This window comes from Magnolia sinica, chromosome 6, assembly GCF_029962835.1.
Source record: "Magnolia sinica isolate HGM2019 chromosome 6, MsV1, whole genome shotgun sequence".
In the NCBI taxonomy this organism is placed as follows: Eukaryota; Viridiplantae; Streptophyta; class Magnoliopsida; order Magnoliales; family Magnoliaceae; genus Magnolia; species Magnolia sinica.
This window is the reverse complement of record NC_080578.1, coordinates 1,078,308-1,150,396: the sequence shown is the minus strand read 5'-3', so window position 1 is coordinate 1,150,396 and position 72,089 is coordinate 1,078,308. Positions and strand designations below refer to the sequence as shown.

General features: G+C 39.0%; 3 protein-coding genes across 9 annotated transcripts in view; all 3 read left to right on the top strand.

Moving 5' to 3' along the window:
- LOC131247881 (SH3 domain-containing protein 2-like) overlaps nucleotides 1-3,972 on the top strand; it is a 10,890-nt gene extending 6,918 nt beyond the window's left edge. For 2 of the 4 annotated variants that reach the window (XM_058247803.1, XM_058247807.1), the window contains 4 exons: nucleotides 1,057-1,119; nucleotides 1,220-1,516; nucleotides 1,851-1,990; nucleotides 3,622-3,972. In XM_058247803.1, coding sequence (XP_058103786.1) covers nucleotides 1,057-1,119; nucleotides 1,220-1,516; nucleotides 1,851-1,990; nucleotides 3,622-3,691 — 570 coding nt within the window. In that variant the 3' untranslated portion in view covers nucleotides 3,692-3,972. The remainder of the gene's footprint in view (nucleotides 1-1,056; nucleotides 1,120-1,219; nucleotides 1,517-1,850; nucleotides 1,991-3,621) is intronic. The other 2 variants (XM_058247805.1, XM_058247804.1) reach the window with 2 other exon arrangements.
- A 20,564-nt stretch (nucleotides 3,973-24,536) lies between these two features.
- On the top strand, nucleotides 24,537-46,719 carry LOC131247879 (LRR receptor-like serine/threonine-protein kinase FEI 1). Of its 4 annotated transcripts, none has more exons than XM_058247801.1 (14): nucleotides 24,537-24,640; nucleotides 26,099-26,238; nucleotides 26,340-26,475; nucleotides 27,898-27,969; nucleotides 28,070-28,141; nucleotides 28,967-29,038; nucleotides 30,229-30,300; nucleotides 30,936-31,007; nucleotides 32,104-32,189; nucleotides 32,391-32,564; nucleotides 32,751-33,083; nucleotides 33,723-33,968; nucleotides 41,193-41,326; nucleotides 45,841-46,409. In XM_058247801.1, the coding sequence occupies exons 2-14, from the start codon at nucleotides 26,142-26,144 to the stop codon at nucleotides 46,057-46,059; spliced, it is 1,785 nt and encodes a 594-aa protein (XP_058103784.1). In that variant the 5' UTR covers nucleotides 24,537-24,640; nucleotides 26,099-26,141; the 3' UTR covers nucleotides 46,060-46,409. The 4 variants fall into 4 exon arrangements, 3 of the variants coding, with proteins under 3 accessions (XP_058103784.1, XP_058103783.1, XP_058103785.1); XM_058247800.1 differs by having other exon boundaries at nucleotides 26,029-26,238; XR_009172078.1 differs by lacking the exon at nucleotides 24,537-24,640 and adding an exon at nucleotides 46,462-46,719 and having other exon boundaries at nucleotides 26,029-26,238; nucleotides 45,841-46,138.
- A 9,891-nt stretch (nucleotides 46,720-56,610) lies between these two features.
- Nucleotides 56,611-60,245, top strand: LOC131247878 (probable folate-biopterin transporter 7). The gene is made up of 2 exons (XM_058247799.1): nucleotides 56,611-56,916; nucleotides 59,030-60,245. Exons 1-2 carry the CDS (start codon nucleotides 56,667-56,669, stop codon nucleotides 60,079-60,081), a joined length of 1,302 nt encoding a protein of 433 aa, XP_058103782.1. The 5' UTR covers nucleotides 56,611-56,666; the 3' UTR covers nucleotides 60,082-60,245.
- The last annotated feature ends 11,844 nt before the right edge of the window (nucleotides 60,246-72,089 follow it).

Genomic DNA, 72,089 nt, shown 5'->3' with positions numbered 1-72,089 from the left:
AAACTAATCATTAATCAAACTACCCATGAAACTGCTAAAGTAGTAATAATTAATCAAAAGCTAAAGCTGCTTAAAATGTTGTTCAGAAAGACTTTAGAGTTGAAAACCACAACCTAACCACCACATCCCATTTTCCATAATCAAGAATTTCAATGTACTGACCTTAACACATTATTAGAAGAAAGTAATAAAGAAAAAGTTCTCATAAATTTATAGAAATTATAAGAAATTTGGGAGAAGAATATTTCAAAGCTTTGATCTAAAGAAGATCGAGAAAAGGTGTTGAAAGAAGGGTCTATAAGCCCCTTCTATGTTTCCACCCTTATAGGGTATCAAAGACTACCCAAGAAAAAAACAAGTTTTGAGGCCGTAGGCACATTTTTGCTCCCCTAGACGCTAGGCGTTTGCCTAGGGACGTAGCATCATCTGGGCTGATGCACAAGTATCCCAAAACGCCTAGGGGAGCTTTTGATCCACTGATTCCAACTAGCATACTTTAATGATGTTGTCCAACCAGTCACACAAATTATTGAATCATGATCACACTAAGACAAAGTGTTAGAAGTCATGGTCTACTCTAGCTTCCCTGGAAGTTGTTTTCACTTGTGTGTGTGTGCGCGCGCGCGTGCGTGCATGCGTGTGTGGTTTGATCATGTTATGTGCCCCTCAGAAAGTAAACAAAAAGATAAAAATAAACCCGTTCTTAAAGAAAAAGAAGCAGCGAAAAGTATTATCATTGGCCCAGATGCACGGGGATATTCTTTCAATTGTATTTGTACCAGTGTAAGATGGAGATACATGTTAAGAGTCATGCATAGGTTCATGGTTTCCAGCACTGCAACCATATGTAAAAGGCTAGGCACCTCCTTCATGACATAAAAAGCACACTATTATATTGTATCCGACATTGAAGTGAGAGAGTAAGAAGATGAGATTGATCTCCCTTTGTTGCATGCTTTTCTGTTCACTAAACAAGTGTCTTTCAGCTACGAGAATGTAAACATTCCCATGTATTGCTTAAAATCTGGTTGACCTCAGAATGTACTCATGTTTCAGGTTAATGCTGAGAGATCTTATCATCAAAGTGTTTCTACCATTCTAGATGAGCTCCATGCCGAGGTATATAATAGCCACCCTGACAGCAGATACGTGTTGCTTGATCATGCACTTTCTGCAGAAAAGCATAATTGTTTTTCTGATTGTTTTCTTTTGTAAATAGATGGTTTTGGAGAAGCAGCATAGTGAGTCAGCATCACAATCAGCGACTATTGTGACTGACATGTATCTTCCAACTGCACATGAGAAAAATACTTCCAATGAACCTGGTGATCTTGGAACTGATACTCAAAAGTCCACTATTTCAACCGAACCTGGTGATCTCGGAACCGATACTCTAAAGCCCACTGTTTCTACTGAACCTGGTGATCTCAGTACCAATACTCAAAAGTCCCCTATTTCTAATGAACCTTGTGATCTTGGAACCGATACTCAAAAGTCCACGTTTTTTATTGCGAAGGTAAGGCCTTTTCCAGCTCAGAATTTCATTGCGAGTAAAGGTTAGACTTCATATATGCAAGCTCTGTTTTATACAAAAACAGTTTAGATTATATATTTTCGAGCCCTATTTATGGAAATTATAAGATTTAAAGTTCTGCATCCCTTGGGTGTTCCTGAAAATTGCATGTATTTGAGAACAGTGTTCTCTAACAAAGAGTACACATGCTTTTCTATTTTTATGGTTGTTGGTTATTCTTTTGGGGCTCTTCCTCTACATTCAATCCTGCAAAAGAGCCAAGTCTTTAGTAAGTTGATCTTTTCTTCATTTTCGTTTTCAACTGCTTATCATGCAGGTTATTCATTCATTTGATGCTCAAGCTGATGGTGAGCTAAGTCTCTCTGATGGTGACTATGTTGTGGTCCGCCAGGTGATCCCCGTCTCCCAAAGATGGACTAGGTTGCTGTATGTTGTTCTTTACTATGACTTGTGGTGGTAATCACACTTACAACTGATTGGGCCTTAGAAATCACTCTCAATCATTAATCACAAGTCATAACTGCAGCAGAACTACTTCCCTGCATCTTTATTTCCAATAAGGTCATTTATCACAACTAGATGGGTTTTAGTTACTTTCTTCATCAGTTATTGTTGTGAAAGATCTGCCATAATGTCTGACAGAAACAAGTGGATATAGTATTTCACTAGCTAGATTTCTTTCATTTGGCCTTAAGAGTTGCTTCTAATAAATAAAAAAAAAAAATAGAATAAATTAAAATAAGATAATCCCATTATTTCACATGGACGGAGAACTCCAATTCATTGGAATCTGGGCAATTTGTTTCTTGTCAGGGAGAAATATGGAGAGTTTGCTTCTAAAAGCGCCTAAAATCAACAGTGATGTCATTGTTACCTTCGATTTCCAGGGAACCAAGTGCTCTTTGATAGGATATCAGCTGCACCTTTGAGTGTCTTTCAGTCTATATTCTTTGATGCCCTTCTTGCAAGCACGAATACCTCTCAATATTGCCAGGTCTTTTGCCATCTTTGACTGATCACTGCTGCTGAAAAAAATATGTGCTAGTAACAAATGATGCTGCCATGTTGCGTACTTTCTCTGAGCTTTCAGTGCTGCACCATGCAAAGTCGCCAGATTGCTGTTCTGAAATGCCCCTTTCGTGGGCCTATTTGCTTGTTCACAAATCTGTTTTCATGATGACCCGTCTTATTTTTGCCTACCGTTCTCCATGTTTATCAGACTATTGTCATTCCCAAATTACAAATAGCCATCAGAAGCACAGAGAAGAGCTTAACCTCCTGAATGTCTTTCAGAACCCACTTGAAAGATCAGTGCCTTTTAAACCTCCCCCAACATTGAGTAGATTTCTGGAGCCATCTGCCCAATGTCATCCTTCTCTCAGTTCTGGAATCCTTGAAACTCGATTCAAAGGCTCTCGAAAGTTGTTGCTCGATTCATTGAGGGCGCGTTTGGATCATAAGTTGCTTAAGATAAGCTACTTATTCCACAAGTAGCTTATCTTAGTTTCTACTTATTAAGAAGATAATTATGTTTTGCAAACAACATATCAGCTTCTTCTCTCTTTCATCTCTCCTGATGCCTCTCTTCAGCAACTTACGAAAAGTAGAAAAGCTATAAAAAATAATAATAACTGAAGTGATTATGTACTTTTTTAAGTAAAAAAGTTACTTAAAACTAATCATAACCAAACTTACTTATCTGAAATAAGTCACTTATCTACTGCTGTAAATAGAAAAGGTAACTTATTTGGTGGTATCCAAATGGGCCTTTAGTACTTTGGAACTCAGCTGAGTTAAACTCAGTCAAGCTGCACCCTTAGTACCACACTCCATTTTTACATGATTCTTCAAGTTTGCCATCATCTCAGATGGGTTGACTCAGCAAGTTTGGTAGCACTGACTTGACTGAGTTCCAAGTTTTATCATTGATCCAGTGCATCGTAAAAATCACCAGCTCTTGAGTCACAGGTTGTTGACTATATGGCAATTGAGCGGAGGGAGACCAAAGATAGTCCATTACTCCACCAAATGAGAGATTTGAGTTTTCTCTTAAGTATTTTATTTTATTTATTTATAAAAATTGACAGGTGGCATCAAATGGATGGTCTGAAGGCGAGTGCAAGGGAAAGGCAGGTTGGTTCCCATCGGCATATATAGAGCAGCGAGAGAGAGCTCCCGCAAGCCAGTTTACCGAGGCCAACCCGTTGCCATGATTTTGGGGGACCCCCATTGTATTTTGTTTGTATATGCATTCGCCGTTTTTTCTTGTACCAAGTTTATCTTTAGGTTGAATTTTCACTTATAGCTTGTATCACCGTACCCGGTAAGCTTGTATATCTTTAATTTCCAGCGAAATTGTAGTAGTCTTGTGTGTAAAATGATTGTAATTATTTTGTAACTTTCATTTGTTACTTGAAATGAATAATGCTTCCGAATCAGATACATGGATGCTTCTCTCAGACACGTTTTGTTCTGTTTCATACTTGGCTGTGGTGGGGGGTTCGGAAACTTCTCAGACTGGCCCACTAGATTCTGACCCACTTTCTGTCAGCTTGCAATGTAGGGATCTATATTGTACGTGTGATATTCATATGATGATCCAGACCGTTTATTTTTTTAGAAAAGCCATGAATAGGCAGTTAAAACTGTGAAAATGGTGTATTAAAAAATCACTAAAATCTGGTTAGTTTTTTTGTGTCACCAGGGTTAGGATATTATGGTCTATATAATCCATCATGGGCCTCTTGACAATTGGATGGTCTGGACCATCATACTTACATGCCACCTGTAGAATTTTCCACTGGGAGTCTTGGAAGCCGAAAATCTCCTTCTCCAAGGTGGACTGGATCTCTATCGAGAGCGGCGGATTGCCAACCAGACAGTCACACTAAATTGGCACACGTGTAACTTGGCACATGGGTGATACATACTGTACATTAATCAGGCGTTTACCAACTGATCCAAATATCCGGATGCTTCATTTGTTAGGTGGACCAGGTGTGGATGAGAAAAATAGATAGTTAGGAAAATGTTACTAAATGGTCAATATCCAACGTACGTGCCAGGTGTTCCAGCATGATTTTCTGCCCAGGGCCATGTTCCTGGCAGGGTTCTCTTAATGAATGGCTTGGATCTTGAACGCACGTGCCGAGTCCGTACGTGTGTTGCAAAGAAAACCTTCAATCTAAAGGCGATGTGTCCCATTCCCAATCCATAAAGGATTGCTCATTGTAGACAATTTCTTATCCTGTTCAGAAAGTCGGTGTGTATTCTCACCGTAGATTTTGTTTGTAAAGGGATGGAATCGGTCAAACCCATCTTTTTAAAATTATTTGGTATAAAATGGTCATATGCTACCGTTAGTTTACAGTAACGCACCATTTTCCCATGATAACTGGTCACACATGTGGGACATCCAAGCCTTGCAAAAGGTGGGCCCCATTATAAAAACCATTTATCCTGAAAATCAGTACGATCCACCGATTATGTAGCCCATAACGGCATGTTGGATCAAATAGTCGAGTCTTCCATTTCTTTTGATGGTGGGAAGCAGATGACGGTGGATCCACCTGATTTTCAGACCAAGGGATTTCATGATGGGCCAACCTTCGCACGGCTTGGATTAATCTGTCATATGTAGCATGTGGTAGGAAAAAAAATGTAGTACAGTAAGCTTATGGTACAAAGGGCAGTACCTGACCATGCCTAATAAATTAATAATAAGGTATGACCCACACACAATGGCAGTAAGCTTTTCGTGATCCCATCTTAAAGGGCGAGCGGATTAGGTGGGACGCGGATACGGTACTACCACATCATGTCCAAGCTCGGCATCGGCAGGGGATCTGAGGGGACACCGTTATGTCTGGGGGTTTATCCACCATCCATCCATTTTGTTGTATATCATTTTAGAGTATATATAAAAAAATAAAAATAAAAATAAAATGGCAAATCCAAGACTCAAATGTTGATATTTGTGTTTTCATTTTGTGCAGGTTTATATTACCTTTTAAACAAGTTAGATGGCTAAAAACATCATGGTGGGCATAACTATCACGTGTGCTTTTTTATTGTATTGTTCACTTGATAGGGCATAATGGACAGAGGATGTGGATAAAGCCTATTAATCACGTTCGACTCTTAAGATCCTCTGCCTCCGCATAGTTCGGGTGATACTGAAATCGCTTGATTCGTTGTTACCCGGCCTATTTGTCAAAATGGTGTTTCCCTTGCCACAGTGCTTACTTTGACATATTTGTTTTATTTTTATGCTGTCTATTAATTTTATCAGCTTATTTTAGGATATGGTTTAAAAAATAAAGTCGATTCAAATCTCAAGTAGACGACGCCATTGGAAACAACGTTCATTGAACATTCACCATTAAAAACTTCCACCATGCCCAATAATATTTATTGCACATCCAGCTTTTAGACAAGTTCACGAAGGCTTTGATGATGGGAAAATACAAATATAAGCTTGATATAAAAAATTTGTGCCTCTTAAGAAGTTTTCAATGAGAGTCATTCAATCCCTTGTGGTCAACTTGAGATTTTGATTTACTTCATTTTTTACCATACCTTGAATTAAGGGGGAAAAAAAATTTGATGGACCGCATGTATGTACATAAAGTGGACGGATTGGGTCAAGGGCTTTATAGACCACCATGATGTTTGGGTTTTATCCATATTATCCCTCCATTTTACCATATTATTTGGTGTAGCTAAAAACGGATGTACTTCATATGTGCTTCATATATGCCAAGGGCTGATGGTCGGTGATATGTGGGCCCCAGCATGATGTATGTGTTCCATCCATGCTGTTCATCCATTTTTACAGATCATTTTAGGGTTTGATCCCAAAAATGAGAGCCATATAAATTTCAGTTGGACCACACCACAGGAAAAAATAATGATTGAATATCCCTCATTAAAATCCTCCTAAGGCCCACTGTACTGTTTATTTGACATCCAATCTGTTGATTAGGTCATATAGACTCATATGAAGAGAAAAAACAAAGATCAGCTTGATCCAAAGATTTATGGCCCCCAAATTGTTTTTAATGGTCAACACTGTTTCCTGTAATGTGGTCCACTTAAGATTGGGACATACCTCATTTTTGTTCTCATACCGTAAAATGATCTACAAAAATATATGGACGGCATGGATGTAACACATACATCATTGTGGGGCCTACAGAGCACCGACCATCAGCCATTGGCTGGTGGCAGGGGAGTAGCCAACCCCTTTCCGGCTTTGCTGGAATCCTCGGTATCACGGATTTCCTGCGAAAGCCTTTCGCAGGAAGTTCCTGCGCTGGAAACCTGGGTGGGGCCCAACGTGATGTTTTTGATAAATCCACCCCGGCCATCTGTTTTCCGAGATATTTTTAGGATGATAGGCGAAAAATGAACCGTATCCAATACTCAAGTGGACCTAAAATGTGAGTATTGAATATACACAGTTGAAATATTCGTGGGCCATAGAAGTTTTGAATCAGGCTAATATTTGTGTTTTCAGTTCATCCAAGTAGGGATGACGTTATTAACGGTATTGATGTCATGTAAACATCACTTTCTGCCCTAGAAAGTTTTCAACGGTAGGAATTTTCCTACCCACCTTTTACTCTAGTGCGGCCCACTTGAGTATTGAATCCTTATCAGTTTTGGTCTCAAGTACTAAAATGAGCTCAGAAAACGAATGTACGGAGTGGATTTATCAAAAACATCACTTTGGGCCCCACCCAGGTTTCCAGCGCAGGAACTTCCTGCGAAAGCCTTTCGCAGGAAATCCGCGTCCGGAATCCTCGGTATCATGGCTGTCTCAGACGTTATATGATCCTCTGGCTCCGTACGATGCTTGATACGTGTGCACCAGAACTTGCACACGTGTAATAGTTAACTCAAATAAAAACCGACTAGGTTGTGCAGCTCACCGATTCCAATCCCAATATCAGATTGATCGAACAATCCTAACTTCTGATTCGAGAATATTGTTTGTGAAAATAGGACCGTTGGATTTTTTCATTATAAACCGTCAAATAAATGTCCACCAATCCGATATTCAGATAATCGAATACATGTAATTTTTGGTCCACGATATATCTACACCGGGTGACATAATTTGGACGGTTTAAGTTTACTACTTGTATGCACATGTTCTGTTTCTAAGTAAATTTTAAGTGCCTGCGTATCATCCATCACACTGTCACAGTATCAAGGTTTTTCTTTCAATTTTGAAAGGGGAATCAGTAGTTTTATTCTGTTTTATTATAATAAATGATAAATATATAATGATGGTGGGGAGCGGATTGGATACTGAACGCTGCAGTAGCCAAAACGCTACTGAAGTGATTCGGCAAAACGCCGTTAGTTAGATACCAATGGCATTTTCCCTGGGGAAACGGATTGGCTACTCCCCTGACTGGTGGTCGGTGCTCTATGGGCCTCACTATGATGTATGTGTTTCATCCATGCCGTCCATCTATTTTTAAAGATCATTTTACAATATGAGACCAAAAATGAGGTATATCCCAATCTTAAGTAGGCCACATTACAGGAAAAAGTGTTGAATGAGCATCGACCATTAAAACATTTTGGGCATAAAAGCTTTGGATCAAGTTGATTTTTGTTTTTTCCCTTCATCTGGGCCTGTATGACCTAATCAACATATTGGATGTCAAATAAACAGTACAGTGGGCCTAGGAGGATTTTAATGGTGGATATCCAATTACTATTGTTTTCATGTGGTGTGGTCCACTGAGATTTGTATTCCTCTCATTTTCCAAAGAAAGCCATAAAATGATATGTTAAAATAGATGAACAGAATGGATGAAACATATACATCATGGTGGGGCCCACAGAGCACCGACCACCAGCCACGGGGCGGGTGTCAGGGGTAGTAGCCAATCCGTCTCCGTTCCCTGGGTATGAATGCTACTCCGTTAGATCCGTTAACGGATCTTTCTCTGTTTCTGCTGTGCACCCACTCGGCCATGAAATCGGATTGCAATACTGAGAAAATTCAGTTGGGCCCACTATGAATTTATGTGATTTATCCACACCTTCCATCTGTTTTTCTATATAATTTTAGACGTTGAGCCCAAAATTGAAGCTTATAAAAATCTCAAGTGTACCATACGACAGGAGACAGTGGAAATAATAATTTCCACCGTTGAAACCTTTCTAGGCCCCACAGTGATGTTTATTTTTCATCCAAATTGTTCAAAGGATCAAAAAACATGGATGAAGGTAAAAAAATAAAATAAAATAAAATAAAATAAATAATAATAAAAAAATCTTGATCCAAAACTTCTATGGCCCCCAAGAATTTTTCAACGGTATAATTTCAATTCACACTGTTTCCTTTGGTGTGGTCGATTTTAGCATTTTATATGCTTAGGTTTTAACCTAAGGATATAAAATTATCTTATAAAATGGATAGATAGACTGGATAAAATACATAAATCACGGTGGACCCTATAGAGTTTACTCATTACGTAATCCGCTTCCCTTGGCCACGTACCGGTAAACTCCACATACATTTTTTCTAGCCGAGGAAGTTCCTGGGAACCAGGTGGGGCCCACATGATCTTTGTGAGAAATCCTCCCCTTCCATCCGTTTTTTGAGTTCTTTTCAGGACATGATGCCAAAATGAACCGTATCCAAAGCTCAAGTGGGTCGTACTAAAGGAAAATGTGGTTACAGGAATTCCTACAGTTAAAATATATCTGGGTTCGACAGTGATGTTTACAAGCCATCCGTACCATTAATAACTTCTTTCCTACTAGGATGAAATGAAATAAAAAATATTAGCATGACTCAAAACTTCTATGGCCCACGAATATTTCAACTGTGGACGTTCAATTATCACGTTTTTGACCCACTTGAGCTCTGGAAACGATTCATTTTTGGCTTCATGTCCTGAATTGAACTCAAAAAACGAATGGACGGGTAGGATTTCTCACAAACATCACAGTGGGCCCCACCTGGGTTCCTAGTGCAGGAACTTCACGTGAAAGTCTTCGGCAGGAAATCCACATCCTTTTTCTTATGATAAACAATTACCTATGTGTAGCCGAGTGCATTTACAGCCTAAAAGGAAAAACATCTGCTAACGGATCTCCGTTGGAAGAGCATTTATTGGAAGGAAATAGCCTATCGGTATCCACATATGTCAAAGGCTACTGAAGCGTTCAGTATCTCCAATCCGCTCCCATGAAGATGTAAGGTTATGACATGCATCCACAGCCTTCTTTTATTCAAGTGCAAGGATATGGAAACGGATTGGCTACTCCCCTGCCAATGGCTGGTGGTCGGTGCTTTGTGGGACCCATCATGATTTATGTGTTTCATCCATGCCATCCATCATTTTTCTAGATCATTTTATGGTATAAGACCAAAAATGAGGTATATCCCAATCTCAATTGGACCACATTATTGGAAACAGTGTTAAATGAATTTTGACTATTAAAAACTTTTTGGGGGCCATAAAAGTTTTGGATCAAGCTGATCTTTGTTCTTTCCCTTCATTTGGGTCTGTATGACCTAATCAACGGATTGGATGTCAAAGAAATAGTACGGTGGGCCTTAGGAGGATTTTAATGGTGGATATCCAATCAATATTGTTTTCCTATGGTGTGGTCCAACTGAGATTTATATCCCTCTCCTTTTTGGAATCAAGCTTAAAATGATCTGTAAAAATGGATGAACAGAATGGATGAAACACATACATCATGGTGGGGCCCATAGAGCACCAACCACCAGCCACCAGGCTGGTGGCAGGGGGAGTAGCCAATCCGTTTGGTGGCTGGTGGCTGGGGGAGTAGCCAATCCGTTTCCCAAGGATATAGGGCAGTGTGTCCCATAAACGGCCACTTTACTGGCAGGACCCACCACGAGCAGCACCAAATGGTCGATGCCATGTGTGGTGGGGCTCACCAATATCCATGTATAACGTGGGCTCACCAATATTTAAGAAGTGATTTGGAAGCAAATTGGCTGATATACCACACACCACCAACCTAGCTGGTGTAGGTATGTGTCGTGAGAAGACGAGTGCTGACGCTCCTTGAGCTTCAGTTCAAAAGAGGTCAAAGTTACTTGTCCCCATTTAGCCACATTATTTGAGATCTTCGTCCCAAAAACAAGTCATATCCAAATCTCAATTGGACTCTGCCACAGATATTAGTGAGGACAATAATTCTCACCGTTAAAACATCCATAGGGCCTACCATAACTTTTATTTTCCATCCGTTGATAAGGTCATACAAACATGAATGAAAGAAAAAAATAATAATCATATTGATACAAAATTTCTATGACCCCCAAAAAGATTTCAATGGTAGATGTTCAATCTCCTACTCTTTTTTGCAATGTGGTCCACTTGATCTTTACATCTGTCCTATCATCCGGCTCAAGCCTGATGATAGGCTCGTCAAATAGATGGACGGACGGTTTGGATATAACAGATACCTCATATTGACACCTACAGAACTTTGTGACATCAACACATCAGCTAAGTTGGTGGTGTGTGTTACACCAGCCAATTTGCTTCCGAGTAATTTCGAAGGGTCTAAGAGTACTCCAGATATTCCTTGTGACTAGAGTCACCATGTCTTATCCATGTTGTTCATCCATTTTATCAGCTAATTTTAAGGTATGACATATTCAAAGTTCAAATGCACTACATCAAAGGAAACAGCGGTGATTGAATGCCTTACATTAAAAATACAGAGGTTTTGGATCAAGATGATATTTATGCTTTCCCTTTACCTAGGTTTAAATGATCTTATGAGCAGGCCTTAGATGGCAAATAAGCATCACTGTGAACCATAGGAAGGTTCCAATGGTGGGCCTCATTATCCCAATTGTTTCCAGTGGTGTGGTCCGCTTGAACTTTGGATATGCTTCAATTTTGAGCCCATGGCACAAATGAGCAAGCAAAATGAATGGATGGTGTGGATAAAACACCTATATATCATGGTGGGCCCTACAAAGTTTGGTCACCAGGGATATCTGCGATATTGGGGTCACCATCCAATCCCCGTTTCCATTTAGTCCGGCCCACACTTCATGCACATTGTAACAATCGCTCTCACAAAAAATTGATCCTATGCATAAAAAAGTTTGGATTTATTTCTAATAACCATGTGATTTTCAGGATGGAACTATTAGAATTATTGTTCATTTCACAAGCTATACATTGGATGGTTATGATTGTCTGTTCATTTTTGTTTGAACAATGTCATCCATGAATTCTGAAAAGTGATCTGTTAACCCAAGAAAATAAACATTTAATTTGTTTCTTTTTTCTTACAAAATTTCCTTGCAATTCAAGCACCTCCATGTATGTATTAAAAATTTTATTTTTTTACCAAAAACTGCTTTTAAGTGGTTGAAATAACCAAAATACACCCTCCTAGTGTATTTTAAGTTTTAGAAAGTAACGAACCTTAACATGGTGGGCATGCATGGTGCGTATAACACGTGTCCACCGACAGGTGCCCCCCACTGTGATGGTCATACTAATAAGAAATTAGGTTAATCCAATCAATAGCTAGGCCACATGTGAATTTGGAGTGGTTGACATGGTGTGCATGGTTTCTTATGGTGCGGCCCACCTAATGATTGGATGAGCCTGATCAGTAAGTTGGGTGAACTGTGTGGGACTAGTGAGATCTCATATACAATATATGGGCACATAATACTACAGTTCATTACTCAAATGAAAAAAAGAAAAGAAAATGTGAGAGCAATTTAGTAATTTTAATTCTAAAAATTATTTTATGACATGTTTAAATTATTAATTATTAGTTATTATAATAATGTAATTACCAACGTAATATAAAGAAAGTGTGCAATGTGTTGTTGTTCAATCTAAATACATAGCCATGCATGTAATGAAATAATCTGATTTTGGTTAAACGTGTGTGAGTAGATTAAGTGTCGGACATGGCAGAGTTATGTTCAACTTGAATAAAATTGAACATTTGTGACTTCGGGCATGAAATTAGCCAGATTAAGGTCAAATGTATGAAAATTAGTCGATTATTCAACCACCAATTATTAAAGTGATCATGTGATTTATGAAGGAGGGGGTTAGTCCTTCTGATGAATCATTTTTGTCTTGAAAATAAGATTTGTTTTTTCAACTGCAATAGCTTAGGTCGTATTTTCTCAACCAAAAAACAATGAAAATTGACAAATAAATGTTTAATTATCAATTTCATTAATATGAATATAAATGTAGTATAATTGATTAAAAAAAGAAATAAAAGGGATTATCAATCACCATGCATATTGTCGAAATGGTCATGGTCTTCATAATACTTCGGACCTAGACGATCTTGAGACGGTCGTATAAAATACTAGACAGTCGTGAAATGGTCATATTGCATAGTCAACAGTTCATGATCAGAGAATTACCTAGCAAGAACTCAAAATTTTTGGGGATTCGACGACTGAGTTGTGAATATTTACAGTAACTTATAGGCTTACTGCAATAGTGAGCAAGATAGTAGAAGAAACTAAGCTAAGAAATTAAAAACTAAAGACTCATGACTTGCTGCAACATGGTGCTAGATATAAGTGAAGGAAATTAGAATTAAACTAATTTAAGTGGATGTTCATGAGTGACGAAAGAGGTAAATAACGCAGAGGTGGAGATTTTCGTTTGATTGTATTAGTGTGAGATCCTGAACTTCTTTTCGTGGCCATGTGTAAGCTTTCATAGCTTCAGTGTTCAAGTAATAACCTTTTTCGATAACGTATCCTATTTGATTATGGAGTCCTTTAGGCATTGTGCTAGTGTGAGCGATGATCTTTCTATCCTCGAAAAGTTTTGCTGTTCTTTAATCTAGTTTTCATTGCTTTTAAAAGTTTTTTGCATGTGATGTTTTATTTAAACCAACCTGATTTAAATGATTTTAAACTCGCAAGTATACGAATCAGATGTAGATATGGTACGTATTACGAGATCGTTCCCACGAGGACTGGTTGTCACAATTCAAAATTAAAGACTCTTCTTAACTAATCCAACAAATATTTGAGATAGTAATTGAGTAAACTAAATAAAAATCAATAGAAAAATAACCAAGAGCAATAAGGAAAGTTCAATCAAAGAGAAGACTAGGACTTTCGAATCCACCTCTAATTATCATAAACCTTGTTTTACCTGTTGATTCTCCCTAATTCAGATTGATATCAAAAATAAATAAAGCGCACTCTATGTCCTTGGTCGGGCACACAGAATGTATAATTCCTTAAAGCATATGGATCACATCTTTCCATCCATGGTCAGGCATGGAGAGATGTAGATTCCTGTTTCTTCCTCTATAGGAACCTGTTCATGGTCAGACACAAGCACCTAGAATAGTAATCCAAACAACGTCCATAACTAGACTTTGGTTGAGCTCTTAGAATGGAGAAGTACAGAACTTCCAATTAAGCACACTAGAGAAAGAAACACATCAATTAAATCAAAACGGAATCAACACATAACAAGGGTTATTCAAGTTAGGGGCTTCATCTCAGCCCTAGCTAAGAACTTAGAAACTCATATATTCAACTGGAAAGAAGGAAAAACAAGATTTATAAAAGACAACCTTCATTCTCTCCCTTCTTTCTTCTCTTTTTCCAAACTCTCTGCTGTTGAATCTCCCAGCCACTCTCTCTCTCTGTTTTCAACTCCACGTCAAGCTAAAAACCAGCCTCTCTTCCCTCTTGCTTTCTCTCTTTTCCTTCTCCAAGCTTTCTTCTCTCCCAAAACGAGCTTCTTCCTTCTCTCTTATAGCAGTGTAGGCGGTGGAGAGACGTGCTGGAACGTGTACAAAGAGTCGGTGGAACGTTCTTTATGCACCAGCGTGCGTAACTTCTTTACGCAGCCAAGTTTCAGACGTAAAAAAACCACACATCTTTCCTTGCTCAGTTACCAAATAAATATCGTCCCTTAGGACGTTTTCGAGTCGTCTACATGATGGACGGATCAGATCTTTCATCTGATCAAGTATGGTGGGCCACAACCGCTGCGAAAGTCGGACAGCGTCCGGCGTGCGTAAACAGGGTATGCGGCTTCCTTCCGCTGTGATGCTGGTGGGACCCATCCTCCCGTTATTTTGGTAAATCCAATCGTCCATTGGATGCAGGACGGAATTTCGATCGAGAATGAACTGTTTTCACTGTCTGCTGATGCGGCCCTCGTGATTTTGCTTCTTGCCATCCATTCTGTTTTCGAACGGTTAAAAACCGATCTCTACTGCCATCTGAAATAACGCCACCTAGGGGATGGTAATATGGGCCATTATGATCTAATAGACGGTCCAGATTGGACCTACGAGCCGTGATGGTGGCCCACAATAGGGGACCACAAGTCCCTGTTTCCATTTTTGCGAAGCCGGAAACGGCAACTTCTTTTTAAAAAAAAATTTGGTCGGTCAGCAGGCTCGTTCGGTGCACGGGCAATGCACATGTGCACCATGCACATGTCACACAAGGTGGGGTCCACTGTGATGCTTTCGAGAAATCCAATCCATCCATCATATTGCTCATCATGTTTAAACAGTCTAAGTCAACTTTGAAGTATATCCAGATTGTAGGTGGGCCTAAAATTGGAGATTAATGGGCTGATCTGTCCGTTGGCCCACTTCTCGAGATATCCAATGGTTGAAATTTAATATGTACGGTTTATTTATGGCCTCTAGGCCATATATGGAGTTTCGAGCCAATTGGATGGCGGGAACCATGTGATCTTGCATTCTGCACCAATTTCGGGCCTCTTTAATATGAATGGCTTGATTTTCTCGGATCCCTGACATGTAAATTCTTCAGTCTTAGTTCTCTGGAGTGCGTCCCTTGCTTTGGTGACTTCGGAGTGTCAAATTCATGCTTGTAGTACTCTTTTTCCATCAACGCTCCTGATTTCATCCTGCAACAAAAATATAATTAAAATACTCCGTTGAGCATTATCATATACGTAAAATCAGGTAATAATTGGGGTCTGATATGTAATATTCGACCCTCATCAGCATGTTCTCCAAAATCACTCTTTAAATTAGAGTCCTGAAATAACAATTCTTCTAGTGAAGGCTATGTCGTGTGGTGACTGGTCAAACAAGAGTCTAACAGAGACATACTTATGGCGAAACTTTCTCTCACACTAGTGTTTATTCGTTACATGTCATGAGAAAAATGACTGTCTTTTGTGTTCTTATCGTGCGTACGCCTCTGGATCTTTGGCTTTCTAGTATGATACATGTCTTCAGCTGATAGGTATTTGCAATATTTTCTTATTACAAGTATGTTTCTCTTTTTTGCTTTTGTATTGGTTACTGACACATGGCGATTTGTCGCTTATTAATCTAGACTAAGTCAAGTTAAGTGTGAATATACTAATTACATATTACTTTACTCGTCTCCTAACAACATGTGCATTTGATTTCGTTTAAGTGTTGTTTCTCACATTTGATTTATAAATGATAAAAAATCATAATGACGACAAATTTACATTATTTAAATGTCAAATCATCATCAAAATACAGTAATGCACCTATTTTGATTAAATATTTATGTAGTAATTATATATAAAATGCAATAATTATTATTATTTTTTAATCTCTTAAATATATCGGCATTTTATGGATGACTTTTGTGTTTGGTTTAACAATAATAAAATCATAATATGACACACTTACTGTACATTATCAAGAAAGTTGGCAAAACAAATATGGTTTTACTTGTTTCTTGACAACATTTCCTTTTGATAGTCAATTCTTATATTTAATTTGTCAATTGTAAAATTATAATGTTAGCATTTTTTCATTACTTTAAATGTTGAGTTTGTTTTATCAATTACCTCCAATAATTTAAAGGAAGTATATCATTGTTATGAATTTACCGACGCTAAATTGAACATGTAAATTGCTAATCAAATGCATATGTATTCAAAAGATAAGTAAAAAAATTTTGTAATCATGATATTAATGTAAAATCTTAAATCTAAACAACTTAATAGTAATTTGTTATGAAAGTAATGTAAAAATATTATGATTATAATTTTAACAATGATAAATTAAATAAGGGAATCAAATAAAATATTGTTCATACATATATATAAAATAATTTATAATAACTGCACATTAGTACTTAGTGAAACAAAGCAACTTTAATGTCCAATCATCACATAAATACAATCATGTTATTATTTGAATTTGAAATTTTCATAACATCAATATACTTATATTTTTGTTTAGGTTTGAATTTTTTGAGAAAATACAATGATTACAAATTTCTTATTTACGTAGTGAAAATATTTACGTTTGACTAATGATTTTTGTTTGTGTTTGACAGTGGTACAATAATAACACTTTTGATTTACATTACTATAGTAATTGGTAGTCTAAAATTTTTTTTTAAGTAACTTTACATTGTTACGAGACACAAATAGACTACAGTTAAATACCTAATTCCCACCATTGGTGAACTTGTGACAGGTGCCCATGGAAAGAGATAAATGAGTTAAATCACAATTACCCGTCCCCATTTAGCGAGATCATTTTAGATCTTGATCCCAAAAATAAGTCATATCCAAAGCTTAAGTAGACTACACCATAAATATAAGTAGGGACAATGATTCTTACCATTAAAACATCCATTGGGCCTACGGTAACGTTTATTTTCCATCCAATCTGTTCATAAGGTCATACAGACCTGAATAAAGAAGAAAAATAAATAAATCATATTGATACAAAATTTATGTGACCCCCAAAAGGATTTCAATGGTAGACGTTCAATCCCCTACTACTTTTTGCAGTGTAGTCCACTTGATCTTTACATCTGTCTATATTATCCGGCTCAAGCCTTACGATATGCACGTCAAATAGTTAGACGGTTTGGATATAACAGATACCTCATGTTGATACCCATAAAACTTGGTGACGTCAACACATCAGTCAAGTTGGTGGTGTGTGTTATACCATCCAATCTGCTTCCGAGTGATTTCGAGGGGTCTAAGAGCATTGAAATTTATGGTGCTCCTGGTTAGATGAGAACGCTAGGAATGCCCAGTTAATTAATCCAGATATTCCTTGTGACTAGACTCACGGTGTCTTATCCATGCCGTTCATTCATTTTATCAACTAATTTCAAGGTATGACCCAAAACTAAAGCATATCCAAAGTTTAAATGCACTATATCATAGGAAACAATGGTGATTGGATGCTTACATTGAAAATACAGAGATTTTGGAACAAGATGATATTTAAGCTTTCCCTTTACCTAGGTTTAAATGATCTTATGAGCAGGCTTTATATGACAAATAAGCATCACGGTGGGCCCTAGGAAGGTTCCAATGGTGGGCCACATTATCCCAACTGTTTCTAGTGGTGTGGTTCGCTTGAACTTTGGATATGCTTCAATTTTGAGCCTATGGCTCAAATGAGCTAGTAATATAAATGGATGGTGTGGATAAAACACCTATATATCATGGTGGGTTCTACAGAGTTTGGTCACTAGGGATATCTACGGTGTTGGGGTCACCGCACAATCCCCGCTTCCATTAGGTCCAAACCACACTTTATGCACAATATAATAATCGCTCTCACCAAAAGCTGATCCTATCCATCCACAAGTTTGAGTTTATTTCAAATGACCATGTGATTTTCAGAATGGAACGGTTAGAATTATTATTCATTTCACAAGCAATAAATTGGATGGTTATAATTGTTTATTTATTTTGATTTGAACAATGTCGTCCATGAATTCTAACAAGTGATCGGTTCGCCCAAGAAAATAAATATTTAATTTGTTTTTTTTCTTTTAACAAAATTTATTTGCATTCAAGTACCTCCACGTAAGTGTGTGTGTGTGTGTGTATAAATTACCAAAAACTGCTTTCAAGAGGTTGAAAGGGTGGCTAACAGTGAAGTGTGAATTGACAGCGGGGTGTACTAACAAGCTAACCAAAAAAAAAAGTGGCTGAAACAACCAAAATACCCTAAAATGTTTTAAGTTTTAGAAAGTGATGAAGCATAGCATCGTTGGCATAATGGTATGCATAACACTTGTCCACCAATAAGTGAACCCCACCGTGATGATTATACTAATCAGAAATCAGGTTAATCTTATAAATAGGTAGATCACATATGAATTTGGAGTGGTTCATATAGTGTGCATGTTTTTTTATGGTGCTGCCTACCTAATGATTGGATGTGCCTGATTAATAAGTTGGGTGAATTGTGCAGGACTGGTAAGATCTCATACACACTAGGGCAAATAATATTAGACCTCATTACTCAAAAGGTAAAAAGGAAAAGAAAAAATGAGAGTATTTTGATAATTTCACTCTTAAAAATTATTTTATGATATGTTTAAATTACTAATTATTAGTTATTATAATAATGTAATTACCAAGGTAATATAAAGGAAGTGTGCAATGTGTTGTTGTTCAATTTGAATATACAACTATGCATGTAATGAAATGATTTGATTTTAGTTAAACTTGTAATAGTAGAGTAGTGTTCAACTTGAATTAAACTGAATACTTAAATCTACGTGCGGAATTAGCCGTATTAAGATCAGATGTGTGAAGATTAGTTTGACTATTCAACCACTAATTACTAAAGTGATTATGCAATTTATAAATGAGAGGGTTAGTATTTCTAATGAATTATTTTTGCCTTGAAAATAAGATTTATTTTTTCAATGGCAATAACTTAAGTTGTATTTTTCCAACCAAAAAATAATAAATATTGAAAATAAAAGTTTAATTGTCAAATTCATTAATATGAATATAAATGTAGAACAATTGATAAAAAAAGAAAGTGAAAGAGATTATCAATGGTCGTCCATGTTGGCAAAATGATCGTGGTCTTAATAGTACTTCAAACCTAAATGATCGTAAGACGGTCGTAAAAAATACTAGATAGTGGTGAAACAGTCGTATTATATGGTTAACAATTCATGATAAGAGAATTGCCAGTAAGAACTCAAAATTTTAGGGGATCCAACAACCGAGTTGTGGATATTTATAGTAACCTATAGGCTTATTGCAATGGTACGATAGACAATAGTAAAACTAAACTAAGAAACTAAAGACTTTGGACTTGCTGTAGTATGATGTTAGACAGAAGTGGTTAAAATTAGAATTAAACTAATTTAGTGGATGTTTATGAGTGGTAAAAGAGATAAACAACGTAGAAGTAGAAATTTTCGTTTGATTGTATTGATGTGAGATCTTGAACTTCTTTTCGTGGCCATGTGAAGCTTCCATAGCTTCTGTGTTTAAGTAACAACCTTTTTCGATAATGTGTCTTATTTGATTATAGAGTCATTTAGGCACCGTGCTAGTGTGATCGATGATTTTGTTATATTTAAAAAGTTTTACTGCTTTTAATATGATTTTTATTGCTTTTACAAGTTTTTTGGATATTCTCCAGAATCACCTTTCGAATTAGAGTTATGGAACAACAATTCTTCTGGTGAAGGCTATGTCGTTTGGTGATCGACCAAATAATAGTCCAACGACGACATGCTTTTGGAGAAACTTTCTCTACACACTAGAGGTTGATAGTGACTTGCGTCTGTTGGTTACGTGTAATGAGATAAATGATCACCTTTGGTGTTATTGTTGTGTGTACGCCTTAGACGTCTGGCCTTCCTAATAGGATACATGTCTCCAGTTGATATGTATTTGTAGTATTTTCTTGTTACAAGTATGTTTCTCTTTTTGCTTTCATATTGGTTGTTGACACGTGACAATTTCTCGCTCATTGATTCGAACTGGGTCAAGCTAAGTATAAATACACAAATTACATATTATTTTATCTGTCTCTTGACAACATGTGCATTTGATTGCATTTAATCTTCGTTTCTCACATTTGATTTATTGATGATAAAAATCATAATGATGACACCTTTATATTACTTAAATATCGAATCATTACCAAAATACAGTAATGAACCTATTTGGATTAAATATTTTTATAATAATTATATAAAAAGTATAATTATTATAAATTCTTTTATTTATCTCTTAAATACATTTGCATTTAATGGATGATTTTTATGTTTGGTTTGACAATAGTAAAATCATAATAGGATACACTTACTTTATATTACCAAGGAAGTTGGCAAAACAAATATGTCCTTACTTGTTTCTGAACAACATTTGCTTTTGACTATCAATTCTTATATTTAGTTTGTCAAATGTAAAATTGTAATGTTGGTATTTTTTTCATTACTTTAAATGTTCAATTTATTTTATCAATTACCTTCAATAATTTAAAGAAAGTATATCATTAATATGATTTTACTAACCCTAAACCAAATATAGGAATTGCCAGTCAAATGCATATATATTCAAAAAATAAATAAAAAATAATTTGTAATCATGATATTAATGTAAAATCTTAAATCCTAACAATTGTAATAATGTATTTTGATAATATTTTGTTATTAAAGTAATGTAAAAATATTATGTTTATAATTTTAACATTGATAAATTAAATAAGGGAATAAAAAAAAGTGTTGTTCACAATATGTAAAATAATTTATAATAATTGCACAATCATCATATTAATACGATACATGTTGTTGTTTGAGTTTGAAATTTTTATCACATTGGTGCACTCATGTTGTCGTTTGGGTTTGAAATTTTCGAGAATATGCAATGATTCCAAATTTTTTACCTATTTAGTGAAAGCATTTACATTTGACCAATGATTTTTGTTTATGTTTGACAGTGGTACAATGATAACACTTTTGATTTATATTACCATGGTAATTGGTAGTCCAAAAAGTCTTTTAGTAACTTTACATTACTGTGGGATACAAGTGGGCCACAATCAAATACTTAATTCACACCACTGGTGAACTTTTGACCACATATGCCTATGGAGAGAGATAAATGAGTTAAATCACAATTTTCATGGCGTTCAAACACTCCGAAAGAGTAAAATAAACTAACAGAACTGTGATTTATTCATTGCTGAATTATTATTAAATCCTAACTAAGTTAAAAGCCTAACAGTTTTCACATACAATGACGTCATGTAATTTTTACTACCTACTGCTGAAAATGCCCTTATACGTCACATCATATGCTTATTATGCCAATTAAGTATTCAATTTTGATAAGTGAGAGGGCCATGATTGGTAATCCAGACCATTGGTTTGTCGAGTGTAATAATATATGGAGGATACTCCAAGCAGGAATAGATTGCGTACCGAGTAAACTCTGTGGGGCCCACCGATGATGTATGTATCTCATCCACACTGTCCCTAAGTTTTCTATTATAATTTTATAGGATGAAATTAAAATTTAACCGTATCCAAATCTCAAGTGAACCGCACAACAAGAAAACGTGTGGATAATGACGTCCAGCGTTAAAATATTTATAGTGCCCACAGTGATTTTTATTTGTCATCCAAATTGTTCATAAGGTAATATAGACATGGATGAAGGGACAATAAAAATATCAGCTTGATTTAAAATTTCTGTGGCAACCAAGAAGTTTTCAATAGTAACCGTTTAATTCAAACTGTTTCCTGTGGTGTGGCCCACTTGAGATTTTTTATACTTAAATTTTTTGATCATTCATTAAATGAGCTACTAAAACGGATGGATGGTGTGGATAAGACATATACATCACTTTGGGTCCCACATAGTTTAGTACGTAATCTACTTTCACTCCTAACATCTCCTAGATTAGAAGACCCCAGCAGCCAGTATGAGGCCCATTTTAGCTAGGACGTGGATTAAGTGGTTCTGTGGGCCCATCTTGATGTATGTACCTATTTTACCCATGCTATCTATCTATTTTTCCATTTCATTTTAAGGTATGACCCCCAAATTAAAGCTTGCTCAAAGCCCACATGAAACATAAGTAGTAGGGATAATTAAAGACATTTGTTTATAAGTTGATGCTCACTTGGATATATGGAAAATACAAATACCAGCTTAATCAAAATTTTTTGTGTTCCTAAGAACTCTTCAACCTGTCATGGAGATTCTCGAAAGTCACTTAGAGGCCCAACAAATCAATGGTTTGGATTACTAAACCATGGCCTCATTTGAAAGAGCCGAAAACTTGTGTATACTCAAATCGGATTGCCTACTGAATAACTTAGTACTAAAAGAAGCTTTGTTGGGCACATGTGAACATAAGTGGTTTAACCATGCCTTCCATCATTTTTTTTTTTTTTCATACCATTAGAGGGGCTAAGTCCAAAATTAACATCCAAACTCAAATGGACCACACCACACAAAACAACTGAATAGTGATTTCCACCATTGAAGCCTTTTTAGGGCCAACAATAACATTTATTTGTCATTCATCTTGTTCATAATACTTAGAAACGATGAAGGAAAAATACAAATATCATATTGATCCGAAACTTTTACGGTCTTTAATGGTAGACATTCAATTGACACTATTTCCTATGGCGTTGTCCACTTGAGATTTTAATATCCTTTCTATTTTTTTTCTTTAGTCAGGCCATAAGACCATGTAGTAAATAAATGTGCAGCACCAATAAAATGCATAAATTACCAAAGCGAATTTGCTGGTGTACCTCCCACCAGCTACGTAGCTGCTGTAGGGTGTCGTGCGAAGACCAGCACTGGCGCTCCTCCTCTCTGAGTTGTACGAACGGTTCAATGGAGATCAAAGTTACATGGGCTTACAGTGATGTATTTATTATATATACTGTTCATCTATTTTTAGAGATATATTTAGAGCATTATCCAAAAAAATGAATCATATCCGGAGATCTTCTGGCCACATCATATATAGCAGCGGATACAGTGATTTTCACTGCTAAAAAATTTGTAGGGCCCACCATAATGTTTATTTTACATCCAATCAGTTCATAAGTCACAAATATCCGGATGAAGAGACAAAATAAATTTAACATTGATCCAAAACTTCTGTGACCCTAAAAAGGGTTTCAATGGTAAACGTTCAATTCCTCACTGGTTTTTACAGTGTGGTCCACCTAATAGTTAGATCTATCTTATTTTTTGTCTCAAGCTTTAATACAAGCTCAACAAATGGATGGACGGTTTGGATATAAGACATACCTCATGATCAGACTCACAAAACTTGCTAAAGTCAATACAGGTGGTGTGAGGTACACCACTCCGCTTCCATGAATTACAGTGTACTAGTGCATGCAATCTGCTTCCGTGTATACTAGCAAAGATGCCAGCGACGAACGGCATAATACCTGCCCCCACTTATTTAATGAAGTGAAAATGCCTTCGCTATCCCGACCTGTTCCCGCTGCAATGTCTCCGTGAAATCTACTCCGTCCATAAGTTCAGCCAGCGCATGTGAGTGTAAAAATGAGGCTCCATAGCTACAGGAAAACGGTGGAGATTAAACGCTCACCGTTGACACCTTCTTGAGGCCACATGAGTTTTCGATCAAGGTAATATCTGTGTTTTCAGTTCATCTCAGCAGGAACAAGCTCATGAGCGGGTTAGATGGCATGCAAAAGATTAATGGTGACCACCGAGAAGGTTTCAACGGTGGATGTTTCTATTCCCACAGTTTCCTATCGTGTGGCCCACTTTAATTTGGATCTCGCTCATTTTTTTGATCCATTTCTGACATTAGCCGGAAAAACTGATGGACGGAGTGGATTTAGCATAGATACCTCGGTGGTCCCCATATTGCTTCTGCCTACAGGAACTTAGTCTGGGCGAGGAACACGGGCAACCCGCGTCCCTAAATTAATCTTCAGATTTGGTACTGGGTCCCACGTCTACGAGAGCATCTGCAAAAAGTATTTTGTACTTTTAGGTTTTGGGAGGGAGTTTTTCGTCATTTCAGTGTACACAGCTTACGTAGTCATACGGACACGCACAGGTCGCACTTCTATTCTAGATTATTACGTGTCGGTCGCACGTGCGAGGTGTCGTCCTCTCACGTGCGAAATCTCCTTTGCTCTCATTGGTGGGACTGATGCCCCTTAAATTCCAGCACCTCTCTACACAGTCCACTCCCTTCTCTCCCAAATCTCGGAATTCTAGGGTTTTTTATTTTTATTTTTATTTTTATCTTTCTCGTCCACATGCATTCCTCTTCAGCTGCTTTGAAGATCGAATCAAGGTACGCAACTTCCCTCCTCAGTAGAACCTCTCTCTCTCTCTCTCTCTCTCTCTCTGCGATTTTTTTTTTCTGGGTAATTCAGTGCAAGATCATTAAAATGCCGACAATTCGCAATATGCTGTGGTTAATTTCAGTCAGTTTCACTTTCTGGCTTTGATTAGGTCATGCATTGCAATTGATTGCCTGCAGATACATGAAATTGTGTTTTTTAAAGCTCTGGAAATGAAGAATCTGCAGTTTTTAGTAGAAATTCTGGGTAAAGATTGCACGTAATGATAATCTGTTGTCAGTAGTGTTTTTTTTTTCTCTCGGTGAATTGGAGCTTTTGCGTTCAAATTATGTGGAGATGATCGATGTCTGAAGGAATTGCTGTGGTGAGATTTTAGTTTGTTCACTAATTGGGTCCCACTGTGTATGTTCCGTGGCCTGAGAATCAGTCGGGTGCGGTCATCAGGTGGGCCGCATGTCTAAGTTGAATGCTGACAGTTTATTATCTTTTTTCTTTTCCTCCCCCAACGGTCCATTTTCTTTCAGATGCACGTGGACTGGCCTGATTTTCAGTCCATGAAGCGTGCAGTGGGGCCCAATGATACCTTTCTGGAACTCACACATGTTTCGTGCTGGCATTTTTGTGCCTCATTGGCAAGTCAATGAGGTCGAAGTAGGATCTTGAATCCTACTATTGCGAGTGGCCATTAAATTTCTAGTCTTTTCATATGTGCATTGTGTTTCTTCAAAGAAAATAACATGGTTTAGGTCTGGGATTTGATCAAGATATGTGTGCAACTGACCTGAAAATTCTCATTTGTTGAATTGTTGTAGTAGAAGGCTTGCTTGTGATACAACGAGTACTGGAGCATGATTTTTGTGTGTACATGTGTGTATGTGTGGGTGTGAGAGTGGGAGGTAAGAATGATAAATATAGCTGACATTTTACTAAATAATTGGAAAAAATAAAGGAAAATCATGAGAATAATTGGTTGGATGTGGGAAACAGAAACTTTACATGAACCATGTTTTAACCCACATAGATCATCTTATATAGTAGAAGCCATTTTGTTGTTGAGAGGCTCTGCTTGTTTAGACTTTGGGTTTAATGATGTGATTCTTTAGCTCACATTCGCTGCGAGATCACTAGTCTTTCTTTCTGTCACCTCTCTGTGAAAGCTACAAACACCTTTCTTTTGCTATTGATGTAGAGAAAGCTCCAACCACCGGGACCATGACAGCAATTGTTACATGTGAACTTTAGGCCACACTAGCTTTGCGGAAATTACCTTTAGCACCTATAATTGTACATATTAGATTGGGAATGTTTCAGTTGTACACAACTACACATTGCTTAAGTTGTACTTGTTACAGAACTGATCCATTTTCATTTTGTCCAGACAACCCATTTGTTTCTTCTCCTGCTGCAATTGGATAACCATATAACATGTTCGAGTGCAACACTTTCAGAGCTCGATGTCACAGATGATTTATATGCGTGGAGAACGTCAGAATGGTCATCCTTCTGATGACGTATCCAAAGCTGATGCTTTTTTCGCTTCTGCTGGTCTATGTTCTGATGAATAAAAGTAGTGCTATCAGTCCTGATGGTAAGAAAAATAGTTATGTTAGTATTTAGACTTCTAATACGATATTTTTTTATTTATTTGAATAATGAACTTTTTTCTGAATTGAAATCTGTGGTTCCTAGGTGAGGCACTTCTCAGCTTTAAGACTGCAATTGTTAGTTCAGATGGCATTCTTCTTCTATGGAGGCAAGAGGATCCAGATCCTTGCAGCTGGAAAGGCGTGACATGTGACAGCCAAAGCAAGAGAGTGATCCACCTGTGAGTCTTAAAAATAACCTGATGGTTTCTTTTGGTGCTTATCTGTCCTGGATCTCTGCTAACAAGAACTTCTTGCTTCTCCTAGAGTTTTGACTACGTTAAGTTTTTATTGTATTCTAAAGCTAAACAACATCAATATATTGTTTGGAAAGATTTCGTTGAGGATTGTTGCTTTGTACTGTACTTATGGGATCTGTACTTCCGTTAGGGTAATGAATAACTTGGAAACAAAAATGCAGGGTGTAGCTTTTCTTCTGGATGGTTGTCAAGAATACTGTAATATGTGGCTGTTAGGAAAGTTCCAGTAAATCTTTCTAAAGTTTATTTTTGGGGTATGTATTACTGTCATCTGTGGTGATTCTTGTTGGAGGTGTGGATCATCTTGCTAACTAAATTGATGTAGAAAGAGTGAGAGATGATGCTAAAAGAGGAGAAAATTCTGAAGAACTATGAGGAAAGAAAGAAATTTCACTTCATAGCTACATACTATTACAAGGTCCATTACAAGGGAGTAATGTTCTACGTAAAACACAATGAGTTCAAAATGAGGATTGGATCTCCTAGTTTGTTTTCCTCTTGAGCATTCCGTAGAACTACCCATATAGCCTCATTTATATCACACCATTACCCATGAATGCATGCTCATTCAATAGCTATTTTAGCACCACATGAGATTACATCAAAACCACACAAATTAAAGCAATATGGCCTTAGAAACCCACAAATTCAACAAAAAACTTCTTGATAAACACCCACTGATAGAGTTTCCAAGCTAACACTCTTTCTCCCTTGAAATTTCTGATCTTATCATCCTTTTCCCATGAACCCTTTTTTTTTTTTTTTTTTAATTTTTAATTTTTATTTTTTGAGAGATGACAAAGATTTATTGAAAAGCCTACCAAAAGGTAAGGAAAGAATACAATGCTACATTAGCAAGTAGAAGAAAATGATGCAGCCCAAGCTACATCTACATGGGGGACCCATGAATCCTTTCCCATGCATTCTAAAAAAATGGGATATCATTTATTGTCAACAACTTCCTAAGTGTGAACTGTTTTGACCTTCCTTTGTCTCATCCCTTGTCTATTCAAATGCGGAAATGCCCCACCCACATGGGCCCAGCAAATCTTGCACGTGTTCCACTTCACATGCCCCACTAGCATGCAATACATCATAGATGGAGCTTGTGTGGGAAATGCAGGCTTGGTTGGACCATTTAATTGACAATTGCGAGTGTAAGCCTGTTATTCACTTAAGAAATGGACTTTTTCGTGCTTTGAAGTGTCATCTCTTTTAGGCTATTACATTCAAGTTCTATTCCTTATATTCTTTTTCGAATTTGTTATTTCCTTGTATATCAGGAAGAAGACTTTTCATTTGATGGTTATACTTTTAAGCTGCATTTGATAACTTATCTTTCAGGACTCTTGCTTATCACAAATTGAGTGGATCTATATCACCTGAGATTGGGAAGCTAAACCACTTACAGATTCTGTATGTATTTCCTCGAGAGGTTTCTGGAATCTTCATTCTAAATTATTGCTGCATTATTGCTTTGTTGGAAGATCTGCTTCTGACAATTCTGTGTTTGCAGAGATCTTCATGGCAACAACTTCTATGGAACAATTCCTTCAGAGTTGGGCAATTGCACTAACTTACGAGTTCTGTAAGTGTCGAAATCAGTTTTCTAGTTGCCTTTAATTTCCATAAAATTCTTAGTTTTCCAGTTGGGAGAGGATTCTTTTTGGAACAATCCCATTATTTTTCCTCATCCTTATATCTTATATTATTTACATGGTATAGATATGTGATGTTTGAAGACTCTAAACTCTTCATTGTGGAAGCTCCCCATGGATAGGTCATGGCCTAGAAATCACTTTATAGAAGTCATTCTAAATAGAGGGTTTATTAATGTTGAAAAGACCATAGCTAATTACAGTTACATAAGCATACTGAAGCCTCTTTGTGGTGTATCCAGTAGCACATCAGCTATCATGAACTAACAAAGTGTTTAAAATATTGTAATAGTGGAGTACTGTTGTTTATGTAATCTGCAGAGCAAGAACTTGGTAGCACATGTCATTAGCAAGCAGTATGTATGCAAGGATATTTTGGCAGAGGGATATGTTAATTGCCAATTATATTTTGCATTAAAAAATTTTGAAGATATTTTTAATGAGGTGTTATATGCTATAGCTAGGGTCATTTTCCTCCCCAAAAGTTTAGCATGCTTTTTACACATTCTGCATCTCGTTCAATATGTGTGGTGGGAACATGCATCCATCTGTCTGCACGTTATTTTACTGCTAATAACAAGAAAATATGTTTGTATATATACCAGAATGGATCTTTATATCATACATGCATCTTGTTCAATATGTGCGGTGGGCACATGTATCCATCTGTCTGCACGTTATTTTACTGCTAATAACAAGAAAATATGTTTGTATATATACCAGAATGGATCTTTATATCATATATTGTTTTGCAGAAACTTGCAGGGCAACTATTTAAGCGGATTAATTTCTTGGGAGTTTGGAAACCTTTCGGAGCTTGAGATCCTGTAAGTTATATTTTGGGGCAATTGTTGTAGATCTTTTAAATTCCAAAGCCATATCACCAGGGCAACATGTAGCAATATTAAAAAAATCAAAACTAGATGTGTTATTAACTCAGTGCTCTACTTTCTGTTCTAAAAATATTTTGAGCAAACTATACAAGTTCTCTTATAAATCCAATCTATTAAATTGAATTTTCTTAGGGGATCATTTGGGAGAATAGATTTGGAACCCTGGATTTCTAATCTTGGATTTTCGGTTGTTTTTGGCAGCCTGGATTTTCAAAATCTTGGAATTCAAAAATTGTGTTTGGCAGCCAGGATTTTGACTTTAGGGGTTCCTAGAATTACTTTTGTGTATGTTCATGAGGTAGTGAATGTGATGAGGTAAATTGTCTCAAATATTTAAACATGACATACGTCTGCAGCTTGTAAGGAATCATTGTATTAAGGATATTGTAAGATAGCCTTGGCCCAAAAATAAGACAATTCCAATCATTAGGTGGCCCACAAAAGTGGGCCCACTAATTTAACAAGTGAAGCAAAATCTCATATTTCTATTTGAGTTATTGTCAATTTTTTCTATGGTGTGGTCCACATAATGATTGTATAAGCTTGATTTTTTTTTTTTTTCATCCCATCATCTTGGTGCAAATGCAAGTGAATAATTGTGAATACCTTAAAGAGAGGAGGAGAGGCTAGTTATGATAATTGGAGAGGATTGAAAATCCTGGATTTTGCAACTTAGTTTTTTCAAGGTTTTAGAAAAGGTGGCCTTTTCTTAGATTTGAAATCTGGTTGGAATTGAAATCCAGCATTTTCAGGGGTGCCAAACATGACCTAAACATCTCAAACATATATGTTAAAATAATTTGTCCATTTAAAGCAACATGTTTGTCATTCTTTTTTTGAGTGCTGTGATATTTATCAACATACAGCTGGAGTACCATTTTTTACTTTGTCACTAACAACTTCATTATTTCTCTTGCTCCTAACCAGGACCACCAATAAATAAGTGGAACACTGAAGTCATCAAATTTTTGTTGTTGGTGTATTCAAAACTTGTCTCAGTTTAGGAGAATTTTGGGTTGCTATCTCATTTATGGTGGATAACTGAGATTCTAGATGTTCTACAAGGGAAGTTTCAGTACCACGCATGAAGAACATTCATATATTTTTACTTGTTGATTTCTCAGGGATATCTCTAGCAACTCTCTAAGTGGATCTATTCCTCCTTCACTTGAGAAGTTGACCAGACTTTCAACATTGTGAGTGGCTTAGTTATACTGCTCTCTTTCTCTCTCTCTCTCTATTATTATTATTATTATTATTATTGTTGTTGTTGTTATTATTATTTTTGAATGTGTTCATCATTTTATTGAGGGGTCTTGACATATATAACCCTCCCTTTTGGCCCAAGGACAAATAACACCCTCCCTTATGTGTATTCCCAAAAAAAGCCCTTCCAATTTCCATTTTTGGTAAAAAACCACTCAGTGGTTAACACCCATTGGCAAAATGTGATGAAACCATGTCATAGTCACTTTATTTGACTGTTGACCATGGAAGAAAGACTTACCCCTCATTTATAGGGTTAGGATTTGGGTTTGGGAGAAGAAGGGGAAAAGAGAAGAGAGGTTAGGTTTGGGGTTGGGGCTTTTGGGCTTTGGAAGGAGTATATTGTCATTAAAAAATGATTTTGCTAACCACACCATGGTTAGTTTTTCATCCAAAGATTAGCTGTAGGGTGAGGTATCATTTGGAAAAACACGCAAGGGTGTTATTTGTCTTTCGGCCAAAAAAGGGGGTGCTATATGTCAAACCTGATTTTTTCATAATCATATATATCAAGTAAAATAATCCCTCTGACCAAGCTAAATTGGGTCTCTTCAATGTTTTCAAGCAATGTGTCAACCAACTTTTTAGTCGGAAAGATACCATCTGAGGGTGCACTCGTCAAATTTGCTAAAAATTCGTAAGTATTATTTTTCTCTAAATGCTTTTATTCGTGTCTTAGGCTTTGGCTCATCTGGAGACAAATTTAATTGTGTTGTGCTATATATTAAAGTGAAATTGGTTTGCATCATTCTGATCTTGATAAGGGTACTGGTTTGCCAAGATTGCTTTATCGGATCGTGGATCAGGATGTGATTACTTAGAAGGCTCACATTTGTTTCAGACAAATTCACTGGCATCTCAAACATTCTTATTGCATCATCATCATCATGACGTCCCAGTTTTGGTTCTCAAAGCTTCATTTATACTTATCTGGAGCTTGATACTTTGGCAATTTAGTCAGATTTCTTTTATGTTGAGGTATTAATGCTTCCAGGCCACCTGATCATTTGACTGAGGACCAGGTTGGTCCCTATTAATGGCCAATTGTGTGATCAGGCCCATTCAAGCATTCAGAATCTTCAGATTGCAGATCCGGCTCAGATAAGGCCCATTGAAGGTTCCATACATCAGTTCAGGCTATCAACCCTTTCAAGGACTTTTATGGCCATATCAGCATGCATTGGCCTTGTATCAGCAATGATATGTCCTGTATTTAATGGATCGATCTACCCTGAGTTGCTTAATGGGTTGGCTGATATGGCTATATCATAACCATTTTTAAATACCATGTTTAGGACGATGAGCTCCCATCATTGGTTCAGTTACCTTAAAATGAAATCATGTCTTTCAGAGCTTCTTACATGGAACTGCAGGCATGCACACTTTCACCTCTTCACTACATAATAGTTTAGGTTCAGTAACCAGTCATGATGATATTGACAAATGTGAATGGACCTTGTATGTTTCTCTAGTTTTCTGTGGTATATTTTTGTACAGTAGCTATATAGACTTCATCTCAACAACGGCAACATATATATATATAGTCTTTTTCTTTTTCTTTTTTGGTGATGGCTAGGGAAGAGGATAATAAGGCCATGGATGTTCGTACAAGGCACATTTAACTTTGAAAGCATATTAGAGAATGATGGTGACTAGATCGAACAAGAAGTCTTTAGAAAATTGGACCTGACTGTTACTTATTTAGAATATTTATATGATCCTCATATCTGCAGCTTTGTTGGAAACCGTGACTTGTGTGGAAAGCAAATCGGTTTGGCCTGCAAAGATGAGCTTCAAGGACCTCCACCTTCATCGTCAGGTACATGGAGGGTATATAAAATTTTATTGATACCCATTTATTGTTTCGATTCTCTCGTTTAACAAGAAATTCCTTTCTTTACCATAGTAAACTGTGAAGTAGAATCTCCTTTTCTTTTGTAAATAATTTAATTAGAGTTGATTATTTTTTACTGTTTCAGAATGCTCCTATCTCACTTTTCACATGAATATTCTGCATCAGAAAATCAAGACGCTAAGAAAAAGTCTGGAAGGTACTCTACTAGACTACTTATAAGTGCTTTGGCAACAGTGGGTGCTTTACTTCTGGTGGCATTGATGTGTTTCTGGGGCTGCTTTCTTTATAAGAAATTTGGGAAAAGTGACAGTAAAGGTCTTGCAATGGATGTCAGTGGAGGTAAATTCTGTTTCTTTTCTTCTCTTTTTTCCATTAAATGCTGAAAGTTGCAACTTGCTAGAATTATGCTTGGAAGGGCTAGTTTTAACAGTTTTTTTTTTTTTTTCTGTGTATCTCTAGTCCTAGCAAGTATCCTTGTTCTCATGAGTCATAAAACATGAATCTTACATAGACTTACTGTTTCAGGTGCATCAATTGTAATGTTTCATGGAGACTTGCCCTACTCTTCAAAAGACATTATTAAAAAAATAGAGACTTTAAATGATGAGCATATTATAGGTTCTGGGGGCTTTGGAACAGTATACAGGCTTGCAATGGATGATGGCAATGTCTTTGCATTGAAAAGAATAATGAAGACGAATGAAGGATTAGATCGCTTTTTTGAAAGAGAGCTGGAGATTCTCGGGAGCATAAAACATCGATATCTGGTGAATTTGCGTGGATATTGCAATTCACCTTCTTCAAAGTTGTTAATCTATGATTTCTTATCAGGTGGAAGCCTGGATGAAGTACTGCATGGTGAGAGCTTTTTCCCTTGTTATCCTCTCTCTCTCTCTCGCTCGCTCGCTCGCTTGCTCATCTCTTTTCTTTAATTAGAGCACTTCTTTTTTGCTTAATAGTAAATGGTTCCTATTCGTGGACATGTCGGAGTATGTTCTGTGCAGCTACTAACTTGTAACACATCAATTTGGATCTAAGATTGTTGGACCTTACATTTTGAATAGAAATGTTCGTCAACCACATGGCCAACACTTACTGTCCTTGTCATATGCGTCCGACATGTTTGTTTTGAAATATGATGATATTTACGTAATCTAGCAATTGGACGCTATTGCATTAGTATTACAGAAGATGCATTCAAGACAGTAATTGGTGCCCTTTCCTGGACATGTTGGAACATGTTCTCTGTGGCAGTTGTGACTTACCGGTAACACAGCAACTTGGTTTTAGTATGGACATCCCTTTCAAATAGTGGCACATAAAACCCGCTCAACACTTATGTTACCTTGCCTTGTCATATGTGTCTGACATGTGTTGTCTGGGATGTATTATGAATTTGCATATTATAGCAATTGGGCGCATTGCATTGATTGCTTTCATGAATGCTGTATTAGCAATTTAATCATGTAATAATGGAAAATGTGACACATTGAACAGAAAGATCTGAGCAGCTGAACTGGGATGCACGTCTAAACATTATTGTGGGAGCTGCAAAGGGACTTGCCTACTTACACCATGATTGTTCACCCCGAATAATACACCGCGACATAAAGTCAAGCAACATATTGCTTGATGGGAAATTGGAAGCCCGTGTATCGGATTTTGGACTGGCAAAGCTATTGGAGGATGAAGAATCTCATATCACGACCATTGTTGCTGGAACATTTGGTTATCTGGCTCCAGGTATGCTTGTAAATTGCAGATTTTCTTTATGAGAGATCCTAATCGATCGCCTAGCATGTATTGTGTTCCCTAATCTAGAAGCTCAGCCTTTCCCAGAAGCTATAAAATATTCTATTTCTGTTTTAATACTTAACTCACATAGTTTACAGGTGTTGGTGCTGAATATTTTGCATACAGTTCTCTTCAACTTAAGCAATTGCCACCTCAATATTTTGCATTGATGTTTGTGATTTCAACTTGGGATTGCTAGTAAGCTAGAGAACATTGTACTTCGAAGACTCATAATTCTTTTACAACTTCTTCACAACTTCACAAACAAAATCTCCATGCATTCCCCACATCCTTGTTCCTAATCTAACCTTAAGACAGCCTTTTCATCTTGAACTCCATTCTGAGTTAAAAACTGTGCATTCAAGTACCCCTTGCAGCAAGGCGGTCTTCCCTGCCCCTACTTGTTTGTGGTTGTGGTTGAGGCCCTAAGAAAAATGGTGGATAAAGGTGTTTCGATGGGGTTAATTGAGGGGCTTAAAGGTAGTTAGGTTGGAATTCGAAGTATCACACCTTCAATATGCAAATAAATCGATGCTTTTTTTTTTTTTTTTGAAAGATGAGATCATATTCACAAAAAGAAAGAAATAAATCGGACAACAAAAAGAAAAACAAAGTAGTAGAGAGAAAAGAAGAAAAACGAAACTACACCCCTACAAAAGAGTTCCCTGAACTCTGAACCACACCCAATGATGGCTATCATAGCCCATTCCTTAATACAATGAGTCACTTTACATAGGATCCCGCCTAGGCTAGAAGACTTATCCTCAACACAATGGCTATTTCTTTCAAGCTAAAGGGAGGTGTTCCGTAATGGTAATGGTGGCCGTAACGGCCACCACTGTTACCTTTACGATACGGGGCAGTATAACGGTTGTTATGGCCCCGTAATGGGCGTTATGGTCTCTCTTTTATTTATTTATTTATTGAAAAACCCCTGAAAAACTTATATTTGCCCTATAATGTTGATTAAAAAGTATGAAAAACCTGTATATGTTCCGTAATAGACCATTACAGGGCTATTATGTTCTTTATAGGGGATATAACGTGCTGTTAACGGCAATTACAAGTCATTTTTTTTTTTTTTCAATAATAGCTATTACGGCCGTTACGACCCCATAACGTCTAACGGTACCATTGTTACCTTTACGTAACGGCCTTTACAGCGTGCCGTAAGACGTACCAACACCCAGATAGGAAAGCAAGTTTCCATCTCTTTTCTCCGAACTTTGATGCATGACACATAATTTAATGCTAGCATGCACGTGGAGATTATGAAAGAGTCCATAAAGTAATTCAATTAACAAAAGATGCTAACCTACCAATTAATTAAGAGTAAATAATAGGAAATAAAATCTGATTTAGCCTAAATCACATGCCCGCATGCTAAGAAATCACATAAATCAATTAAAACTAGGACTGATGGAAGGATAAAATTTTCAATTTAGCATAGACATGTTCCACACTCAATGGATAGATTTGGAGGTTTTATGATTATTAGAGTTAGGAAAAGGAAAAAATTTGAAATTAGAAAAATTAAGGTTCATGGGAATTGAGAATTTTGGAATTAGGATTTTTAAAATTGGAGAAAATAAGAAATTGAAGATCTAGGGTTTAGAAGGTTGTAAAGGAAGGAAAAAGAGGAAGACGAGAAGAAGAATAATACCTTTCGAAGAAGAAAGAGGAAGGTTGTAAGATGAAGAATACCTCAGGGAATCTACCACCAAACAAACTTCTACTCTTCTACAATTTAATTGGAAGGGAAGGTTAAAAAAAAAACCCTAGAAAACAATGAAGGAAATTCCTTCACACAAGAGAGCTTTTTTTTTTCCTTCTCAAATCTCCACCAGGGTTGGAACTCTACCCCTCTGTGCTTTTATAATTAAAAAATCGAAATTAAAATCCAGCGTAATTACAATTATGTCACTCATTTAAGTGAAGTGGCCTATCATCCAAAATAAGAAAATAAAAACATTTATTATCAATCTAAACCATTAAATAACTACGAAAAATAACAAAAAATATAAAGAAAGCAATATCATAGTCCAAGGGGCCTAGATCCAAAAGATCTGGTGGCCCAATGGCCTGATCGACAAGATCCAACGGTCGGATCAATACGAAATATAAATCGTACGACTAAAATGATCTCTTAAGCAGCCCACATGCATCGTCCCAAGGTAGCGTTTTCCTGATGCACGTCCTATGCATGTGGGGTCTTCAAAATGGCCTGGCGTGCCCCATCTGGAACTCGTCTCCCACCCACAAGGAAAGTTGCGCTGATGTGGGTGGTCATTTCCGTATCTAGTACACCCGAGTAGGTCTCTGGTGTCCCCATCAAGCTTCCCACCACCTCCCACTTCCCAAGATCGAAGATGGTCTTGAATGCAATATGGCACAACCCAAGTAACTCTAGCTTGCTGAGGGTTATTGTTCTAGATACACGTGGAGAGTGGACAGTGAATTGGGTTGTTGGTCAACAGATTCGGCATTGGACTTGATAGAGAAGATATAAGCAACTACTTTTGGGGAGCCCCATAAGACCAGATAGAAGCAGTGCAACTGTGGGGAGATGGGCTTCTGAGTAAGCAAGGAATCTGTAGAGGGACTTGATAGAGAAGGATTCGAACTTCGCTGGAATCCAGACCATTGCATCTTCAGCCCCAGGGTCCACCAAGTAGCCTTGCAGAGGAGAGGAGGGAAGTAAGATCCACAATTTCATCATCCCTCAGATTTCTGCAAAAAGTAGGGGACTGGGCTCCACCCCTTGGATTTTTGCAAAAAGTAGGGGACCAGGCTCCACACAAGACAACTCAGAAATAACACTCACAGATAAAGGCTTGGGGGGAGGAGGAAATTCGGGACAGGGTAGGGAAAGCAGATGCAAGGGTAGAAGAGCCACACAACACCACGAGTGTGACCAGAAAAGAATATTGTCTCCATTCCCCACCGAGAAGGAGATATTCTAAAAAACCTGGTCCCCCATCTTCTAAACCTCTTCCCCAATCTTCTGGATCTCTTTCCACAGGTTGACATCGTATAGAGGGCAAATCTTTTGGATCTCTAATACTCGCTGATCTACCCCACTTAATAACAGATTTCCACAGGGTGACTTCTCCTGAAGCAAACTGCAATGACCACTTACCAATAAGAGTAGAGTTAATCGAATCTAAGCATTTTATACCTGCACCTCCTTTCTAAATCAACTTACAAACCTCATCCTATCGAAGTAAAGGGAACTTTCTAATAGAACCTCCTCCCCCCTTGCCATAAGAAATTCCTCATGAGCTTGTCAATCTTGAGTAGAACCGATTTATGACAGCGAAACAAAGACATTCAATAGGAAGGTTGGAGAGAGAAGCTTTAATCATGGAGATTCTCCCACCTAGGGAAAGGAGGTTGCTTCTCCTCGGGGAGAGCTTCCTCTCCATACTTTCAAGTACCACATCTCACAGATGCAGAGCCGGCTTGCCAATGCATAGCGGAAATCCCGAGTACGTGGAAGGGAGGGAGCCCACTTGACACCCAAAAGCAGAGGCAAGGGAAGAAACTTTATATTGGGGCAGATGAATGCTAAAAAAATTACTTTTGGCTCGATTAATCCTAAGTCTCAGCACCACTTCGAACCAACAAGCAGCCATTGCCAAACGGCCCACCATACAATCAAAAGGCTTGCAAAAGAGGAGTGTCGTTAGCAAACTGGAGATGGGTAACTCTTTGCTGGAAATTGGGGATATAAAACCCCCTGAAAGAGGCCATCCACTTGGTGCCTAGTAAACATTCTACTAAGGCCCTCTGAAACAACAATCAATGGGAAAGGGGACAAAGGGTCTCCTTTTCTAAGACCCCTTGAAGACTTGAAAAAACTAAAAGGGGAACCATTTAGGATGACGGAGAACTTGGCGGATGAAATACAATTGTGAATCCATCCATGCCATTTGATCCCAGAGCTCAAGCAATCAAGCATGTAATTAAAAAATTTCCTATCGACATGGTCATAAGCTTTCTTAATGTCTAATTTGCAAAGAATACCTTTATTAGCAGCCCTATAATAGGAGTCCAAACATTAGTGAGCCAGCTACGCACTATCGAAAATTTGTCTCCCAAACACAAAGGCACTTTGCAAAGTTGAGAGGGCTTTGGACAGGATAAGCCTGATTCTAGTGCTTAACAATTTTGAAACAATCTTATAAGGATTGCCAATAAGGCTTATGGGTCAAAAGTTAATGCAGGGGCGTTTTCACAGCGGGCTCGAATGGGATGGCCTGTGCGATGCAAGGGCACACTCGGGGTGGGCACCCGTATGAGGCGGAACCCATGTGATGTGGGGCCTACGAGGGGGGTTTGGCCAAGGACCTAACCCATGGGATGTTGGGCTTGGGCTATGGGATAAAGGGATTGATTCGCCACGTTCTATCAGTTCGAGCTTTTAGAGTAAGTGATTAGTTGTCCTGCATTAAAGTGGTATTAGAGCCGGATGTCTAGTGTTCGAGACTCCTCACCGAGAGTGATTAATGCAGGGAGCATTTGCGGCCGAGGACTTAACCCATGGGATGTGGGGCTTCGGCTATGGGATAAAAGGATTGATTCGCCATGCTCTATCAGTTCGAGCTTCTAGAGCAAGTGGTTAGTTGTCCTACATGAAAAGTACTTGAGGCTTTTTGCCCCTTCACATTTAGGGATCAACACTATAAAGGACAATCCCATTTCCAATGGAATTCTACTAGATCTAAAGAACTCATTAACAAAATTATAGATGTCTCGACTCACCAAATCCCAAAAGAATTGGAAAAAGGCCAAGAGAAATCCGTTGGGGCTAGGGGCGTTGTCCCTACCAAGATCAAACACTGCAGCCTTAATCTCTTCCGGGGGAAAGGGACTTTCAAGGGAGGCTCTCTCCTCAGGTGAGATCTGGTCAACCTGCTAGTTTACTCTCTTTTCCGTTTTTTGAAATCTGTGTTGGATAAATTGGAAAGGCTGAGGGATTTCCTACGGGAAGGAGCATCTGACAAACACATATTCCGTCTGATGAAATGGGGAGAAGTATGCAAACCACATGATGAAGGAAGAGCCGACCTAAGGTCTTCAGAAATGACAAACGATGCTCTTCTCGGAAAATAGCTATGGAGGTTTGGGTTGGAGGAAGGCGGTTTGTGGAAAGATGTCATTGGGAGAAAATACGGGGTGTAAGTAGGGGGATGGTGAACTTGGGTTTCATCACTATCGGAGCTTCATATTATGGAAATCTGTAGCACGGCTAAAAGGAAAATTCTCGGAGGGGGTGGCCTTCTCATTGGGATATGGCGTAAATATTTGATTTTGGGAGGACATTTGGTTGGGAGATAAAAGTGCTGCAGGATGCTTTTCCAAGGCTGGTGCGAATCTTCGTTCTGAAGATATTCTGGTTGCGCAATGCTTTCGCTAGTAGGATATGAAATAGTTTGGGCCCTGCCATGTCGCAGGAATCTCTCAGATGAAGATATTGAATATTTCGTCAATCTTTTAATGATGATATGTTTGGTGAAGCCAGGGTAGGGGTTAATGATGCCATGATTTGGTTTGAAGAGAAGTCTGGCCGATGCTCGGTGAAATCTCATACAAATTATTCAGCAACTCCCACTCGGAAAGCCGGCCTCACCATATGACCTACATTTGGTGCTATGGGGCTCCACCAAAGTTTGCAGTTTTGGCTTGGTTGGTTGGGAACAATAAAGTATTAACAGTTGATAATCTGTGCTGAAGAAATCTGCCATCCGAAAGTGTGCATCATGTGTATGAAAGATGAGGAGACAGTGGACCATCTCTTTCTTCACTGCACCTTTGCTAAAGAGCTGTGGGGTAACTTCTTCGCTCCTTTTGGTCTATCATGGGTGGTTCCCAATTCCATGAGGAACTTCCTCCTAGCTTGGCACGGCGGGGGGATAGGCAAAAAAGGAAGATCCGTCTGGAGGCTGGTTTTGTTGGCGGGAATTTGGTCCCTTTTGGAGGAAAGAAGCAAGCGTTGTTTTAGAAACCAAAGTGGTTGGGTTTCTGTTTCTTCAACAGGGTGAAGCTGTTTGTTTAGGGGCGAGCTGTTGCTGTAAATATTGTTGATCATGGTTTCTCCTTTCCAGTTGTCTGGTCAGCTCTGTAATTTCTCTTTATGTTTTGTTAAATAAATAATTTCACCTTTTCAAAAAGAGGAAGAAGAAGAAGAAGAAGAAGAAGAAGAAGCAAACATTCAGATATGTTCCTCTGTTTCTTGAAATTATGGCAAGAGTCAATATTTTCTAAAATCAGTCAAGGATTTTATTATTAATATTTTCTAAAATCTGTCAAGGATTTTATTATTATTTTTTCTTTTGAGGAAATTTTCTCAATCTTTAAATTTTGTTATATTTTAATGCCTGCTAAATTTCTGTTTAAGTCTGCTAAATTTCTGTTTAAGTATTATTTAATAGTCTTAAAAGGGAAGTTGTTTTGTTCTTATTTTCAGAAAAGCACGATCTATTTTTATTTTTATTTTCCCGTAATTAGCTAATTGCATTCCAGAATCCTGTATTATTTCAATTGTCTGGACAACAAAAAGTCAGCAGTTTCGGTTTTGCTCTTTATTTTCAGGCGTTTGGTATTATATGGTTATTGTTCATCCGTGCCAATTGGTCAGTGTTAGAGACGGGTTTTCTTATTGTTTGCTATCTAATCATTCCTGTTGTTTGGATATATCTTGTTATGGCTCGTTTGCTTGCTAAGCATTTATCGTTATATGATTTGAGTGTTCCTTCATTTTCTTTTTATTCTTTATGCTTCTCAAATTAATGAGTTCATTTCATGCACTATTTTCAGCAACACAGTCAGTTGTATTCTTCTCAGTGATTTCTTGCTCCATTTTATCGTGCAATTATTTTCCTCCTATTGTAGAAATAATTTCTTATAATTTGCATAGCATGTGAACATGCAGTTAACATCCTAAGCATTGTAACCGTATAACTTCAAACAAACTATGAATGATACAAATCCTAATGTATCTAAAAAGTCTTTTGTCTGGGTATCTCTTGAGTTTATAGCACTTAGAAGATGGCTAAACATCAGTTATATTGAAGCAAGAAAGTTGCAATCAGGATTCATTGCCATGTTTTTTCTCAACACAAATCAAGAATGAGTTACAGATGTCTTTTATCTGGATTTCCATTTCTGCAGAGTACATGCAAAGTGGCAGGGCAACAGAAAAGACCGATGTGTATAGTTTTGGAGTGCTGGTGCTTGAGATATTGAGTGGAAAGCGGCCCACTGATTCATCATTCATCGAAAAGGGTCTCAATATTGTTGGCTGGGTATGTCTCATTACCTTATGCCAGCTGTGGTCTCGTTTATCGAATTTGTAGAACACACACACACGCACGCACGCACGCACGCACACATGCATGCAACACTTCTGCAATCAATTTCAGTGACACACAATTTTCTAATTTTCTTTTCTTTTCCTCTTGTGAAACATCAAACCCCTTCTGCAATCAATTTCAGTGACACCAACATTTTTTTCTCTGTTATGTCCTTTTTTGCATGGAAAATCCTTCTCAAATTTCATGGAAAATTAGTTTCTTTTCATTCTTTATGACTTGTTTGTGCATCCTATAGATTGTTTACATAAGATTCACTGTTTAGTGAGAATCTCCTGGTACTTATTTAGCATTTTGAAAAAGAAGATAAGTTTAAATACTAAACAATAGTCTAGTATAATTTTAGCAGTATCTGTCAGATCCACAGTGATTTACTTGGGATTGTCAGTTCGCCTGTAATGGACCAGACTTGCCTGTAACCAGGGTTACAATCAGTGTTCAAATTATTGACGAAATGTCGATATTATTGGCGATAATATCGGTGTCGCTAGTCTAGCGATATCGAAACCCCAATTTTTAGTTTCTCTCCCTATTATCGGCGAAAAATTGGAGATACTGTCGATAATTTTGGATTTTCGCCGAGAATATCAACCGTAGCCACCAACCATGTAGCCAACAACCCATTTTTTCGATAAATAGGTAAAAATAAGGGAAAAAAAAAATCAAAAAATTGCTTTGATTTCGCTGTTTTTGTACATACGTGAGAGTGATAGCGTAACTGGTTAATCGAAACTCACAACTCGGAAGAATGCCTCCTGTCGATCTTCGAACATTGCAAAGAGGTAAGAAAAACCTCAAAAATCCCCTTTCCCTTTTCCATTTGAAGCTTGAAATTTTGAAACCCTCCCTCAAAAACCCCCTTTCTTCGGCAAGAATCCCTCGTGAACAACATTTCAGGGTTTTCTTCTTCTTTTTTTCTTTCTTTTTATATTTTTTTCTTTATTTTGGGCTCAATAGGAGGATGCGGATTGGCTGGTGTACCTTACACCAGCTGTATGCCTGCTGTATTGACGTTAGCAAGTTAAGTGGGTCTGATGATGAGGTATGTGTTATATCTAGATCGTTAATCCATTTGGCGAGCTCCTCTTAAGGAGTTAGAAGAAAAATAAGACAGATCTAACTATCAAGTGGACCACACTGCAAAAAGCAGTGGGAAATTGAACGTCTACCATTGAAATACGTTTTTGGGTCACAGAAGTTTTGGATCAATATGAAATTTGTTTTTCCTCTTCATTCAGGTCTTTGTGACATTATGAACAGATTGGATGGAAAATAAACGTTACGGTGGTCCCTAGGAAGGTTTCAACGGTGTACATCAATCTTCCTGCTGTTTTGTGTGGTGGGGTCGACTAAAGCTTTGAATCTGCCTCATTCTCTGGGTAATGCCTTAAAATAATATCTCCAAATGAATGGACATTGTGGATACAACATGTACATCCTAGTAGGGTCCACGGAACTTGGTGACGTGTAGCGAGTGTCGCTACGTCAGTATCTAATCCGTGTCCGGTTTTTACGCGGAAAGCAGATTGCGTACTGAGTTATACGCTCTTATCGTATTGAGTAAACTCTATTAGGCCCACCGTGAATGCATTTGGTCCATCCACGCCGTCCATCCATTTTTTTCATATTATTTTAGGGGTTGAGACCAAAATTTAAGCATACCCAAAGATCAAGTGGACCATACCATTGGAAACAGTTGGAATAATAACTTCCACCGTTGAAACATTTCTTGGGCCCGCAGTGATGTTTACTTGTCATCCAACCTGTTCATAAGATCACACAGACATGGATGAAGGGAAAACACAAATACAAGCTTGATCCAAAACTTCTGTGACCCCCAAGAAATTTTCAACGGTAGATGTTCAATTCACACTGTTTCCCATTATGTGTTCCACTTGAGGTTTGGATATAGTTCATTTCTAGGCTCAAGCCCAAAATTTATCTATTAAAATGGTTGGACGGAGTGGATAAAATACATAAATCATGGTGGACCCCACAGAGTTTACACAGTACGCTTAACCTATTGAGTTACTCAGTACGTAATCCACTTCCTTCTGTGTGGACGTCACCAAGTTCTGTGGACCCCACCATGATGTATGTGTTATATCCACATGGTCCATCCAATTAGCGAGATCATTTTAGGTAGTGAACCCAAAAATGAGGCAGATCCAAAGCTAGGGTGGACCACACCGCCAAGGCAATGGGGACAATGATTCCTACCGTTGAAACCTTCCTAGGCGCCATGGCCCACAGTGGTGTTTATTTGTCATCCAAGTTGTTCATAAGATCACACGGGGATGGATGAAGGTAAGATACAAAAATGACATGGATCCAAAACTTTTGTGGCCCCTAATAATTTTTCAATGGTAGGCATGTTCAATTCATATTTTTTCCTGCGGTGTGGTCCATTTGAGCATTGGATATGCTTCATCTTTGGGATCAAGCCTTAAAATTATCTTGTAAAATGGATGGATGGGATGGATAAAATACATAAATCACAATGGGCCCCACATAGTGATAAGCGTACTGATTTATAGGGTGCGCACGTGTCACTTGTTTGTATCCGTGGATTGATGGGTCGATGTTATGTGGGGCCATCATAATGATAAATATTTAATCAATGTTGTCCATTTATTTTGATAGATAATTTTAAGGCATGAGTCTAAAATGAGACAGATCTGCATGATTGCATCTCAGGTGGACCACACTAAAGGAAACCGTGGCGATTAAATGCTCACCATTAAAAACTTCATAGGGCCATTGTAATGGTTTTTTTTTTTTTTTTTTTTGCCATCCAACCTCTTGATTAGGTTACACAGATCTTGATGAAGCGAAAACATGGTTTAGATTATGTTAAAATTTGCCACATGTACCATTTTCAAATGCTAGTTATCAAGCGTCATACACAGCCAAAGTATCAAATACCACACTGATTGGATAATCTAATCCATCCTTGATTTGGCATCTTTGAGTTCATTTATTTTTACATGTCTTAATTACTGTATACCAGCTGCATTTGTATTATATGAACTCATTTTGATTACTATTTGAGTTATTTTTTACGACAACGCATGCTTTTTGGCTCCCATTAAATGGAAACTTCTAATTTAAAGCATTCTTTTTGCAATTTTTTCATTCTTGAATATGTAAATATGTGTATTTAGGCATGTCCTGAAGTTTCACTAAAAAATTCCACCATTTTCTTCATGTTTCGCCCTTTTTCCCTGCATTTCCGATTATTGGCGATATTATCGGCGATAACGATATTTTATCTTTATCTCCTGCCAGCGAAACTTGTAGCGATACCGACAACTCGAACACTGGTTACAATAATCCCCTGTAACCCAATGGTGCCTACTACAATTCTTTTGTTATATCCACTCTGTCCATCCATTTCGCCTTCTTATTATAGGCCATGAGCCCAAACATGAGGGCAATACAAAACTCAAGTGCGCCAGACCACCAGAAATAGTGGGGATGTTTGTAGCCCACTGTGATGTTTGATTTCCATCCAATCTGTTCATAAGGTGATTCGTACCTGAATTAAGGGAAAATACAAATATCATCATGATGGTCTGGCCCATTTCAGTTTTGGATCTCCCTCATGTTTGGGCTCGTCCTAAAATGAGCAGGCAAAATGGATGGACAGACTGGATATATCAAAAACATCACGGTGGGCCCCATAGAGCTAGGGGTTACATGGGATTCTTGTAACTCTGGGTTACAGGCAAGTTGTATCTGCCTTATCTTCTTAAACTTTAGTTTGCTTGAGTTTAGAGGAAAATATCTTAAATTGTGAAATTTATATATTTAGAAAATCATACTACATTTATGGATGGGAAATCCAACCTTTAAAATTGACTGGAAATGTAAATGGGAGGTTGATTGGTGGGAGAGAAGAATTGTTGGGTCCGGATGCATCAGGACAGGCAGTTTCCTGATGTGCCCGGTCTGTAGGCCCAGCCTTGGATGAGAGATGCCCGAAATTTTTTCCGGAGATCCTAGCCATCCAATAAATTTTTTTCTTGCCAGTTCTGTATATTTTTCTTAATGATGTTCAAGATCTCTCTCTCTCTCTCTCTCTCTCTCTCTCTCTCTCTCTCTCTACCTCTCTCTCTCAAAAATTATCATTATTTTGAATCTGGGAGATCTTTGGCTCATATCCCTCTGTGGGGCCCGCAGATGAACAGTCTGGAGTACCAAATGATGACCCCCCCTTGATGATCCACCATATGCATCCTGTTGCATGAAAACCTGATAATTCATCTTGATATGATTGGGTTATCATTTCAAGTTGGTTGAGTGAACTTGCAGAAGTATTATTTTATTCACAAAATTTCTGACAAGTAAATGCAGTTCCACATGTGCCTTGATTTTGCAAATCCTTGCTCTTGAATTTTTCTCACCCCCTCTACTGATGACAAGTTCATCCAATTGTTTCGTTGCAGTTGAATTTCTTGGTTGTAGAGAAGAGACAGAGGGAAATCATCAATCCACACTGCGAGGGAGTGCAAATAGAAAGCCTCGACGCCCTGCTTTCAATTGCTATTCAGTGTGTATCTTCCAGCCCAGAGGATCGGCCGACAATGCATAGGGTGGTGCAGGTACTGGAGTCTGAGGTTCTGACTCCGTGCCCAAGTGATTTCTATGATTCAAGCTCAGATTAGATTGGAACAGACTTGCATGTATCTTCCATGTGACTGCTGATTCTCGTGAGAAGGAAGAAAATGACACAAGCTGCAAGAGGTTGGAACTCCACGCACCATCGCTCTGATTCTTTCATTCTTTTTGCAGATTCTGATCATTGAAACCCCCAACTCCACTCTCATAATTTGTGTAATTAATCCATTGGTTTACCAACTTGGGGGATGTGAGGATTTTCTTTCTTCCTTTCTATTTTCCTTTTTGGAACTGCTCTGAAGTATCCTATGTGTACATGTGTGTTTGTGTCATCCACGTGTGCATGTACATATGCACGCTATTGTTTGTGAAATTCATTTATTTTTCGTGTTTCTTCGCAGTCGCTTCTTTTCTTCTATTCTTTCATTTCTTCCCTTTTCCTCTGGCAGTCACCCCCCAAGTATGCTTTTGCGGATACCAATAGCCAATGGATGCGACCACCATGGTATGGAAGATATCTTGTTATGCAATTCTTTGTTTTTTTTGAAAAATGCATTGTACAATCCATTACTCTTATGCACTTCTGCGAAGAATGATTGCACCCTCTTACAGGCCCCAAATGGTGATGACGAATGTTTCTCTCTTACCATGCTATGAGCTAATGATAAGCCAACTCAGCCGAGCCTGAGACCGTGATTATTATGAAATTTCTACTGTGTGACTTGAATAAAAGAATTCAGCATCTCAAATCGTGATCTCGGATTGTTCCGTCTATCTATTGCACAAAGGAGGATGTATGTAGTTGGTCATGACCCTCATGAATCTGGACCATCCATCTGGTGGGACCTGCTTTAGCTAGCCTACCACAAGCTTTACGGGTTGATCAGTAAACATTGAAACGTATGGATTCCGGACAACTAATTGAAGGGGGAATTTCTTCATTTAAATTCATGTGCTGCGCATAGCAGAGCATTGTGAAGGTGCCCATTTCTCGTTTGAAATTCAACATACCTGTGGAGGTGAGCTAATATCTGCGTACTGTTTTTACCCAGTGAAGCAATGTTTGTGCCTTGGAATGGATTCGTGCGAATGCTGCAGTGCTGCTGTAGAATTTCACCATTATAGTCGTGATCATAAAAACACTGTAAGCCCGAAGTAAAACTTGATTTTGAAGGAGAAGACAAGGCACTGTTTGGTAGACACTAGGGCTGTACATCGAGCCAAGTTGAGTTGAGGTAGGCCAAGCTTGGCTTGACTCGTCTGTGCTTTCCTTGAGTTCAGCTTCGAGCTTACCATTGGAGCTTGGCTTGTTTGCCAAACCTTTCGAGTCGAGCTCGAGGCGAGCAGGTGGATTGAGTCGAGGTGAGTTTACCTCGAGTCGAGTCGAGCCTACTTCCAACCCGACCCAACCCACACCCGATTCAACCCAGCCACTCAACTTAAATGACCCAACCCAACTCCCAAATCAAATATTCAATTATATATATATATATATATATATATCTATATATATATATATATATATATATATATATATATATATATATATATATATATATATGTGTGTGTGTGTGTGTGTGTGTGTGTGTGTGTGTGTAGTAAAGCCATATAAGTACCTTCTTGTTGGTAGGGGTGCACGCAGGTCGGTTCGGTCCGGTTCTGGGGTGAAACTGGAACCGAACCATTCTTAACGGTTCTAGGATTTTCGGAACCGGAACTGGACTGTTAGCATCCTAGAACCGAACTGAAATCGGACGGACCGTTAGCATCCTAGAACCGAACTGAAACCGGACCGTTAAAATTGGTTTGTTTCCGAATTGGTTCCACGGTTCTAGGCTTTTTATAATATAGCCCAATTGAGAGAGAGAGAGAGAGAGAGAGAGAGAGAGAGAGAGAGAGAGAGAGCCGCAACAGAGACTTAGGGTATTGGTTATTTATTTATTTATTATTTAAAGTAGTTCGGTTCCACGGTTTGGTTTGGTTCTACATACCCGCAAACTGAAAACAGAACCGATGTAATCGGTTTTTTTTAATTTTTGGAATAGGAACCAGTGCACTTTATAATCGGTTCTGGTCAGGTTCTACTGGTTTGATGTGCACTCCTAGTTGTTAGGGCTAAGAGAGAGAGCTTGGACGTGTGGCCAAGTGCAGGTTGTATGGCTGAGACGAGTTGGGCAGACGCTGAGTCGAGCTCAAGTGAGTGGTCGAGTGGAGAGAGAGAGAGAGACTGTGGAGCACGCGACGAGTTGGGTTAAGGAAGGGAAATAGTAAGAAAGGGACGTACAAGTAGAGTAGTGTTTAAGTTTTAACTTCTTCTTCTTTTTTTCAAAAATATTTTAAAATATTATATATATATATATATATATATATATATATATATATATATATATATATATATATATATAGCCGAGCTGAGTTCGAGTCAAGATCCACTATGATTGAACTCGGCTTGTTTTCGAACCGAGCTGGGTTATATGAAGCTTGGCTCGCCTTGAATCTTTGTTCAAGTCAAGTCAAGTTAAGCTAGATCGAGTTGAGTTGAGCGAGCTTTTCGAGCTAGCTTGGCTTGTGTACAATCCTAGTAGACACCTAAAAATCTCATGTAACAATGAGATGTGTTGAGAATTAGTGGTTAAATTGAATGCTCTAATTTGAATTTCAAATTCAAAATTCAAATAAAAAATCAAAATTTATTTTCCATCCAAAACATTTTTGAAATTTGTGAAAAAAGTGGATTTCACTTTGTCCCGTGTTACTTAGAGATGAGAAATTTTTTAGGTTCATAAATCGTTTTGAGAATAGCATACTTTGGAAAGAGGGAGCGCTTGAGTTGCATCGGTGCACTGTTGCGAGATGGTGTGATTGTGGTGTGAGAAGACTAAATGGTTCATCAGGTTCATAGCATCAAAAATTCAATCAACCTCTTCTACAAGAACGAAATCTCTCTCATTTTCTATTAATTGACCCTTCATGATTGCTGCATGCATGACCAAATAAGGCTTATCGCATCCTGAAAGTAATTCTTAAGGATAACATATCTAATGTGTGCTTCAGCTTGATTCGAAACAAATTTTAAAATTTAGTTTTTGGTATTCAAATATTCAAAATTTTTATTTCAAAAATTTTCCGACAATATTGACTCACTAACACTAGGCTAGATAATTCAAAAATGATGCAATTTTTTTATTTGTTGATTAAGAAAGATGATAAAAATGATAGATTTTTTTTTAAAATAATAATAATAATAATAATCTTTGAACACTATGAATGATAGATTATTATTATTATTAAGATGATCTAGAACTTTTAAATATGGGAAATGATTGGCAAGTAATAATACTAATAATAAATCCATTAGAATTTGGTCCAGTGCAAGAATATCTTGACCATATGGCCAACTCCCAGTCTGACAGAAGTGAAGAAGCGAGTCATGTGCCCAATCCAGCTGCAATATAGGAAGTGGCAGAGACCAGTAGATTCATGGTAAGTTCATCGCACCAAAATAAGGAAATGGTTAATGATGCAATCAGCCAATTAATTATTACTCATTATTCCATTACTAAGAGCTTAGTTAACAATAATTACATATTAGGAATACATAACAATAATTACATATTCCATAATGAATACAGTTAACAGTAATTATGTATTACAGATCAAGATCTCTGTTACTGTTAACTAAAATGAGAGAACTCATTTTCTTAGGCTTCTACCAAACAGGGCCTAACTAGCAACTCTAGTACTGAATGCTGATGATGGGTGCGTGATATAGAAGAGTGATTATGAAGAACCGTTGGGGTGTGTCCACTCAGAAAAGAACATCAGTTAACTCACCTTCCTTGGTTGAAAGGAAATGTCCCTGCTGATATATATATATATATATATATATAAACTAAAAAAGAAAAAAAGAAGTGAACCTGATTTCAACGCACTGATACACCGTGGTTTGGCCCATCGAAACACCTGAAGGAAGTCAGTCACACCAGTGTAAGATCTTGTCAACTGATCCTTACCGTGTGGATCCTATGCCATCTAAAATCAGGCAGATATATATCATCATCAGGTTGCCACTGATTAATTTCTATTAACCGTTGATTAATTTAGTATAGGCCTGGCCCACCTGATGATGGTATGTGTTCTTCTCTAAGACATGGCATCTGCATGGCTGGAATCGCCTGAGAAGTGGCTCGTGCCTCGTCTCTACACTTTTAAAAGTGCACTCGAGTGAGTGCAATTGGCTCACCTCATTTTAGAATTGTCAGTCCACCTCTAACCATGCTGGCACGTGTGACACGTATATGGGTTTTGTTACACACGTGAGTGCTTTTTGAACAGTGGTCCTTACCAATTGGAGATGTGTGCATCACAAAAATCTCTGTGCACCACCATCTTTTATTATTCCCCTCTTTGCTATCTCTGCTTTTCCATTTTGTCTTATTTCCTTTTCTTTTGGGAGAGTTTATTCGATACTCTGGCAGCAGATATGCACACAGACGACTCTCAAGTGGGCCCAGATTGTGAACATTGATTATGTTGATCAATGGTTTAGATTTAATAAAAATCGAATGTATGTCGAATGAATTTAAAATGATTCCGAGGATGGGATGTTTGGATCCTTAAATGATGCAATAAACGGTGGGTACGAGGTATGGGCTTTTAGGGGTCATTTAACCAGCTCTTGCCAAAGGTGGTTAATGTTTAACCCTACAATGTTAATGATCTTTTTTGTTAGACGAAACTTTTTAACTGCCTCTTGTCTATTTTGGGTTTATTTATTTATTTGAATCAATGGGTTGTTGATTTTTATTTTATATTTCTTTCTTATAAGTTATAATGTATAGTATTTTGCGTGGGTTAGTTGTGTGATAGAAATAAATGTGAATTTTTAATTCTTTCTTGAGATGTGAAACTCACAAATGGAGGTGGTTGAGATGAAAACTCATTTTCGAGTCTGGTTTTTTTCTTTGGTGGATGACTCATTTCAAATAATGGAATAAGCTAATAAGGTTCTAACCATGTTTTAATACCATTTGACTCTAAAAAATTTGAAAATTGGAAATGGAATCCTGTGTAACTAATTTTCTCATGCAGAAGATGGTCATATCCTTTCATCTAATTATCCACGTTCACTTCAAATTCCTCTAATTCTTGAAACCTTTTTTTTTTTTTTTAAATTTTTTTTTAAATTTAGAAAAGAGGATTCCAACAATAAAGGGCCATGGGTGATGACGAAGATTCAAGTAAGGGATTGTCCGAAAAAAAGGAATGGACCATAGCTCGGCCCTTATGGCATGAGATTAGCTCCTGCAATGCTTTCATTACAATCTAAATCATACATTCTAGCTTCAAGGAAAATCAACACCCTCCATGGTAAACTGCAACTTCAAATTCAGAGCTACTTAACACACTGATGAGATTTCTTTACTTTTCATGTGGATTTATGTTATTTTTCGTGTTCTCATTAATTACAATCTCCATTTTCATACTAAGGAATTTTGCTTAGAATGGAATTCCATTAAGCCACTGAGTAGAGACCATGATTCGCAGGCAAGAAAAAGGTCTCTAACATCTTCCTTTTTTCATCACCATGATTCCTTACCCACATTTGGCAGAGACTACTATATTCGTGGACAAGAAAAAGGTATCTAACATCTTTCTTTTTCTCATCACCATGGTTCCTTATCTAGATTTCTTATTAGAATAACTGATTTAGAGTAATTATTCTAAAATTGTGTTGTTTCTAACTCCCCATGCTAAATCACATTCAGAACAAACTAGCGGCGACTTCAACTGTTGAATTTCTTGAGCTGGAGAGCTGATTCAAGAACCCAATCTTCACTAAACAATACTTGATAGTCAAGCTAGAAATTGTAATACGTGGCATATATTTATTTAAACTAAAACCAAATTGTGGAATTCACTGCCGCTAAGTCATGACCCTAAAATCAGATTTGTTCAACAAATCCTAACCATTGGATATTTTCATTTTTCACTGTCTATATATATATATATCTATATCGAAAGGTGAAAATTTTTAACCAGAAAGAAGAAAACACGACAACGACAAGCCAGAGAAGAAACACTGGACCTATAATATATATTAACTATGATATCTAATACTAGCTTCGCTAAGCCCACTTGCATTTACGGTACTGCTCCCACACACTCCACACACTTGCCAACGTATGTGTTTTATCCACTATGTTCATCCATTTTTCAGATAATTTTAGGACTTGAATCCGCAAATGAAGCATTTTTGAAGCTCAATTAGACCACACAACATGAAGCAGTGTGAATGGGTCCTTATTCTTGATCCGATGGTAGACTCTCAGGAGTTTCAACACCTGGTCAAGGGTTCCAGTACCTAAAGGTGGTGAATTCCCACTATAGTGTGAGTGTGCGTGTGTTAAAAAAATAAAAATGAAGCAGTGCCAATTAAGGGCTTGTTTAGCCAGCTGTATTAGGTGAGATTAAGGTGGATGGAATTGCAAAAGTTATAATAAATGTATGTGTAAGGTATTATCCAGGGATTGGGTTTTTCTTATACTGTGTTTGGAATATATGCATTAAAAAATTAATCTTAGGATTTACTTTCAAATTGCATTTGGATTGAGCGCGGATGCAAAGAATCCGCAATCCCATGTCACTCTCCAACGCAAGGCTCATTTTCCAAAGCTTACAAAGTTAATTTTAATCTCATCTCACACCCTTTCCAAACATGCCATCTTGAATTTCAAAGTGGGATCAGTAATGCAATCCCATTTAATACAACTTAATACCACTGTCTAAACAGGCCCAAATGTCTACCATTGGAAAATTCCCGAGGCCATAGATGTGGATCAAGCTTATATTTGTGTTTTCCTTTAATCCATGTGACATGTGATCCTATGAACAAGTTAGATGACAAATAAACATCATGGTGGGTCCTAAGAAGGTTTCAATGGTGAAAATCATTATTCCCACTGTTTCATGTGGTGTAGAACCAAATACATTTACCCTAACAAAGTTTACTTACCACACCATAAAAGTATAGCGAGTAAATCAGTAGGCAATCAGATTTCACATGCAAGATCCAATCCACCCACGTAGGTTATTTATTTACACAAGCGCACACACTTATGCCATAGTGGGATTTCACCACCTATGGATGCTTGAACCCTTTACTGGGTGTTGAAACTCCTAAGAGTCTCCCACCGGAGCAAGAGTAAGGATCTGGTGGATCAACCCACCCACTAGGTTGGTCTGACCTTACACATGTTTTTCCAAAATTAAATATGCTCCACTTAGCATATGGGCCCAATATTGGAAACAGGTGGATGAGTTGGAAATGAAATATTCGGATCCTCTTTTGGACCAGTGGATCAACATTATTGAGCTATCACATCGATATACCAGTGGTCTTCTGATGGATTGATTGGATCTCAAATCTGTTGTGCCATGGTCCACACCCTTTTAACTTTTCTAGAATTGAATCATTAATCTATTGTGCTATGTTCGAATCAACGATGATATTGAAACATATGCACATGCACAAATATCAATTAGAAAAGCAGCAAAAAGACCGGCCACATACTATAAATCTATGCCGAATGAACGACACCCAACACCACTTTAGGCCGTTGATCTTTATAATGAAGGGCTCCGATTCTCACTCCCACAACTTCACATTTACTGTAGATCTTGTGTAAGAGATGAGTCAGCACCGAGTGACCTGCCGAGCGAAAGACACGCCAACAAGCCCATGTGCCGTGCATACGTAAACTTTATTGCACAGGCTTAGCAAAGGTCTTCTAATGCATATGATTAATGTCAAGTAAAATGAGATGAAACCATTTTTAAGGAAACGGATTCGCTACTCCCCCGGCCACCAGCCAATGGGTGTTGCTCGGTGCTCCGTGGGCCCCACCATGATGTATGTATTTCATCCATGTTGTCCATCTATTTTTCCATATCATTTTATGGCATGAGACCAAAAATTAGGTATATTATCAAATGGATCACATTACAACAAACAGTGTTGAATGAGCGTGGACCATTGAAATCCTTTTGTGGGCCATAAAAGTTTTGGATCAAGCTGATCTTTGTTTTTTCCCTTCTTCTGGATCTGTATGGCCTAATCAACAAATTGGATGTCAAATAAAAAGTACAGTAAGCCTTAGGAGAATTTTAATGGTGATCAACAAATTGGATGTCAAATAAAAAGTACAATGGGCCTTAGGAGAATTTTAATGATGAATATCTAATCAGTATTGTTTTCCTATGGTGTGGTCCACCTGAGATTTAGATCCGTCTCATTTTTGGGATAAGTCATAAAATGATCTGTAAAAATGGATGGACTGAATGGATGTAACACATACACCATGGTGGGGCCCACAGAGCACCGACCAATAGCCACGGGGCTGGTGGCATGGCGGAGTAGCCAATCCGTTTCCCGTGAAACCAATGGGTGGTGGTCGGTGGTTTGTGGGCCCCACCATATTGTATGTGTTTCATCCATTCCATCCATATATTTTTCAATATCATTTTATGATATGAGACCAAAAATGATTTATATAAAAATCTCAAGTGGTCCACATTACAAGAAACAGTGTTGGATGAGCGTGACCATTAGAAACCTTTTGGGGCCATAAAAGTTTTGGATCAAGCTGATTTTTGTTTTTCCCTTCATCTGGGCCTGTATGACCTAATCAACAGATTAGATGTCAAATAAATAGAACAGTGGACCTTAGGAGAATTTTAATTGTGGATATCCAATCAATATTGTTTCCCTGTGGTGTGGTCCACCTGAGATTTAAATCCCTCTCATTTTTAGAACAAGCTTAAAATGATCTATAAAAATGGATGAACAGAATGGATGAAGCACATACATCATGGTGGGGCCCACGGAGCACCGACCACCAGCCACGGGCTGCTGGCAGGGAGAGTAGCCAATCCGTTTCCGTTTTCACGTGATGTGCTGGCTATTGGATGTGTACGGAACAAGGTGCCACTGCGTGCTGGGCTCGACTGTAATAGTGGTTGGAGTTGCAGCCCGTGTAAGGATGATTTTGTCCAAAAATGGATATTTCGGGGGACGCGGATTAGCGGTCGGTTGAGTAGCGATACTTCCCTGAAGCGGCGTCACTGAGTTCCGTGGGCCCCACCATGATGTATGTTTTGTATCCACACCGTCCATCCATTCGGAGAGATCGTTTTAGCTCATAAGCTAAAGAATGATTCAGATCCAAAGCTCTAGTGGACCCTACCACCGAAAACAGTGGAGAGAGTGACACCCACCGTTAAAAACTGCTAAAGGCCACAAAAGTTTTCGATCAAGACGTTATTTGTGTTTTTCCTTTTTCATGTCTGTGTTAACTTATGAACAGGTTGGATCTCAAATAAACATCATGGCAACGGTGGCCGTCACTCTCCCCACTGTTTTCTGTGGTTGGGTCTACTCCAGCTTTGGATCTTCCTCATTCTTTGTATCATGCCCTAAAATGATCTCTCCAAATGGACGGACGGTGCGGATACAAAGCATACATCTTGGTTAGGCCTTGTTACTGTGCAGAAAGAAGCCCAACTGGATATTCCTCACCCTAGCTTTTTTTAAAGCACGCAACCGGATTCCGGGGATCTCCTGATCCGTGACTGTAGGGCCCACTGTGATTATGCGTTATCCACGCCGTCCATCCGTTTTTCTAGATTATTTTACAGGTGAGACCTAAAAACGAAGATCCAAATCTTATGTGGACCACACCACAGGAAATAGTGGTGATTAAACGCTTACCATTAAATACTTAATGGGGACCACAAAAGTTGTGGATCAAGCTCATAGTTGTGTTTTCCTTTGATTCCTATCTGGACGGTAAATAAACATTACGGTGTGCCTTGGTAAGTTTTTAACTGTCGGTATTAAATCACCTCTATTTCCTATGGTGTGGTCCAACTGAGATTTGGATGTGCTTCATGTTTTAGGTCATTCTCTAAAATGATCTGTCAAAGCCGATAGACGGTGTGGATGTAAAACATATACATCAAGGTGGACCCCACAGTCACGGCTCCTAAAATGATGTTTGTGTGTAAATGTACGGTAATTCATGGCGTGGGCTATAGGTGAGCATGCCTGATTGAGTTTCATTCCCCGCTGTTTGCTGAAGTAGAGCCCACTTGAGTTTTGGACCAGCCTCCTACTTTAACTCATTTCCTTACAAGAGCCAGCGAAATTGATGGACGGAATAGATTCGCTGCGGGTCGACATACGTGCACATTGAATATGAACCGTTGATCATTTCCATAGCATGTCTACTTTGCATACAAGTGTCGCCCGTTTGATGGCTGGACCAGCCTGATTTTAGGATCAGTACATGATCAAAGCCCAACCTAGGTGATGAGTGGCACAGATCTCCCGTGCATGAAACGACGAGTGATGATCGTTCCTATCCTACTCCCACTATCTAGAAAGTTCATTAGCTGGTTCGTTCTCTCCACTCAAACGGGGGCCTCGGGATCTCAACGATGCGCGCCACGTGGCACTAAAAGCTGCTAGGCGGCTAAAATCCCTTTGCTTACTTAAAGTGGGAAAATCGAAGAAACACAAACCCCCAACTCTTCGCCGCTTCCTGAACTCTCACGAAACCGCTTCAATTTTCCGGCGGCACTTCTCGCCGGGAAAATGCACTCGAAGGCCAGGAATCCGCTCCGTCCGCTGCTGGGCTTTGGTTTTTTGGTGCAGGGATTCCGATGCTTTCCATGGATGGCCGTGAATTTCTTCCTCAAAGACGGCCTAAGAGTCGCGCCTTCCACGCTCCAGCTCCTCCAGACCTCTGCCAACCTCCCGATGGTCGGAAAACCGTTTTACGGCGTCGTTTCGGATGCTGTCTACATCCGGGGAGAGCACAGGATCCCATATATCGCAATCGGAGGTAAGCTATAAACCGCCCTTTCGTTTTATGGACCGCTTACCCGAAGATCCCCCTTTCGAATTTTGCGATTTTGAAAATCAGATCTCCTAAGGGGCCTGTTTGGTAGCTTTATTTTATTTTATTTTATTTTTTGTAGTTGTAATGACGAAAATGCCCCTGTAACAATGCTAGTCTGGAATGCATTTTCGGATGAAGTGCACTCGCTTTTGTACTTGCCGCCCCACGTGACAGATTGAGAGATCTAAGCCACTCATCAGGTGGGCCCCAACCTGAACGGTGCTAAAGTTCACATTCATCATGAGCGTGTCGGCCATCGGATCAAAGCGGTGGGTCCCACCTGTTGAGTGGCCTAGATCTCATGGTTTGATAGGTGCTACCTACACTAGCAAGTAAACTCGCGCTGTTGCGCCTTTTCTCTTCGTATGGTGGATAATGCACATCCACCGTACAAGGGACATATATGTTCTTGATCCGAAGATCTGAGCTATTATGACCATCAGATGGACGGCTGGGAAGAAAGATGGTAAATGATTCAATTCAACGATCAATCAGATGGTTGGGATCGTCTGATTAGTTTGACTGTCGGGATGTTCGGTATCAGTGGGAGCTGTTGTTCAGGCCTGCCAATGGGCCTGGTTTGTTCACCGAGCCCGACCCATTTAAGGCTTGGTCCAGGTCGGAATCTGGCCCAGCCCGACCCATTTAGTAAACGGGTCCAGAAATGTGGCCCTAAGGCCCTAACGTGACCCTGTACCAATTACCCGATAACCTGACGTGACCCGCTTCATATTTATAGAGCTGAACCCGATCCAAACCAACCTAACCCATGCACCTGGGTCAGGTTCAACAGACCACTCGACCCAACCTATGTACTAACTGCAATCTCTCGTATTAAGCTTCTTCATCTTCGCAATTCTTGGAATTTTGTATGGAGTTCACTATCACACACTTTTGATACATGTGTATGTTTTCATCAGTGTTTTAAATAGCGTGTACCGTATAGCGTGGCGCGTTTGGCCCTTTATAGCGTGTAGTGTAAGCTACATAGCGTGTGGCGTAAGCTATACAATTCTTAATATTTTTAATTAAAATAATAGAACATATGATAAGATCTACAAAATGCATAATTTATATGAGTTCTTGACTATGAATCTGGATCATCAACCACTTATTTCCATGCAAAATCCCTCTCTTTGCCTTTAGACATCTCTAAGTATGACTTCTTTTTTTATTTATTGAAACATCACAAATTCATGATATAGACCACAATTTTGATGGTCTGGATTGATCTAAGTGCTCTATCTATGATATGGACCACAATTTGGATGGTCCGGATTAGTTTAATGTAGTGTCATGTGTCATAGGTATAAGTCATCACCATTTTAAAATAGGTGTTTAACTAACATAGAAATAACATTTGAAAAAAATGAGATTTCAGGTAGCTTACCCTACGCTACATGTAGTGTACACTACATGCAGTGTAGCTCACGCTACACACATTGTAGCTGACGCTACCAGGGAATTACGCTACATGCGTACGCTACATAGCATTTTCACTACGCTACGCTACGTAGCGTACGCTACACGCTACACTACAACACTACTGAAAACACTGGTTTTCATCTAAATGTACACTCACAAAAGGGCAATAACACGTGTATATTAGGATGCTTTTATTTTGGGTTATGGGCTGGGTCGGGCGGGGTCATTTGCCATGGGTTATTGGTCAGGTTGGGTCATTTGGCCTGGTCCATTAATTCAGTGTATGGGCAGGTCAAGGTTGGCCTAAACCCAAGCCTTACCCAGTAATCTAAATGGGCTACTCTTTTTTCTTTTTTGGCCCGTGCCCAACCTGCAACCTGACCCTACTTGGACCGAACCTGGCTTAGAGGTGGGTCAGGCCAATTGACCCATGGGTCTACATGACCCATTTCCACTTCTAGTGTTGATTAGGTGCCCCCATGATGAATGTACCCTACCCAAAAGCTCATGCCAGTCCACTCATCAGATGGGTCACATGCATTGAATTATATCCGAATCCTCTCCATAGTTGCTAAAATGGTCATGCCGCCTTACATCTTTTACTCAAGTTACTGTACTCTCTCAATTGCAGTTCTCTTGCAAGCCATGTCATGGCTATTCATCGCCCTCCTTCCTCAATCTAGCATCTCCATCTTCACCTTCTCAGTCCTCCTCCTCCTTGGAAACCTCGGCGCGTCAATTGCAGAGGTTGCGAACGACGCCCTTGTCGCCGAGGCCGGGAGGCAACCCACTTCCACCACCTCTACTAAAAGGACATCTTCAGGTGAGCTCCAGTCCTTTGCCTGGATGCTAGGCTCCGTCGGTGGAGCCATTGGAAACCTTCTCGGTGGAATCGCCATCAACCAGTTCTCTCCCAAAACAATGTTCCTCGTCTTCGGCCTCCTCCTCATCACCCAACTCTTCTTGACTGTAGCCATCCGTGAGTCTTCTCTCGACCTCCCAAAGAGCTCGTCAAAATCCAGCATCCAGAAACAGCTGTCTGAATTGTCAGTCACATTACGTAAACCGGAGATCTCATACTCGATCGCATGGTTTGCATTGTCCTATGCCATAATTCCAATCTTGACGGGCACCATGTTCTTCTACCAGACTCAGTACCTGAAGCTGGATTCTTCTATCCTTGGGCTGTCGAAGGTCTTCGGGCAGGCAGCAATGATCATCTGGAGTGCAAGTTACAATAAGTGGTTGAAGTCTGTGCCACCAAGGAAGTTGATATCTGCGCTGCAGGCGACAATCGCCGTGTTCATGGTGTCAGACGCTCTGTTCGTTAAACAGGTCTACCGGAATTTTGGGGTGTCCGATACCGTTTATGTTGTGTTCTTCTCAGGCTTGCTGGAGGTTCTGTTCCTGTTCAAGGTTCTTCCCTTCAGTGTCCTCATGGCCCAGCTCTGCCCACCTGGCTGCGAAGGGTCTTTAATGGCATTCCTCATGTCGGCAATTGCCCTTGCCGCCATTGTCAGTGGATACTTGGGTGTCGCACTCGCTTCGTTCCTGGGGGCCTCGGCCCAGGACTTCTCGAAGCTGCCTAATGGCATTCTAATACAGGCTGCGTGCACGATTGTACCCCTTTACTGGTCTTCATGGATTCCTGATTATATTAAGGCCAGTAAGAAGGTGGACTAGCTGTTGGATCGAGGATTGGGGTGTCCACTGTGCAAATTGATTTTTATTTTTATTTTTAATATTCTTGTACCATTTGTTAGATTGAAATTTTGTAAGCATTGTGATGCAGATGTTGGATTTTAAATACACATGAAAAAATACAGATACGCGTGAAATTCAGATTACCAGAACATCTTACTTATCTATGTACTTGGTAGGAAGCTCTTCCTCCTGCGGTGCACCTGGTGTGTTGATCACATGCAGGCAACTGTACCACTTGTGTTACTGTAACATCCTTCCTGCCGACATGTAGAGTGGGTCGCGGATAATTTCATGGCCAAGATAGACCAGAAAAGGCCTGATCAGAGATGGAGATGATCTGGACCGTCAGAACTGAAAACGGAGGTATCTCATAAACCGGAATGAGTTATTGGATGTAAAATATATGATCTTGGGGTAGGATGAGCTACTTTAGCCACCCAAGCCGCTACGCTGGGTTTACCTAAGCCGGATTTGCGAAATACCATCAGATTGAAGGTCGTTTCCCTGTTTTAATTCCGTTTTTACTACAAATAGTATGCTTTAGTTTGATTATAACTCTTCATCCGTGGGGCTTTAGACGTTGTGCCCAACCTGAAAAGTACGTAGAATAATTAAGAATAATTAGGAATAATTAGGAGAACAGCACACAGTGAAGCCAAATAGAACACTTATTATTTTTGGCTGAAAACCTTGTGCACCAGTAGACATCACGACAGTGCACTGGTAGACACCATGACAGTCTATAAATAGTAAGTTTACTATTTATAGTAAGTTGCGATTTCTAAAAGTTTTAGTTGTATTTTGATTTTGAAATTTCTTCCACTACTTAATATCCCTGTTTAAAAGGTCGGAGAGTTGTTTATTTTATTCATCAATCAATTTTGAATTTTATAGAAATTATTTTCTATTTTTCTTGTTCTTTTCCTCATGGATTCCAGCAGTTTCATTGAGGAGTCCATAAAAGTTCGTGTATTCGGAATAGTTATCCCTTTGAGGAAGACGGTGCTCGACCTCAGGTCCTTGCCTGTGTCAATATGCCACTTGTGTTGGACATAAGTAGTGTGAAAGCGGTAGGTATTTCTATGGTCTTTGAAAATCAGGCTGATCCAGTCACTAGGAGGGCCGGGCCTCTGTATGTTGAATCAGACCCTCGGTTTTCCAAGGTGATAATCACGGTGGGGCTTTACCCTCGGTTTTACAAGGTGACAATCATGGTGGGGCTTTACTGTTTTCATGGTACTAATATCCTTTAAAAAATGGCATGTTGGAGGAAAGATGGTATGGTACCGCAAGCTGTGGGTAGCTTGCATGTATGTGGTCAATTCCGGCATATTTGAGGAGGACAGCAAGGAATCCCTGGAGACATTTGAAGGAAATGGCAGATGGAAGAGGGAATTCACGACTGGTTAATCCATCAGGTGAGGCTATCCGCTCATCAGGTGGGGCACGTGAATGTACATCCCTACGGTTTTGTTTCCCACCCGTAGGAATTTCACATTTCCGCTATCAGGAAAATGCGTTCATCGCCTCAAACTCAAGAGACTCAGTCGGGTTTTTATATAACCCGACAATATTTAATAATTAAATAAAAAATATGTAAAGTGGTAAAAAAATTCAGAATAGCAATAATAAATAATTAATCAATAGGCGAGTTTCATACTCATATATAGGAAACTCAGTTTGTAAATTTTGGGTCATGTTTGGTCTATCCAAACCATTGATCAGATGGCCCGTTGTGGATGGACAGGCCTAAAAAAATCCCTTCAATCGGTCACTTTAACATTTCCCATTAATGGCATGCAAATATGATTACAAAGAAATGCATGAACAAGCCACATTCAATGGAGGAAAGACAAGATTCGATGGCGAGGATCTTCTGGTTTGGAAGCGATTTTAGGGAATCGTCCATCCATGATGGGGTCGTAAGATCAATGGCTTGGATAGACCAACCATAGCCCAAAATCTACGAACTGAGTTTGACCCGGCAAAGAAATTAATAACATTTGTAGTAGCACGTTTAGAATGGGAAGCTTCCCTGTCTTGAACAGAGTTTGTACGACCATGGTTTATGTATCCCAGCCATTGATCTGATCACCCCATCATGAGTGGACCATGCCTCGAAAAGGTCACATTGCTGGCATGAAAATTTGTAAGAAAAGAAATGTACCAATGACCCACATTCATTGGAGGGAAAACCAAAGATTCAACCGCTAAGATCTTTCAATTTTGGCAAATTGGGGGGTATGGTTTATCCATAATAGGGGCCTTTAGATGAATGGCTTGGATTAACCTGCCATTGTGAGCCTTAATGTACAAACTCTGTGCAAAACAGAGAAGCCCCCTATTTGTCAGAAACAGGTAACATTGATGATGTAGATAATTTAAGAAAAAAAAAACATAAATCTACAGGCTCAGGTGCTGAACTTGGGGGTTCTCAATTCCCGGGGTAGGCCAAGTTGCGGTTGGCTCGATTCTGGCTCTAGTCCCCTAAGCCCTAAGGAAATATCACATGTATGGCGATTGGGGACCTCACAAGTGTCTTTAGATTATATGCCCTTTTTATAAAATAATGGTGGCCCACTTGATGGTTGGACAGGGCCATTCATCAGTGACCCCGGCTCTAATATCGGCTGAGATTTCAGCACTAGGTCCTAGTCCCACCCATTGGCACACCTAGACTCGACTGGAATAAAAATGGGACCGTTTCACACAGCAGACGAAATAAATGGAGTTAAAAGAAAAGCAGAAGGCATACGAAGGCTGGCGAGACTTAAGTCTCTTTTTCCTTGTCTTTCCTTTCGGTGAAAGCTTTTCTTCAATTGTCGGCACTACTTTTTTCATCCTTTTCCTTTCCTACTTTTTCTTTCAGTGACTGATAATCATATCTTTACAAATGCAACATTTTAATGAGAAAGATTAAAAAGAAAATGAAAACCGTCCAAATGGCAAGGGTCAACAATCAACCGTTGGTCCATCACCGATCGATCATAAAAAGGTGAAGATTAGATATCAGTGTTTTGAAATGGTAGACCAACCATGATGAAGTACTTGATTCGTTGCAGGCCAGCTTGGGTCCACGAAATCATCCGATGTGACCCAGCTAAATCGGGAGTGTATTTACCACAGTCCGTTTGGGAAATTACATGTTGAGGATGTGGACGGTGTCCTTTTCTTTTCAGTTCGTAAAAGTGAAGCCATCAAATACAGCCTGATCCTGACCATCCAACTCCATCAACGACTCCCATTAGGGACCTAGCCCGGATAGGCCACCGGACCGGTCCACCCGCCCGGTCCAATCCGGGTTTTTAAAACGTTTCTCTTGATCGCTTCAAAGAGAGGGATTGCATGATTCTGGACCGGTGGATCTTCACCGTACACTTAGGTTTTCAGTTTGAACAAATGAAGCCAGTGGAGACCATCGGTCTGTTGGGCTCTTGGATAATGGACCATTACAACATGGGCCAATACTGAATAAGGCCCAACAGTCTCGACCATTAGACCGGGCGGGTGACTCCTCACCCGTGGCACTCATGTAGGGCTATCTTGACCATCCAATTTATTGGGCACGTGATGGATGAATCATATCTCTGGATGCACAATGATCAAGAAATCCAATCCATCCGGTTAATGATCACTGTTTCCTGTGATGTGATCCTCTTGAGAGTTGGATCTGCTTCATTTTTGGGATCATGCCCTAAAATGATCTGGAAAAACTGTTGGATGGAGAGAATGTACAACATATACATCAAGGTGGGGACCACCCTGCTTTGGGTATGCCATCCTAACAGGTTTACAACCCAGGCCCAGGCCCAGCCCATTGCCAGGCCGGTGCTCTGTTGTATTCGGCTTCACGTTTGAGGAGAACTAATACCTCTACGGGTGTGGGGCCCACCCTGATTTGGGTATGCCACCCTATCTGCACATATGAAGAACCCGGCCCACCATGGTGATGATGAGATGCCACAACATCAGGACCGGAATCCTCTACGAAATCCCTTTTCCATAGCGAGCAAACACCCAAGCTTGATAGGGCCCACAACATGTTGTATATGTACAATCAAGTCCGTCCATCAGGTTTTGTTCACAATTAAAGGTCCGGATGAAAAGATAAGTCAGATCCACTTCTGAGGTGGACTACTCTATATAGAATAATTGGGATGGAATACCCAACTGGATCCCTGTGGTGTGTATCTTTCCTTGAACCCGCTAATCAGGTAGAACTCATCAGGATGAAGTGAAGATATGAACAATCTCAGGTGGGCCACAATGAATGAACTAACAAGCTTTAGGAGCAATTTTACATTGTTCCCATGTTGTGGCCCATCAGAGATTTCTATCATACTAATCTTTTATATTTACAGCTCAAATACTGATTCTCAGCTGATGGATGGAGGATTACATACACAACATGGTGCGGCCCACAAAGTTTGGATGTCTCATGAAACAGTGTTGTAGGTATTTCAGTCTAAAAAAATCAGTGCTATTTAATCATTCCACCCAAAAGCTTCCAAATCTTGTGGTGGCATCAGGTCATATTTTCTGAGGCATCCTACTTTCACAATGAGATTTGATTGATGGACGGGTTGGATGCTACACGCATACTATCGTGCCACACATGAGAAGCGTGTAGAATATATTGCCGAGAGAGTAATCGGCCTCCTTATATTACTTACGGTGATTTTAACCACAGCCTACCTGCTCTACCCATTGACTTGTAATAACAGTCCGATCTTGGCGACTTGCAGTGGGGTCCACCTGCTGAATGACTTGGATCTTACTGCCAGGTGTCTTAGCAGAATGGTGTCATCAGCTTCTGCTATTGACAGGAAATGCATGCATAACTCCTTGATAGGTTACATCACTTTCTATTTTGAAATGTTGATGTGCACTTATGGTTGTTGTGCCGCTTAAATCACATTTATCATTGTCTTAATTATCAAAATATTGTAATATTTCTTTGTGCAAGCGTGGCCCACCTGGGAATAGAGATTTTATTAATTTTCAGGTCAGGGCCGGTCAAACCAATTTTCTACGGTCAGGCTTGGGCGTGCCATGCTAGGTGGGCTTACACCAGGTTCAGTCCTTGAGCCTTACGTGTCAGGTCAGCCTGGCCAAGCCCAAACTTGGCCCATTGCCTCAATCATAAGGTAGTTTTACATCCAACCGCAGCTAGTGGACCCGGAATTGGTCTTGGATTTGTTCGACTTTGTAGGGCCTGGATGAGAAGGAATTTGCCTATTGCTAGTTTTGAACTGTCCCCCTCTCATAATAATTGGCCACATTGGTGCCCCTATAACTGTTGCTTGGAGGAAGTTAGACCTGGTAATATTTCCCATTATGGAGAGCTTGTTGAACCGAAACTGGGAAAAGAGTAGGGCTGAAAGTCAGGTGGGTTGGGTTGGGTTGGTGCTCAACCCAAGGTTCCTATACCTCAACCGTAACCCAACCCAACCCAATCTCGGGTTAGGAATTCTCAACCCAAGCCCATCCCAAGTGGGCTTGGTCAGGTTGATCGGGTTGGTCGGGTGTATACGTGCTAATATTTTCGTTATTACATTAGTTTATTATATTTCAATATAGGACTTATTTTTTGTATCTATGATTTTATTAATTATATATGTGATTATTCATCATAAAGAACTTCATTTTTTTCTTTAAAAAAACAAGCTAAAATATAGGACAACTACTCATTTAAGAGTCATGTAGCATAGCATGCAATCTATTTAGGAGAGAGAAATCTGGCATATCTTGTTAGCTTGAATCCTTGGAAATGACGTGGACAAATGAGACTTGACATCACTAGTGTGCCTTCAACACAAACAATCCACACTCAATTATAATTCATAAGTAACTTATATATTGATCAAGTTCGGGTTGGGTCGAGCAACCCGAGACCTCAACCCGAGCCCAACCCAAGTTTTATCGGGTTGGTGTTTGTATAGCCCAAGCTTGAGATCGGACCTAATATATTCTACCCGAGCCCAACCCAATGTCAGGTCGGTCATGGGTCGGTCGGGTTGAACCCGCCCAACTTTCAGCCCTAAAAAAGAGATAGCAGAGAAACCCTAGTTACAGGAGGAGTTTGCAAATGATTAAAACTCTCATTAGGAAGAGGATGTTGGAATTGACTAGGAGTCCTGACTATGGGATGATGGAACTGACTACCATTCGTGAGAGGATACTGGAAGGAATGCCCTGAGGTTAAGGGCTTAGCTAGCTAGTGTCTGATATCTTGTGCAGACTTCGATGGTTATGGTTGAACCAAACTGAGGCTACGAGAATTAGTGATTGCGGTTGTGTTAGGCTAGCCTAGGACTGGTTGTGGGATCTTGTGCTTGTATGAGTCAGAGGAGCATCTCTTGTGAGAATTTTATATTATCTATTAGCTCTCAGATGCAAGAGATTGGCATAGATTCTCAAGGATGTGGATTCGAAAGAGGGCTCTTTGACATTTCTTGAGTTGGGAAGGGGATAGTTCCTTCTTCACGATTGGCCATGGCCATTTTAGATCTAATATGGATTAAGTTACAGCAAATGGGATTCACTCAGAAATGCGTAGCTCGAATGGGCACAATAGTTCTGAATTTTTTTCCTTTTTTTTAAAAGGTATTTTGGGGATCGGGATGAATGCTGGATGCTAATGCAAATGCACAAGAAGTAGTAATACCTACTAGAGTCTTACTTTTCAAGTCGGGTCACAACTAGTGGAACTAATAATACCTACTAGAGTCGTCATTCTATAAACGCTAGATCCACGAAGGGTGAATGAGTCGTGCTCACATGTGCCTTTTTATGAGGTGTGTATGATTTGATTGAAGTGTTAGGAGAGAGAATCTAAATGTTTTTTGTCCTAAAATAACTCATTGATCTGTAACCGAAAATTCTGACTTAGGGACCTCGATTACAAAGAGGGAATGCGTTAACCACCATCTTTGCCCGTATAATTGTATGATTTCTACTTCATAAGACTAAACAAACTATGAGGGATCAGGATCAGTTCGTATATAATGAATGATGCAAGGGTATGTGACATGCTGTGTTAATGCACCATCGTCGCCAAGCAGTAGCTCGGGTAACATAAATCTACCCTAACTCACTTGTCGAAGCGAAATAATAACCGATCGACCTGAGCTTTTGATAGGCAAGATGCGATAACTAGGCAAACCATGGTGCATACACTCGAGTCAACTGGGTGGAAATGATGAGCTTGGGGTTTGAAAAAGGAATGAATGTTGTCTGATGCTAATGCAAGAATAAACAAAACTAATCAAAGTTGGATGGTAAGATGAATAGTTTTGTCGCAAGGATCAGATCGAGTGGCTTGGATTAGTATTTCTAATCACTTATGTTACTAAAGGCTGAGATAGGTTAAACTGACCTAGGTTGGATTCATCTCCTTCAACTCCCACTTCTCCTCGGTAAATGGATGGGATGGGTTTGGATGGATGAAAAGATGGGAGAGGCTTGGTGGAGATGTATTGGATGTTAAGGGATACTTGGAAATGAAATGGAGGGGGGTTATTTATAGCCCATTGGATTGGTTTTGCTATAATTATTAGAAAATTTTGGATTAGAATGGGTTCAAAGGTTTGGATTGTTAGTTGCTGGATCGAAAGCATGGATTATAATTTTGGTGAAAAGGGAGGGCAACAGAGTCTTCTTCCTCTCCCACACGATTGTTGTTGAGTCAAGGAAAACTCACACCATGTTTTGGCAGGAGAGTTGCCACCTCATGGATTGGCCCCAAATTTTACAGAGGTGCACGTAACCTCCAAATAAATTTTGGGGAAAATACATGCGGCAGGGCATGGACTGGCCCTAAATTTTAAATTTTGTAGGGGTGCTCTTAGGGTGGTGTATTCCCCCTTCTTGACTCGGTTTTGCTTTATTATGGTCCTAAATGCTAATGAACCTAAGTTGGGATTGAAATGGGCCTAGGCTGAGCTTGGATTCAGGCTCGAAGTTGAACCTGGTTTTAGGCTAACTAGATTTAACTGAATTGATTAGGTTTAACTAGGTTGACTGGGTTTGCTCAGGTAGACTCAATCCAATTGGGTCAAATGGGTTTGGTTGGGTTGACTCAATTTGACTAGGTTTAGATATAGTTTAAATGAATACCTTGGTCAGCTTGTCGGCTCATAGTACAGTATCTACGGGTTGGTAGGTGTCATTTCACATTGCTCCCTTCACATATAGTACATCCATCAATAGAGCCAGCTCATGATAGTACAGATCCCATAAATTAGGCCAATGGAAAAGTCAATTGGGCCACAACATGGAAAACAACAGAGATGGGGAGGCCCATCATTGAAACCTTCCTAGAGCTCACTGTAATTAATGTTTATAATCCAACTCATTCATAAAGGTGAGAATCACACGGATGAAGCAAAAAAACCCAACATCAACCAATGGGCCCACCTAATCAATTCAGTTATAGATAACATGTTAACTACCACTGGATGATAGCTGTCATGCACCATCACTCATTATATCATAATTGAAGTTATGGATAACATGTTAACTACCAAACTACCCACCCATTTTAACCTCTCTCATCATTTAACGGTTGTTCTCCATTGTGCTCATTATCATTTAACGGCCGTTGCCTATTGTAATTGGAAACCCATTGGAAGTGTGGCCATGATTTGGTGTACTGTATAGTGTTAAACCATGCACGTGTAGAAAATTACACAAGCAATGTTATAGCAAAGAAGATCTTAGCATCCATAGAAAGAGAAAGTTAAAAAGAAGAAAAGATAAAAATAGAGAACATGGAGAGAAAGATGAAAGACAAAAACTACCTTATTTAAAAGGAAAGAGAGCTGAGGGTCCCACTGCATGAATTCTATTTCAACACTAAAATTATGGGATCGAGTGCTCATATGGTGTGTAATATTGTTTTCTTTTATTATTATTATTATTTTTTAAGGTAAGAAAATTAAGATAGTTTTTACGTTTGTTATATACCTAACAGCTATAGGAGATGACTCTTCATTTCTTAATCCTATTAACATAATTTTAAGAAAGAAATTTCTTAACTAATGATTTTAAGTTGACTTAATAACTATCTTAATTAAATTAATAATTTACAATAATTCTCAACATGATGTGTTGTTATAGTCCCACATGTACATCCTTATCCACAACAATGCATCGGCCGCTTCATGTGGGCATGCTCTACAATAGTAGAAGCCAGCCATTGATAGGGACTGAAAGGGTGGGAAAATGTTCCATCCTTTTCTTCTAGATAATGGTCTACCCATGGTTGGACTAGAAACAGGGTCGTTTTGGAAGGATTGTAATCCTCCACACCATCCAAAACAGTGAGAAAAATACCCAAGTTTGTAGAGCCTAACATGTACAAACTTGTTGGGACCCCATGCATCAGGGATCATAATTTTTGAATGGACAATATTCTGTATTTAAGACAACCATATTAGCTCTTTAAATTCCTCTCTTGTTATTTTTAATTTATTATTTAAAATTTTCTTCTATGTCTTTTATATTTTAGAACCAATTGATAAAACTTGTGATGTTGACGATTCTGGTCCATTTTGGAAAGGCTAGTTTTTGTTGCGACAGACCGAGCAACGTGAAGCGACATTAATGCATGCCGATTGGCCAAACCTAACACTAGCAACGTGACTCCGCGGTCGCCCTCTCATAATAGCGGTGACTTTGATTCGGCGCTTGCTGAATAGGGAAGCGCAGTTCATCGCCTGACACCTCATCTTTGGCAGGTAGAGTGGTAAATCCAGACCATCCATCTTGTGGTTCTTACCTGTTAGATAAAATATTATTAAAATCACTCTAAAAGGGTGATTCTAGCTATCATTCCTTTCCCATTAAATTTACTCATGGACTGTTTTCTTTTTCCTGCGTCCATTTGAAGGCTAGTGTCTGCATGTGTAGAATAGCACATGTTCAACATTAAACCATCTACGGTCTGGATCCAGACCACATTTTACAGGTATCTCGTTTTGGGGTACGAACAACCAATTCTGATCCAGCGCGTAGGAGGCAAAACCTCATGTCCATACATTATCTCATGGCCCATTGAAACTCGTCTCCTTGAGCGACTCGTGATAATCAGCAATGCTTTTGGTATCCCAACTGCGCCTAATAATCCAAAAATAGTAAAAGGGGAAAGTAGGAAGTCGTTTTAGTCTGTCCATTTTGGGTCCCACTGATGTGGGTGTGATGCATAAAGCTTTGGTGGTGGGTGTGCCTAAAAAGTTACAAGTTCATGGTTTTCTTTTTTGTTTTTTAATTACTTTTATCCTTCCTTTTCAGGAATAGCCCAACTAAAAGTGGGATCAATGGTGATTGACAAGTAATCTGTACCGTTCATCTTGGTGGGGCCCACGTCTGTTAGTCATGGCCATGTCGGTCCCACTATAGAGCTGAGCCCCAACAATCTTTACCATCCAAGCATTGAACTTTTGCCTTGAATATGGGGTCTGGCTTATTTGCTGTTTTAACTTTCAACCATCCACGTGCAGCGAGTGATTGTATGATGATGCATCTTTTAGCTGTACTCCATTCACAGTAGAACCCACTTGAAAGACAGCTTAGACCAACCAACTGTACGGTGGAGATGCAACTTCAAATAACATTCGACTTCTCACAGTGCGCAAAAAAGCGATCCCTTTATTGAGAAATGCTCATATCTAACCGTTTGAATAATAAGGTACTGACCAATTAGTGATGTTTTGTGTTTGAGAAATCTAAGCCGTCCAATAGGTTTATCCCACTATGAGGATTAATCTGATTCTAAAATCAGCTCGATTGACTCACTGGATGGAGATTATCCGTTGGCTGGAAGGTCGATTAGCGGTCCGACCAGTTGGATGTGAGAATCCTTCCACTTTATTTATTCGCAGCGCTGAGGCTGCCATCAACCAGGTCGGTGGATCCTTGACTGTGGGGCCCACTTTGATATATTTTTTATATCCAAACCGAACATCCGTTTATACAGCTTAGGAATAAGTATAAAAATGAATCAGATCCAAATCTTAGTGAATCATACCACAGGAATAGGGCTAATTGAACGCTCACCGTTAAAAACTTCTTGGCGGCCATAAAAGTTTTGGATCAAGATGATATTTGTGTGGTTTCCCTTCATCGAGGTCTGTGTGACCTTATCAACAGGTTGGATGGAAAATGAACGTTACAGTGGGGTCTAGAAAGGTTTTAACGGTGGATCTTCAATCACCACTGCTTCTTGTACCGTGGTCCACGTTAGACTTGGAAGTGCTTCATTTTAAGGCTCATGCCCTGAAATAAGCTGGCAAAACGGATGGACGACGTGGATATAAAACACATAAATGACTGTGGGCGTCACAGACGCAAATCCACCGACCTCGGTTTGTCACAGTATCGACCGAATCCGCGTCCGAACTCCAGCGTGCGGTGATTTGGCGCGCGTGTATACCATCCAAGCCGCTTGAAGATTGATCCACTGTGCGCATCGCGCAAAAATGATCATTATGTGGACAAGAAGTGTACCAAAGAAATGGACGGTTAAGATAAACTTGAACGAACGGAAGTCCAAAAATCAATGGTATAAGAAATCTTAGTTGTCTGTAGACAATTGCTCATTCTTTGATGGATTGTCAGCCACACGTTGACGACATCCGAGCCATGTATCAGGTGGGAACTGGGACGAAGATGATCTGACCAAAAGACCAGGCCTGCTAGACCAGCTGCCGGGCTACACATGTTCTAAAACAGCAAACGGCGTAAAATGACGTTTAACCGTTCATTACTTTCTCATAAGATGATGGCTGATGTGATAGTTGACCGGTCTGAGATTTTTGTCTAAATCGTCCAGACTATAGTTCACACCTGATACACGGCTCAGATTTTCTTCATATTTCTAATTTGCACGTGTCCGAGTGTAGAGGTACGTGCGGGTAGCAGACCCCTTCTTTGGCTATCATTCTTGAGATGACCACTGTAGACAAAACCTTTTACCCAGCGGTTTT

Excerpts from the sequence above, each read along its gene's own strand:
- LOC131247879 (XM_058247801.1), top strand. The coding sequence starts at position 26,142 with ATGGTCATCCTTCTGATGACGTATCCAAAGCTGATGCTTTTTTCGCTT. Across the intron at positions 28,142-28,966 it reads TGCACTAACTTACGAGTTCT|AAACTTGCAGGGCAACTATT; the intron begins GTAAGTGTCGAA and ends ATTGTTTTGCAG. Across the intron at positions 31,008-32,103 it reads GTCAAATTTGCTAAAAATTC|CTTTGTTGGAAACCGTGACT; the intron begins GTAAGTATTATT and ends TCATATCTGCAG.
- LOC131247878 (XM_058247799.1), top strand. The coding sequence starts at position 56,667 with ATGCACTCGAAGGCCAGGAATCCGCTCCGTCCGCTGCTGGGCTTTGGT. Across the intron at positions 56,917-59,029 it reads CCCATATATCGCAATCGGAG|TTCTCTTGCAAGCCATGTCA; the intron begins GTAAGCTATAAA and ends TCTCAATTGCAG.